The sequence below is a fragment of the Antedon bifida genome, chromosome 3 (genome assembly GCF_963402885.1).
Source record: "Antedon bifida chromosome 3, ecAntBifi1.1, whole genome shotgun sequence".
In the NCBI taxonomy this organism is placed as follows: domain Eukaryota; kingdom Metazoa; phylum Echinodermata; class Crinoidea; order Comatulida; family Antedonidae; genus Antedon; species Antedon bifida.
The window spans coordinates 21,902,436-21,974,524 of NC_136228.1; the positions used below are offsets into that span (position 1 = coordinate 21,902,436).

Consider the following 72,089-nt stretch of genomic DNA (forward strand, 5'->3'; position numbering starts at 1 on the left):
TTTTGAAAATTTCACTAAGTATGTATTATTATATTAAAAGTAAACATATATTTAAAAAAAATAAAATTATGAATTCTTACCGTAGTTATACGACTTTTAATTGTCTTTTTAGTCGGCGCGATTGTTTGTTTATCGTTGCCAAGTAACGAAACTACGAAGGTATGTTTACGCCCTCTATTGATGAGTGACGTAACCAGGAAGTATCGAATTTCAGGCTTTTGCATAGCGAGCGAACATACGTGGGTACCGCACCACCACCACCACACAACAACACACACACGCGGGCTCAGCTGCTGCATTTGACCACCACACCACGGCGGGCGGCAATTGTGTTTGAGTCGTCCACAACAACACATCAAACAAGAAGTCTAGGCCTATTCCCAATCACGCACCGCGTACCCTGGAACATGACGAATTGGAAGAGGCTCACGTGTACATTACAAGAATTACGCCTGGATGTTGCTTTAGTTTGTGGTCAGAGTTTCAGGTATGAAGGTCCAAGGATCAACGGGGCATAGGAAGCCCACACTATCTTTACAGATGTAGGGCCTAGGCTAGACCTGACCGGGATGAATTTAGTATGGAACGCCAAGCTTGCTTGCATTGTTTATATATTGTATGCATTGTTTAGATGGTGACCTCCGTGGCTTATTCCATTAATAGGGGTACATTGCTTAACCGATTTTCTAATCAATTTCTAATCAACTTTCTAGGCTAGTCTACAATTTCTGGACATTGTCATTTTTAAGCATTGCATATTTTTCAAAAAAATTTGCGCTGCGCACTCGCTTTTGCGCACTTTGATTTGACCGTACGCAGCTTAGAAATACCTTTTGCACTTGATTATCGTTCTTTATACTTTTTATGATGTATTTCTTTCATTTTTGATAAATTAGGAATGTAAAATAATGACACACTTGCACATCAAACTTTAAAAATTGTGCGCTTGAAAATGGGTTATTTTATTTCAACCACATCCAACAGCGAAAAATCGGCAATTACAGGATGCCTTAAAGATGAACTTGAGTTGAGTAAATGATTTTGAGTTTCTGATATTAAAATTACATAATAATTAATATTCTTAACAAAATGGGTGCTTTTATTTTTTGTGTATGTTTGACAAAAATGTTAAAAAAATAGAATTTAAAATATTATTCTATGCCCCACCCACTGCCGATATTCACCGAAGCGTGAAAATGACCATGACGTCATCTCAGTTTCGCGCATGCAGTCTGTAAATCAATTTGAGCCTTTAGCAAATGGAGATGAGGAAGAAAATATGGAAACTGAGGATTTGAGGGAGAAGCAAAATAGATTACAAAATACTGACTGGTAAATTGAATTTTAACTTTTTTTATACTGTACTGACGTAGGCTACGTGACTCTATCTAGGTTATCTGATTCTAGCATATAAATATAGTCTATAGTACTATAGGGTGACTACAAAATGTCACGGGTCAATGATTTTCCGCTCGAGTTGCTTCTGGTAGACAAGCAAACTCTGAGTACAACGTGGTCAGTGTGTTTACTGTGTGTTTACGTATAGACAATGGCAGTCGGCACCGCTAGTTCGTCGTTGCCAAACATTGTTTTATCAACAATAACTGATAATTTATCTACAACTGAACGTCGAAGATATCTTCAGAAAATATCAGGTATTGGAAAAGACCCATATTTGATCGATAAAGATGAATTTTCGCATGAAATCGACAGTCTGCCGGACCTCACAGCGATGGATATCATGGCATACTTAATCGCTACGCCAAGCCCATACACAGCTGAAAATTTTCAAGCCTACAAATCTACAGAGGCTTACAATCAATTTGCTAATGGATTTCTGTCGGATATGGGCATTTTTTGTCCCCCACACAGACCAGATTTTAAAGTTGTTAGAGGAGATGTAAGTAATATTGAATTTACTTTGTTGTAGTAGGTCTTCCTCCTTATTGCATCACTATCTTACTTTCCACACAACTCAAACTGTTTCGGAGTTCGGAGCTGTAATGGTCAGTAATCCAAATACTCTCTCACCACTAATATTATTACTTGTACATGTTCTTTTAACTCATAGCTGGTGGTGTTGTTTACCTTTCTAGAGGGGCTTATCTCTCCCAGTGGCTCTTTGTACTAATGTTGTTAATCTTTTCCATAAAAAACACAGGGGAGCGAAGGGATCTGTTCAACCTGGTAGGATGCGTCTCACTGTCCGGTTCGTTGTGGAACATGTATGGCAGATATCTACAGTGTACCTAGTATATACCTGGTATAACGGTAAGCTGAACCACTATCAGGAGGGATTGAGATTGTGTCAACATGTATTTCCTAATTAAGACTACTGTCTTGAATGAATGTGTCTCGAGGATACAGATGTTTTAGAAATTTCTCGATCTTTTTTGTTTTTATTGCGACGTCACACGATATGTGTGGGTGCGCCGGGGGATGGATCGAGGCTAAGAATCAAACATTTCTTTTAACGACAAATTACAGTTAATTATCTATCTTAAATAGTAGTATATGATGTGGAACTAAATAATTTGACTTAACTTACCACATGGACGATGTTGGTCGAGTCCTTCTTACAGCAGAGCATATTTAGCAGTGATATAATAAAACTTGTTCATCAAAACGCGAAAAGTAAGGTTGTGAAGGAGCATACGCAAAGTAAACATACGTAACTTTGCGCGCCTTTTCAGTGTCACATGATTTTTTTTTTAATATGTATGTATGCAAGTGTTAAAAATAAGAAAAAGAAACATTAATTTGTTAGTATTTTTATAGCCGTCATTAGTTTCTTTCTTCTTTGTTGCTAGCACCTCCAAATTCGAATTCATACTTGTCCTGCCGCAGCTCTCCATACTGCATCAAGTCGTTTAGCGTGTTTTCATTTAACAACCTAGCTCTATCAGCTTTTTCCACCATGCCTTTGCGATTGTCATCTATGTGCTGCTTCTTATCTTCTGCTAAGGTTTGTGGTCTTTCTGACAATGCTTCGCAAACCAAGCATTCAGGCCTTTGAAAGTAATTCTTCCTTATCTGATTTTTTTGAAAGCCATTCCGACGTCCTATTGCATTTATGCATTATGTTACTTTTCACATACTGAAACTGGCATTCGAAGCTCACTTTATGTAATGGTCAGTAATCCAAATACTCTCTCTGTCTTGAATGTGTCTCGAGGATACAGATGTTTTAGAAATGTCTCTATCTTTTTTCTTTTTGTTCCGACTTCACACGATGCGCCGGGCCCATTTCCCACGCCTTTCTGTTATGAAAGATGGTTGCACAAGATGACATGTCGGTTGCCTGAAAGCAAACTGTGTTATCCTTTTTAAACTGTCGTGATATTATTACAACTAAATTTCTAATGCGATGATATTCCTATAATGATCATCAATACCTGTAAATCTATTTACAGTATTTCCCGCCAGGAAGTTGATTCTAATTAAGAAAGGTTGCACAAGATGATTCTATATCAGATTGCACCTGTATACTAATGATGATGAAATGCCTAACATCAATATCTGAAGAACCTCTCCATTTGGCAAGTCTTTACATGCAGCAAAGGCATCTTATGGCTCATAAACATGAGTGACCCCCACCAATGATTATTGGTAATAGTAACCAAGAATTTCCTCATTTCTTTCATGGTGGTTTTTTAATTTAAAAGTGTAATATCTGCATTTGCTATTAATTGTTTCTGTGAGCTCGTCTTCTCTCAGCTTAAAGCCAGCAGCGCCAAACTGCTTCTGCTCCTGTAGGATGGTTGATGTGGTTTTTTGTTTTTGGACACAATGGCTTCTTATTTGCCAATTCGCCATTTCCTTTTCAGTAAAAATAACTGACATCAGTGCTTTTAGCAATAAACTTGGCTTTTTTGTCTTTCTTAGAAGGCTTTCGTATGCGCTAACCTCCATGGTGATAGCAATGTGTAATGTAGACCACCTATGGTGATGATTGAACATCTACAAATTCTTGTGTTACCTTCATATTCCATAGCGTTAGCTGACCCCTCATGATTTACATTGCGCTCCAACTGATGCTATAGTTTCTTCACCATTTCTTCTATCGAACTCGACTTCCTTTGAAGCCATGTTTGCTTGCTTGTTTGCATAATATTTTTCTGAAGAATTTATTACAATGTTAAATGTTTGTTTTATTTGTTCTGATTTGGTATAACTTTTTTGACAATACAGTACAAAGATTGACTTGCTTAAAAATAACAAAAAGTTAAAATACTTCTTAAATTTATGTACATCTTAACAACATGCACATTGAAAGCAATATACACAAAAATAAAATTTTAGATTGTAATCTTATAAAATTTCAATCAAGATAATTTCTGAACACAAATTGAACAGTCTTGTACAGAAGTCAGAGGTCACTCTTTATTTTTTTTAAAATGAATTGTTACTTACCCAATGTGTTGTTTTATCATACTTTACCAAGGTTATTTTAACCTGATGTTATAGCTAACACTGTTAGATTATTAATTGATGTTAACCAGCCTCTTCTATCTGTTGTTTGAATACATCTGAGTCCCAGTGATTTTTTCCAAAAATGATAACATTCCTTAAAAAAAATCCATATGCTGATTAACAATTTACAAGGAATTTCTTCAAGCAAAAGAGCAAGTGAATAAGGATGTTGCATGGCAACAATGCTTATGAGCAACTGAAATCTAACCTCGCACTAAGGCAACTTATGAGGAGATATGTGTAAAAATATTGTACACTGGAAATAAACTTATATTACACAATAATAAGTGTTACTGTACAACAACATAATAACTGAATGCAACAGAGCAGATGAGATTGGATGAGAAAGTTTATAAACGTCTATTGAAATCCAGACTGAGTAGTTCACAAATATGTGATACTACTGTACAGTACATTTAAAATTTGTATTATATTGTACACAATGTGGACTGGTCATTGGAATCACATCTCTGAATTATAACCAAATACACAGAGGAGAAACATGAAAAACATTGAGACATGATTACGCAAGGGTTATGACGAGATTGAGTTGAAATTAATCCAGACATGTCATGAAAAAGAAGTGGATAAAATGGATTGTGAAAGAAAGAAATCAAAAAGTGACTACCATACAGATGGTATATGATAATATATATGTACTGGAAGAATGTTAGCTGGAAGTTATCTCTTTCGGACTCCCCAGAAGCATTTGAATAACAGATATTTAGTGGTCAATCGTGTTAAATAACATGCCTCGAAAGTCAAGTCAAAATCATTGTTTAGCTATAACATCAGAGTGACTTAATTTTGGTAAAGTATGATAACACACAAAACAACAGGTTAGTGACAACAGTTTTACCAAAATATAAACAGAAAGAAATGGAATAGAAAAAGAAACAAATATACCATACTCTTTTAAAAGGTTTCAAAAGACCTTTTTATGTTTATCAATATGGAAATTCAGATGAAACATAAAGTGTGCAAAAATTATCCAAATGAGTGATTAAAAATTATTTTTATTATATTTGAATACACCATTTCTCAAAAATATCCTATTTTACATTTTACAAATATCATATCTCGTGGGCTCATGATTTACAAATAAAAAAAAGTTATATTTAATTTAATGACTAAACAACTTTTCCCTGTTCTTCTGTACTTTCTCTTTTTTGGACCCATTTATTATATTCATAGCTGAGCTTGGTATTTGGCGATAGTTTGATTTGCACATGTGGTTCAGTCCTACCTACTGTACACAGAGAAAATTGTATTGTATTTCCGCTGCTTGTGACTTTATTTTCAAAGCACAGTCATGTAGTTCTTTCTGCAGTTTTTCAGCCACTTTTGATTGGATGCAGTAAAAAAAAGTGAATCCGTTTGCAGATGCAGCATCTATCTAGTTGCTCATTCATAGGGCCTGTTTCTGCTGCAACTGCTTAAAATATGGTATAAAAATACAGTATAAAATACGGTATATTCTATACCATATTTTTTAGTACCCCGTTTCTGCTAAAAAAATACTTGGGTGGTCGTGTTAAAATTCATCCTTTTACCTAAACTGTACGTGAGCCGGAAGTCTGTGTTTGACCCAAGTATACTGAGCGTGCACACTGTAACTCCACTCTCGTGGAATTTCCCACTCGAAATCTCGATCTCCACATATTTTCCGCTTTCCACTTAGTTATTTTTTTGCAATGTTGTACGGCTTTCGCAGGCTCTTCAGCTTTGAGTTTACTTGTTTTAGAGACCTATTCCGTAATTCTGCTTTATTTTTAGTTTTACACCTCACTTTCTACTACTTTGTACCTGGTTCTGATCCATTAGGTAATGAGGGGCAGCTACTGTATGGCCCGATCTTCTAATATTCTGTCCAAAACCTCGTAATGGGGACAAGCAATTCTGTCCCTCCCAGACTCCGAGTTATTTTTTTTGCCATGTTGTACTGCTTTCGCAGGCTCTTAGCTTTGAGTTTACTTGCTTTGGAGACAAGTCTATTCAATAATCCTGCTTTATTTTGTTAGAAATGTCTTTATAAAGGTGGTTGTCCCTTTTATTGCCTTTTAGTTGTCCGGAAATTTTAACTTCCCCCGTATGTCTCTCCATTGCCAGTCTCTTCTTTCCTCTGTTATATCGATTTCAAATTATTTTAAAAATTGATGATACTAATACTAATAGCCTCTAAAAACTGCTTCATCATTTTATTGAAAAGACTAAATTCAGTTTTGCTTGGGTTACTGTAAAGATTGATTGTCTCTGTGATCTTTCAATGACAATTTTCTGGAAAGACCCAATTCCATCAAAGCTAACATCTTTCACTGAACAAGTCTTTGCATTTCCGTTCTGACAGTTTTTATTACGGTCAGAATTTATTAGATGTTGAATTCATGCAGATCAACCACAATTGGTGTAACGAAAAAACCAATGTGTTCTGTTGAACACATCCATCATTTCCTGATGACTGGAGGATCAACTTCTACGACTGGAGGATCAACTCCGACGACTGGAGGATCAACTCCGACGACTGGAGGATAATAATAAGTAGATAATAAGAAGTCCTCAATCGTATCATTCGTCTTCTGGGATTGTTCATAAATTGTTATTTAATAATAAGAAATGTTCAAATAAATTGTGAATGTTTTATTTTTTTTCCATTTTCCACTACCGAGTCTACCATCAGTTGCCTTTATGCTGTATGCAGTTACCTCTGTTCCACTCTTTATTAGCTTGCAGTAAGTCTATAAAAATATTAAAGTTCTCGCCTAACAGTTAACCTCCTAGAAGAAAACACAACCTCTAAAACTTCCTGGTCTAGGCAAATTTTCTTAAAACATTCTGTTAATGCAATACATTCCAGGTCATTTACTCTCTTCCTTGTAAATTCACCTGCCGCGTGACAACAGCAACATTCCTACAGCATATGCCTACAATTGCCACAATGGCACCATTCGGTTGTATCCAACCTGCTAGGCCTTGGTGGCTACAGCTTAGCCTGTTGTTGATGTTCTTTTTTTAAAGTACTATCTGCAGAACGAACAGTGTACGGTTCAAATGCATAATCATTTCCTACTCTGTAACACAGGGTCATATCGCCACAGCTTCTTTCTGCTTCACCACGCGCTTATAATAAATGAAACTTTTATTGTTTAAGGGACAAACAATTATATTTCATATTTTTTTAACCCTTTAACATTGTTTACAGTTTATAAAATATATGGTTAAAAAATTGTGTACTTATTGGGACTAAACCCCTATTGTTGCCGGAGCATGAAAGCAGCTCATAGCCACCACCTTCTGTAAGCTTTGGAAAAACCTCCATCATTACTTCCTTCAGCTTGGATGGTGACATATTAGAATGCTTGATTGACATAACCTTTTCACCAAGATCAGCATCTGCCAACGCCTGCTTTTCGGCCATGGTTGGCGCATGTTCCATTTAAGGATTTGCCAAACAGATTACCTTTGGTCCATGAGGTGTCACCATAACTTTGTGCTTTTCTTTTTTTACCAAAACCTTGGTTTTTTGTTTCCCGATTGCCTATTATTGCAGATAACAGGGTGCCTAGGAAAAATACGAGTATTTACTATCAAAGTGAAATAAACATACATGCTAGGTCTAATGTTAATTGCAATATCTGTGCATTAGGTTGTCCAAAGTCAATGTTGCATGTGACAAACAGTATGGTTGGTCTCAATGGATTTAAAGCTATAGAGACCTGTACCACTCTCTCCTTTCCTGACACACCCTACATCTTTGTGTAATTGTAATTATTTATTCTGTCTAAGTTTGACTGGTGACATGTTCATCCCATCCGCTTAGACCGTGGTGCCTTTCTCTTTAATCTGCTTGCCAGTTTCCATTGTTACGGTGGTGGTGATCATTTCTTCATTCTCTTTAAGGAAGTTGTGTAAAATTAAATTTCAAAATCAGTTTTCTGCAATTCTGGTCTTCCAGACCTTCACAGAAATTTTCGAAGTTTTAATTACAACTCTTTATTTCAAGTTTTAATTACAATTCTTTATTTCAAGTTTTAATTCCAACTCCTACATTTTCATAAAAATCTAGATTATAAAGTACACCTTCTCCCTGTAATCTTAAGGCAGATGATGACTAGTGCCACTTTTATTTTACTCACATCTTCTTCAAGTCGGATACTTCTAGCATGAATTTCCTCTATCCTTTCCTGTGACATTCCACACTTGATTTGTCATTGCTGTGTGAAAAGTTTATTGTTGGCAATTCTGTAAATGTTGTTATTGGGATGCTGGTGGTTCGGCTAATTTGATGGCTTGTTCAGAGCCTAAACCTGTCCATTTGTGTTGCTGCATCCTTTTTTTCCTGTAACATACAACAATCACAACATGTCTATCTATGATCCGAATTTGGCTGTATGCCCCGGACATACCCTATAGAGGGCGTTTTGGACCATGTGGATATTTAGGATTTTGCTCTCTCAAAGGCTCCAAAATTATCCGGTTTTAATTATTTTATAAACAGAATTTGTGGTTAAGTGTCATTTATATCTTATTTATGTTGGGATTCTGTAAAATTAGCACCTGGTTTGGTTTGAATCTGATGTTAACACGTTATCCAAAAGCTAAGCCTAGCCACAAACCGGAAGCTACTAGGCCTAGCCAGGCAGTGTTCACTCTAGTGACTAGCTGAGTGAGGTGAGCAAGAGTACACGTGGGAATAGGCTATACAACAAACAAGGATGCCTAGACCTAAGACCGTTAAAGGAAAAGGGAAAGAGGATGAGGTGTTAATAGTTGGAGATGAAGACTCGGCAGATGATGCTCCAACAGATGCAGTTTTGAAACAACTATCTGATATAAAAGACCAAGTCAAGTTTATACCCAGTCTCTTAGAAAATATGCGGGAAATCAAATCGTCCATGGAATTTTTTAACAAACTAATTGAAGAAAACTGTGTTAAGATGAAAAGCATTGAGCAAGAAAATAAACAACTGAAAGAAGATAACGAAGACCTTACGAGAAGAGTGGAGAAATTAGAGAAAGAGCAGGAAGAACAGAATCAGTATAGCAGACGAGAGAATATTGAAATAAGAGGTATATCACAAATTGCAAATGAAAATACTGAAGATATTGCACTGAAAGTTCTAAAGGAAATCGACAGTAGTATAAAAAAAGAGGACATCGAGGCTTCACATAGGATTGGTAATCGAGATAGAACAGACAGACCAATAATTGTCAAATTTTGCAGCAGAAAGAAGCGTGATCAAGTATATAATGACAGGAACAAGATTAGGAATACAACTACTGATATGCTTGGATACACAGGTAAAAACCACATATATGTTAATGAAAACTTAACTCAAAAGAAACGTAGTCTTATGGGAAAAATAAACGATATAAGGAAGACAAAGAACTATAAGTATTTGTGGACATACAATGGGCGCATCTATGTACGCAAACAACAGGGTTCATTGTTGATTGTTATTAATAGTGAAGATGATATTGGTAAAATTGTATAATAATGCTAATAGTTTTTCTGTACTTAAATATTTATTTATATGGTTTTAATGGCTAACCAAAATCTAGATTATCAATTACATAATAGCTGTAAGACATATTCGTCATCTGAATTTTGTAATTTTTTTGATAATAAATCTCAATCAGTGTTTTCAGTATCTCACATTAATATTAGATCGCTTAACAAGAACTTTGAAGAATTTAAATTATTTTATGAGGAATTGGTTCAAAGTAAATTTAAAATTATAGCCTTGTCGGAAGTGTGGCAAGTTACAAACAAGGATTTGTTTAAAATGAATAATTACTCGTTGGAAACTAAATGTCGTATTAATCAAAGAGGAGGTGGAGTAGGAGCGTACATACATGATTCAATTAATTATACGGCTATTGATTATAATGTACATCATTCTGAGTCTTTATGGCTGGAAATAGATGTTGGTCAAAATAAATCCCTCATAGTTGGAGTTTTATATAGGCAACCAAATACAAACGTTGAGGAATTTATTGAAAGCCTAGAATTGTCACTTGCAAATATTAAACAACAAGGTACTGAATGCATATTAATTGGGGATTTTAATATTAATGCAAGTAATTTAAATGCTGCAGATGCTTTAAGTCTAAAAAATAGCTTGTCTTGCTTAAACTTTATACAACTTATTAATGTATATACACGAATAACCAGTAGTTCAAGAACAACAATTGATCATGTATATACAAATATCCATTCTAGATTTTTAACTTCAGGAACCATAGAATTAGATATATCAGACCATTTGGCTACTTTTTGTATGTTAGAAAACTTTAATGACTACTTCCAACAGACTGATCAAATCAAATTTAGAAAATTTTCCAAGTTTAATATCCAACACTTCCAACATGATCTTATGAATGTAAATTGGTCTGAAGTATTTGATAGTCAAGAGGTAAATTCTGCTTACACAGAGTTTAAAAGGTTATTTCTAGAAGTGTGTAATAAACATGCACCATTAGTCTTAAAAACTGTTAACCCAAGAAAGAAACTAAAGAAACCATGGATTAATTCTAGTATAAAAAAATCAATTAAGCATAAACATAGGTTATTTTCAAAGGTAATAAAAAGTAATTACAATGTAGATATGTTAGCAAAGTATAAACGATATCGAAATTGTCTTACAAACACCTTAAGAACAGCAAAACAGAAATATTACTCAGATCAATTTGAAGAAAAGTGTGGTAATACAAATAAAATATGGGAAATTATTAATGATATTTTAGGAAGAGGTAAGAAGAAAATGAAATTACCTAATAAATTAGAAATTAAATCATGTGATGGCAATGTTAATATAGAAACTAATCAAACAGCAATAATTAATGGTTTCAACGATTATTTTGTTTCAATTGGAAAAAATCTTGCAGAAGAATGTACTGATAACACAAATGTAAATCATAATATATATTTATCAACTGTACCCCAAAATTCATTATTTTTCAATTATGTTGTTGATGAAGAAGTTAATGATATCTTAAAGGGTTTAGATAAGAATAAAGCTGTAGGCTTGGACCAAATTAATCCTAAATTAATTATATATGCAGCAGATTATATATCTAGACCTTTTACGTATATAATTAATTTGTCATTATCTACAGGGATCTTCCCTGATGACTTAAAAAAAGCAAAGGTATTTCCATTATTTAAAAAGGGTGTGCCATCAGATCCAGGGAATTACAGACCAATATCTGTATTGCCACAATTTAGTAAAGTATTTGAGAAAATTATAAATAAGCAACTTTTGTGTTATTTAAGTAAATTTGATTTATTATATCATCAACAGTATGGATTTAGAGAAGGGTACAGCACAAAACTTGCTATTATTGAGTTAGTACAAAATTTGTCTGAGAAATTAGATAAGGGAAACATAGTTTTTGGAATATTTTTAGATCTAAAGAAAGCATTCGATACAGTCAATCATCAAATACTACTGGATAAGTTAAGTGCATATGGGATAAGAGGGTTGCCATTAGCTTTATTTAAAAATTATTTATATAATAGGAAACAGTGTATCAGTGTAAATGGAATAGAGTCTAATGAGAATTCAATAACTTGTGGAGTACCACAAGGGTCGATCTTAGGACCTACATTGTTTCTTATTTATGTAAATGATATTGTAAATTCTTCTGACTTTTTTGATACACGATTATTTGCAGATGATACTAGTTTATTTTGTTCTTTTAATCCACATGAAATTGTTGACCTAACAAATGTAAATGAGCAGTTGAAACATATAGTAGATTGGTGTGATGTTAATAAGTTGACAATTAATTCTAAAAAGACAAATTATATTATATTTCGTAATCAGCATACAATAATTGAAGTAAAGGGGGATATATACATAAAGGAATCAAAATTAGATGAAGTTGAAGCTACAACTTACATTGGGGTAGATATAGATAATAGACTTACATGGAAAGTGCATTCTAATAAGGTTAATAAAATTATTAGTTCTAAGGCTGGTTTATTGTACAAACTTAAATATGTTGTACCCCAATCAATTTTGGTGCTTTTATATAATTGTTTTATTTTGCCTCATATTTCATTTGCATTAGAAGCTTGGGGTAACACTTATAAAACTCATTTAAAACCAGTATATTTAACACAAAAACGTATTATACGCACATTGACTTATTCTGATAGACTAGCACCAACATCATTATTATTCAAAGAACTTAAAATTTTAAATATTTATCAGCAGCATCAGTACTTAATTACTTTATTTGTTCATGATAGTTTACATGGTAAATTTCCAGATACAACACCTAAATATTTTTTGTATATTAATTTTCGTTATTCATCAAGGTCTCAGACTAGAGAAAAGTTGTATGTACCAAAATATAGAACAAACATAGGACAACATTCCATCAAGTATTCTGGTGCAAAGATCTGGAATGAAATCCCGGATGACTTAAGGTTTCTAACAAAAAGCAAATTCAAAAAAGAAATGAAAGCATACTATCTGTTTGTATAGTGATATTTATTTATTTTATAAGAGAATTATATTGTATATATTTAAGAGAAAGTGTATTTAAAAAAAAAAATAAAAAAAAATGTTTATGTATATTAATTTTATTTTAGAAAAGTAGCCCTAATTTATTTATATAACTATTTATACTTCAATGTTTAGGGGCTGAACTTGATTAGTTTTAACTATTTTTTTAGCCCTTCCCTTGATATAATTATTATTATTTGTATATTATTACAATGTTTATAATTTATATTTATGGGTAAATAAAAGAAAGAAAGAAAAGAAAGACTCTCCATTCTGGTATCCCCACCTAAAAAGAACATTTGTCATTACTGTAGTTTTAGATATTCTTAAAGTTTCCAAACATTCACAATACTTGGCTGCAGATATTGTTCTTGATGGCGATAATATGTCCGTTCCGATATTGCACATACCCTACATCTTTGTGTAATTGTAACACAGGTCCCTGTTAGTGGCAAGCAGTGCATGTACCAAACAAACCTAGCAGCTGAGATTCGAAGACAATATACTTTCGTTTGTCTACAGGACCCATGGATTTAGATGTATCACTGTCACCAGGGGCGGATTCTTTCGGGTCTCATCATTCGGAATATAATATAAAGGCATTCTATAGTAATTGTTAAATGTCTGAAAGAAATGAATATACATATATATTTGGAGAAATGAAAAAAAATAATTGCAAAGAATGGTGAAATTAAACCCGATAATTTAATAATTATATTGCATTATTTTTGAATGGCAGTCACATATAGTGCAGTCATTTAATTTTGTTTGTAAATGGAATGTCCAAAGCTTATTATAAAACTTAACTTAATGTTATTATACATACCTCTACAGACATTGACGTTGTCGACTCTATCCGCTTGACATTTTTATATTCGGTTACCAAAACGATACTCGCTTGTATCTTTTGGTCCATGACCAGCTCTATGGACGTGTGGGTTCCCCACAAAGATAGACCCACCGTGTTTGTCCCATCTGTTAGTTAGATGTCAATTATCAATGTTATTGATTATAAATTGAAGTGGTATAATAAACACAATCTTCATGGTAGACCATGCAAGCGATTGATTTTGCACAACCAAACTGATTCGCGGTCTTGTTGAATGGCATTCCAGTGGATAGTCTGTGCAACGTCATTGCTACTCTCTATTCTGCAGAAAATGTGGAACCGTTGTTGTTGGATCAATATAGTTTCCATTTTTACGGTGGTGGTGATCTTTCTTTCATTCTCTTTAAGGAACCTTTGAGAATAAAAACCTTACTTTATTAGAAGGTGAAGATTGCAGTTCAACTGGTTAATTTCAGTCTCCCACCTCTCTTCTTTGATCGTAGTATTGTTTAAATAGAGTTTCATTTGGTGGCAAATGACCAGTCATTAGCGTTAGTTGATTAATGCAGGTATTACTAACCGGATACCAACTGTGCTGCATTTCTATATCATGTGGGAGATTTCTTTCTTTTTGCCTCTTGCCATCGGACGTGCTGGACACTCCAACTTTAATTACATTTCAACTTTATATATTTTTACATTTTTATATTATATATGGTATACTAAAAGAGTACTAAATTTAAAGTACAAGCTTCTGGGGTATTGTCCTGGCTATGCACCTACCACAATGTCTAATCCAGCTTTCAATGTCTGCACTCATTCGGGGCCTGTCTCTTGCCAACGCCAGCGCTCGCTCAATACCAAGATGACCTAATTCGTTGTGAAGTCCCTTTATAGCTGGATTGGTTGTACATCTGTATAAAATAGCATTACGAAGTTGAAGCTTTCCAAACTCTCTAAGAATAAGTCATTCATCGGGTAACCCTATCGAGGAGTCTGGTTTCTTACCCATTTTGACATAATCTATGACTTGGTTGATGATTGGATCTTTCTGCTGTATGTTCGTCCAATCAATATATAAGTGGAATAGTGTCGGATGAATTGACAGATGGAGTGTTGATGGATACACCATATTGTAGGAAAAGAGCGCTCATCATACAGTATCACGAGAACACAGCTTTACCTTTTAACCTAGCCTCAAGATTCTTGTTGTTCTTCATACTGTCGGTTGGGTTTGATGTCATGAGGTCTGCAGGACAGAGCATTGGCGTCAATGTTTAATTTACCTGGTTTGTAGTGAATAGAAAGTACATATGTGAGAGGGTTACTATCAGTCATCACTCGTGTACCACAGGCCATGTATAGGTAATCTTTAAATTTATCTGTAACCGCCCACTTTAAAGCGAGAAATTCAAGTTACACTTTGTCCACAACAATCTTATGAATAAATCGACCACGCACATAAGACCAAGATCCAAATGAAATGATCCAGTGACGCACGAGACATCTTGTTGTGTATTGTGATGGCTTCCAACTCAACCCATGCCTGCAGAATATACGATAGTATAGTAACATTAATAAATATCGACCGCGTATCTATATGATTATGCAATTTTAATTACCGTTTCGTACCGCAAACGTGTATATATTGGGCTAAAATAACTGATGGTAGAATTCTTCACTTCGGGTGGAAACCCCTATTAAGGGGAAAATTTGTTGGTTCTTAAAAGTGTCCCCTTAATAGATGTTCTACTTAAACATGGTCGGTAGAGAATCATTGTAAACGTGAAAATGTAGTAAAGCATTCAATTGACTTGGAATATGAGTGATGTGGGTCAAAGGGTAAAATATTACGTAATAAAGACAACCATCCTTACCTATCCTCATCTAATACAAACATCCTCATATCACAACAAATATTGTTTTGTGAAAATAGCAATCACATCAAATAAATAGGAAAGGTATATTGCATTAAAGACCAGTGTAATACAGATCAAACCAGAAATCCCCCTCCCCGAAAAGAAGAACGCAACATTTTGTGTCGGGAATTCCGTTTATAAATTTATTATTAAAATCAAATCAGAACACGTACAGACTTTGTTTTATAAAAATGTACATAACACACACGTTATTTATTCATATCATACAATTTAGACAAGATGGTTCATAAAAAATATTTAGAAATGTAGCTAGGAAACTATAATAATATACTTTGGAAATATATAATATTGACATACATCTTATGTTAAGGTACAAATATAATACAATTTTTAAAAACTATTTGTTATGGTACCTCTCGTCGACTGAGTACAAAGTTTAGAGGCGTCACCGAGTTTTCTACTACTTCAACCACGAAACCTTTGCTGAAATATCCTTCCGCCGATACTGTTATTGTGTAGGTACCTGGTAACAATAAACGCCAATATTCACCGTCTTTTGCTAAAGAAAAAGTATATAGATATTAAATCATAGATAATATAAATATGGTTCATTTTAACATATTCTTATTCATACGTAACAACATGGAAATGTTGAATGTTTAAAATGGTTGATCAAAATATATGGGTAAATTATTTCTAACCATTCACCAATGGTGGCGAATTTAAACAAAATCTGTTTCAATTAAAGCAAAAATCAATTCAACTTACTTGAGGTGACGTCATGATTGATTCCTGGTCCTCCTACATGTACTACCGCTCCTTTGATAGGCATATCGTCAGTGCTTGCTATAATACCCTTTACTCCCATATGAATCTGAAATGTTAAAAATAAATATGTACATAATATTACATACTTTTTATTTTAGTGTATGTGATATCACATGTGCCAGAAAGGAATACACACACCGCTATCATCATCATCATCATGATCTTTAACCGTAGCAGTAATATACAGTAATATAAAGTTACTTTGTTGTAACCAAGTCCGACTGATGACATCATGAACCACTAATGAATGGTAAAGAATTAACCGTGGAAATGTTCCACTACAATTGACTTACCTGGTACATGTACTGAATGAGCGCATCTTTGTTGTCAACCCATTCCTTTTCTAATCCCGATTCTGACGAGAATTTAATGCAATCTAACTCGAGCGTTATATCAAAACAATTCGTGTGCAGATAATCATAATCTTGAAGGCCTTTAAAGGAAATACACAAAATAAATATTGTTTATCATCATGGTTTTGTTTGTTGAATTACCTAAAATTGTGTCCGGTATTACTGCATTGGCTCTCACCAAAACTAACGTTACAAGAAGACGTATTGAGATGATGCTATGCCAAAATCTTGACATCGTTGTACCAATGTACATCCGGATGTAGGCCTACACCACATTTTTTGATAAAACTGAGGAAAAAGTAAACTAAACCACTAAACCGCCAAGTTTGCCATGATGTCATGACTAGGATTCCCATCAGAATCGACTTTGTTCTTTATGCCTAATTATCTATCTGAACAGTTTGTAGAACCACGTCAGAGTTGGGCAAACATCATCTCCCTGACGTGAAACTAGTCTGTTACTAGGCCTAGTTCATATTAGTAGGAAACACTAGGCCTATTTCATATATTAGTAGGCCTAACCATTATCATATTTAATGTGCTTAAGGAGGTTACAACATTATTATATGTTTAAATAATAAGAACTCACCTCCTTTGACCGTATACCAACTCGCACCATTGGTTATACCATCTTCAAATGTTCGTGCAAGATGTCTAAAGAGAGAGTCGCCTGGACTCATTGTATAAGATGGTCGCCCGTTAAAGGATCTTACGTCATCAAATGGATAATTTGCTACCAAATCGCCATCGTGCATGTTGGCAGATAGCACAAAAGGGTATTCCTCAACCCATTCAATGTAAGCTTGTACTTCGGGTTCAGGCTGTTGAAAAATAGTGAAAACAAATAGTTATACATTTCTAAGTTCAAAACATTTGCTTGTGTGGCACTGATAATTAACACAAAGCATAAACAGTAACTTCAAACAGGATAATTACACAATCAAACGTTATGTAATGTGCTGATAAATGAACACGATGATGTCATATCACTACCATATTTGGGCACATCACAGTTTTTGTTTTTGTTAAACTGGTTTGATAGTGTAGACAGAGCTTAAAATCATAACATCATAACAACGTCCGTTCCCAATTACATGCATGTCAACTATTGCGATAATTTTCCAAATTCAATAAGATAGATAGTAGAGAAAGCTTGATAATAACTAGGCCTAATGGTCCGTTCAGGCTTAGTTATTTACCCGGGTAGCAAGCTGGTTTCACGGGCACAGTTATCGCTAACTTTGGTGGGTAGGAAACCAACTTAACCTGGCAAAACAACTAAGCCGAAACGAGTCCTAAGTTGCGTGTGCTTGCATACAATTCATTAAAAAAACAAAATTAATTTACCACATAATTCGTCGTATCTTTGCCGTACCCCAGATGATGATTTTTGCCACCAATAATTTCATTTCGATACATAATTGTATTTAGCCGCGGAAAGTTCCTGTTTAAATCAACAGAATGCAAATTATCACGACCATATGCATCAATAACCATATCCTGAAATTAAAACATTAAATATCATAGACAATATTTAATAATTTAGTCGACCTTGAGAGTTATAATTTTGGTGCAAACGTTAGGTACAAAAAGTTCTTATTCTGGCTTAGTTTCAATCTAGTCCACTGATGCATGGTATAGTTACATGAACAAGTCGCTATACCATTTTATTTCTTGCAAACAGATTTAATATATTTGTCATGGGGATTGGTTTTAAAGTACCTAACATCAAGATCACTCATCATCACACTTCATCTGTACGCGCGTTTGTTACATGTTTTTTCATACACACATCACGCATCCGCAACCAACCAAATTTCATTTGTACCTCGTTGTTAAAATGACAATAAATAATATCGTATTGTATCGTAATTGTTGGGTCGGTTGCAGTATCTATTTAATAATTTATTAGAAGAGAACATTCCTCAAACCAAATGAAGATTTTTTTAGGCCTACGCGGTTGAGCATTTTGTAAAGGGTCTCAGAACTAAAGAAAAAATACATGTTCTTGGTAAGATCCACGTAATTGCTAAATAAATGTACATTGAATTTATGATCATTTAGATGATAATACCGGTGATTATTATTTCTTACGAATTCTTTGTAGAACTGGAAGGCCTTCTCGAAGCCATCAGGGTTGAGACTTGGAAGCAGGTGGATCCGGGTGTGGTCGACAAGATACCTAATAGTGGCATTACCAGCATGATACCCATTGCAAAGGTACTCAGCTAACTTTAAGATCAACTCGCGTCCAGTTACCTCGTCTCCGTGCATGTTAGCAATATACTTAAATTCTGGTTCAACTGTCAACAAATAAATTGATAAGTTATAAGTACAGAGTCATAAGATTTTATTATAATTTGTTGAATGAAACGTTACTAGTTATATTGAATATAAGTTAAATATTAACATCTTAAATTTATTATACACATTAACAAACAATGGTAAGTAAAAGTACATCCGCTGAATATGTCGTTTATTGTACCCTGCACTTATGGCAAACACTGATAGGCCTACTCTGTCTTGAATACTGTATATTATACATAGGCAGTCGTCTTAAAATTAATTAAAGTAAATATGGTATAACTGGATATTATAATGAATTTATAGATTTTTGCTATTCTTAAAATCCAAATAACGTTTTACGTCTAGGACAAAAATTGTTAATAAGACTACTAAAAAGATACTAAAAAATCTGTATTATTTTAAGTTATATACAGTAGAAAAATGATTAAGGTGATCGAATAAAGTGTTCCTTTAATGGTTTGGCAGCAGTTTTAAAACACGTCATATTCCTCTCGTTGTTATGAAATTATCCCATTATCCCATCATAATACACATTTATGTATTCACAATTCACAATTACATTTACAATATTTAATAGTATATCAAAAGAAGCGAGCGCTTGTCAGTTTGGTAACCATTATTTAAATGCATTTAAATAGGAGTCTCCACTGAGGAGTGTCTTAAAATAGTTTGAAAAAATTGTAAAATAACGTACGAATCTCGTGTACACCAACATTGTTGCTTATTTCCAATGCGTACAACTGTCTTCCGTCAACACTTTGTCCGATACTGTACTTCTTGGTAATATTAGGATAAGCTGTCGTGAGATTCTGGAAAAAGATTCTGATATCGTTTGAATCATGATAACGGAATTCATGGAATGACGTACGATCTGCAAGAACAAATGAAATAATAATAATTACATTAAAGATGAAGATTAACTAAATTAGACTTTGAATAGGTTATTTTGTAGTTTTAATAAAGTTAATTCCTTCCGTGAAAAAAAAAACAAAAAAAACATTTTTCTCATATAAAATGACCAAATTAATGGTCAAATTCAACCAAAAACCCATTGGCTGGCAGCCAATTTGCTTTAAATTACAGTTTTTCAGGTAAATAATTTTTTTGTTCGATTCCATTTTTGTTCAAAGTGGATAACTAGTATGTGACAATAAAATGACATATTCAACAAAAACAATTTAAAAAATTATTTTTTCAGGGGGACAATACATCTTTACATTATACAGTATATAAGAAATCCAGCAATAAAACAATAAAATCCATCTTTAGGGACACGCCTATTCGGGAACGCCCCTATTAAGTTGGGACACTTTCTCCGTGAAACGAACAGAGAGAAAGACATGGTTAATCACTTTGACAAAAACTTGGAAACTGTTAAGGAGTTCCATGCTGGTTAATATGGTTCTACTGTATACTATATATTCGTTTGTGAGCTTTTTAAACTAATATAATTTAGTGGAGCTTTTTATTTCTGTTAGGCTTAGTTGATTTAAAATAATTTTTAAAAAATAACTGAAAATGTGACTTACTTCTTGTTCTTTCACATATAGCCTCGTCAGACCCATCACTGCAATCTGGTGAACCATCGCATGCTAAGTTTGAGTCGATGCATCTGTTGAGGAAACCATTACGGTTATAAACGTTGAGTGAATTACAAAAACGTAATTAAATTATATTATAACAATGCATGATACTCAGTATTAATATGCTAACTGTAGACTGTGTCCCGGTGGGCATATCTTTGCAACTACCTTAGGCCTAAAGGCACATAATTTTATTTTTTAATGAAATGAAATGATACAAATAATTGTACTGAGAAAAACTAAAATTAGAAATACTAATTTCAAATCATTTTCATATAGGCGGTACTTTCATTTTTGTATACATGTAGGGCAGGTTATTTCCAACTTCTTTAGGTTATAAATCGAATAGAAATCTTCTTGACTACATGGAGTTTTATTTTTAAGATTTTAAGAGTTTCTTAGAAAACTATTTAACAAAGATGCTACTTCAATCTGAATGCATTGCAGTAAAAAAACAAGGAGGAATACTTGATGGCCCATCGGCATATGGTAGAAACAATGCCCTTCACCAAAGATTTGCTACTTATATTAAATCAACATACAATTAAAAAAAATATGAATTCTATTAGGCCTATAGTTTTTAGTGTTTCTTCCTCTGAATCGTGGCTATCGTTAGACCTATAATTATGCTATTTTACAAATAAAACGTATAATGAATCAGATAAGCACAGTGTTTTATTCGTTGGCAGAGTAAGTTGATAATAAAGCATGGTTCCACTACGCGTCTGTGCTGGCGTGCGTGAATGTGCGTTTTCACAGACGAGTAGCTAAAGAGGTAGGAAACAAGCTTAACCGAAAATAATGAACCTTACTTTCCGTCACTGATGCATCCGAATTCGCCTTCAAGACAAGCTGTGAAAATAAAAGGAAAGCAGATTATGATTATAAAAATAAATATAGGCCTAATTGTCTGCAAGTGAATATAAAGTTAAAATTGTTTAATTTAAACCAACAAATCCGACCATATCATGAGCACGATTTCATATGTATATTATTTTTGGAAAAACGTATTGATCATATTTTGAAAAAAATGTAGATATATATTTTTCTAGACATTTCATTTGTGATTAAGAAAACAAATTTATCTTCCTAATTTCGTGTAAAAACATTACTATTAACTACTTCCTATGTCTAGATTATAACTGAATTTCACGCACCTCTGAAGCACGATAGTCCCACGTCGTAGGAGTGTTTACAGTCCGTTTCACCCCACACATCATGGCTACAATCATCGATGGTTTCATCAGTTAGATCGCAGCTTAGTTCTCCCAACCAAACCTTCTCTGGAACATTTGTTCGCATACCTCGTCTATGTAGAATTAATAACACAGATTAATTTGTAATTTGATTGAATGTTATCAATTATGATCTCTTGGCAACTGCTAATTCTACAGGCTTCCATCGTTTACACGCGTCTATCTAAGCTCGATTTTTGTCGATTTTGGATATGCTATTCTCTAAGAAATTTTGAAATGTAAACAATTCAGTTGTACCATTTCCCCCGACTGAACCTTAAAACTAGCAGAATGCATAGGGGCCTAATAATAGTACAGTTTAAATCGGAATTGCTGTCAACCACCAACATTTCTTTGTATTTTTACGAAAAGAAATTGTTCTTGTTGTATCTTGTGAATATTCTAATTGTAAAACCAACTTACCTGGCTTGTTTTTGTTTACTTAGCATTTGATAAACACCTGGGTACCCCAACTGTCTACAGATTGAAGCAGCCGTTACGGTCGAAAACTGTTTCTTGCAAACTGTCCCCCATTCACCATCATGGTATACCTCAAGGAGTCCTTCCCGTGGAATACGCCCACCGTTCAAACGTATTGTGTTACCTTACAGGAGAAGGAACTGATTGGTTAATTTTATTGATTTTATGTATTTCGGCACATGTGGCCAAGGATTACCAATAGTAAATCACTCTCCTATCAATACCTATGAACCAGTTCACCGGGGTGATCATCTACTCGTCTCGAATAATGAATTCTTTAATGTTCACACAGACAAACTGTATAGCCTAACACTGGACCAACGATTTAAAGTCATTATCCGAGAGAAGACTTGTTCCACCACCCTAATTAGGAGCGAGTAGGCCTCGAACACATGCCGATATTGTTGGCTCTTTAGGTACGGCGCCCTGCCTTAATCAATCGGTCATCCATTGGACTCGCTTAAATAACTATATAAGCATTAGGATTTGTAGGCCTTCATAGCATTGATTGAAACTGCGAGTAGCTAAGAGTATATACTTATTTTTTTAATATAAGAGGGCCTATACGCACAGTAATATTAGGAAAATCATACTGCGATATTTTATCATTCCAAAGTGTAGGAATTACATTTTATTAAAATCATAAATAGGCCTATGTTAACTATTAGATTCTTACTATAGTTAATAAACAATTTATATAAAACTATTAAAAAATATGATAAGATATTTTATAGGCCTATAAGAAAAATCAGTTTTACTTACCACGTGCAAAAGATATTTCCAGAAAAACAAAAGCAAGAGTGAAAATCGCAGATAGTTTAGAGGCCATATTATTGACGTGTGAGCTCTTTTACCTCAAGTGTATTTTTGAGGAAATCACAAGTTTATGACCAAGTTATAACGCCGTCCACACCACAGAATAGATGGATCAACCTGAGTTTTCGGCATGTATTGAATATAGGACTATTCCATTATTATTTATAGGGGTGTTAGTCAATATGTTGGGTTGGGTGTGTCAGGCTTGTTGAGGCTTCTATTGTTTGTGTCATTGTGCCAATTGTTTTGTATTTCACTGTGTTTGAGAAAAACAAACAAAAAACTGCTGCTGTAGTTAGCCTATAGCTTTTATTATGTGTCTGTAAATTATATCGTATTTTACACTATATAGGCCCTAACATGTTTGTTTAATCAACAGTTAAATCAAGTAGCCTCTACAAATAACAAGAAAAGATCAAGAAAAAGATTCATATACATACATTTTAATCGTATTTAATTTATGTTTTAATTTATATAAAATATCCAATTTATATTTTAATTTATATAAATACATCCATGTTTGTTTTTTTCTCAACAGTTGAATCAAATAGCCTCTACAAACAACAAGAAAAAAATCGATAGATCGAAAAATACATTCTTCAAACTTTATTCAAATATAAGGCACAAGAACTTTAACATTATTTAATAAGGCACAAGGAACATATACTATTTTAACTTACTTAATCTGTTTAATTTATATTATGCCATATCTTTCTCGCCACATAAATTCGTCAAGGTATTCCGGTAACCATTCCCATTTACACCCATTCTTTTTAACTTTAATTTTTCACGATTCCAGTAGGATTCTATGTTTTGAGTGTGGACTCCTGTTATTGGATCAACAAAATTCTTACTGTGGTTTACTGTTAAGTGTCCATCTACCACATCCAGGTCCTGTACTCTGGAATAAACCTTCCATTTATTTGATGGTCATTTTAATATAAGGCATATTTTGATGATTGTAACATCCACATTAATTATTTAATGATCAAGCATAGATGGTAGGTCTAATTTTAATAGATTGGTTTTTTAAAGATTTTCGATTGATTGTAAATATCAATATCAATTACTTAAATATTTTATATTGAAATAGGTGATAAACAAATTTTAATAGAAGACGTACTTTGAAGATTGAAAACATCTATGTAATATACTGTAGGCAGAGATTTATAAAAAATGTTGTTTATTTTAAAAAAAGAAACGTTACAGAGAATCCCAGATCAAGTTCAGATACAATGAACATTGTAGGGAACATACTGTAAGAACATGACAGAAACAAGATATTTAGACAAGTAGAAAAAGAAACATTATAATTGAGTTTGTTATTGTTATCAGTTATTGAAATAAGATTATTGGCATGTATTTATTTTGTCTGTATGGTATTTATATTTTTGTAATATTTTGTTTGGTTGGAATTCACTGAATCTTTTACAGTAATTTATTAATAACAGTACCTGTGATTTTACATTACCATTGACCATTGAAATTGACAGTAATTTTAATGTAGTTTTACAGTTATTTATCAACATTACTCTTGATTCTACATTATGGTAGACCACTTCCTTTGAAATCAACAGTAATTTTACTGTAGTTTTACAGTAATTTAAATTTACGGTAGACAACCGACTTTATGACCAACAATTTACTGTAGTTTTACAGTAATTTATTTTCAACAGTACCTGTAATTCTACATTACGGTAAATTACTGGCGTCCAGATTGCCAGTAATTTACCGTTTTTTTATAAGAATTTTTTTAACAGTGTAGGCCCTATATATCTTGTACTGGGGAAGGGTTAGTGTGTGTTGCATGAGAGAAAGCTCTGCAATTTTATTTCTGACTATTTTAGTTTTTGTGTCAGGATCAGCTGGAGAGAGAACCTCACAAACATATTGCTAACTCATTGAGTTGAACCAAACATGACACTACTAAATAACACTTAAAACTGGGTCGATGAAATAAAACATATACAGGTATACCTTAAATTAAATATGTTACACAATGTATGTTTTGCTTAATCTTATGCCTTTAGTGTACTGAATTTTTTAAAGTCATAAACGGTTGAGAAAAAAACAAACATGGATGTATTTATATATATTGTTTTTCTAGCTGTTTTACTTTATCGTTTTGATTTAGCTTTTCGTTTTTTTTTTGTATCTCTATTGAGATCCAGCCACTGATACCCACATCATTGTCATTGTTTCATTAATTTGCCTTTGGATTTATATAAATTAAAACATAAATTAAATAAGTTCTTTGTATGTTTTCTCTTTATTGTGAATAACGTTTGAATGTATTTTTTCTTGTTATTTGTAAGAGGCTATATAACTTGATTCGGCTGTTGAGAAAAAAAAACAATACTGTATTACATGAAATGTAAAATAAAACATGATATGATTTAACTGTTGATGGCCTATAACATAACATCCCTTACAAAAATTTTCTATAGAATTCTATAAAAAAAAATTCTATAGAAGATCTATAGAATTTTCTATAGATTTTCTATAAGGTTTTTTATAGAAACAATCTATAGAAATTCTATGGAAACTCTATGAAAACTCTATGGAAATTCTATAGATATTTCTATGGAAACTCTATGAAAATTCTATGAAAATTCTATGGAAACTCTATAAACATTCTATGGAAACTCTATAAAAATTCTATGGAAACTCTATAAAAATTCTATGGAAACTCTATAAAAATTCTATAGAATTTCTATGGAAACTCTATAAAAATTCTATGGAAACTCTATAAAAATTCTATGGAAACTCTATAAAAATTCTATAGAATTTCTATGGAAACTCTATAAAAATTCTATGGAAACTCTATAAAAATTCTATGGAAACTCTATAAAAATTCTATGGAAACTATAGAAATTCTATGGAAATTCTATAGAAATTCTTTGGAAACTCTATAGAGATTCTATAGAAACTCTGTAAAAATTATAATAGGTCTATAGAAACTCTATAGAAATTATATAAAGCTCTATAGAAATTCTATGGAGACTCTAAAGAAATTCTATAGAAACTCTGTAAAAACTATAATAGGTCTATAGAAACTTTATAGAAATTATATAAAGCTCCATAGAAACTCTATAGAAATTATATAGAGCTGTATACAAATTCTATAACATTTTCTATAGAACTTCCATGAAAAAGTTTCACTTTTCTATAGAAACCCAACAACTTTCTATAGAAAATGAGTAGCCAAACAATGTTTATTTTCTATGGGTGGTTGAGATCTTCAGCTTAAATACAAGTCCGCTATTAGACCTTCTTTCATGCGACAGCAAATCGTTTGTTAGGCCTAGGCGAAAAGAGTACTGTAATAAAATCTAAAGTCAATTTTTCATCTGTTTCAGTGCGTACTGCAATTTATTGAAATATCAATAAAATATTTAGGATAACAATATAAAAACGAAATTACAAGTAGAAAGAGAGGTACTTCAGCCCAGCCCAAAATGAATTTTCCTGATTACATAATATCCGCCAGGTGTTTTTATAACAATGGTTAACAATGGGTATAGTATAAGACATTAGTCATAGAGTCAGTAAAGATGCACCTTGTTAATTAAAACTAGTTAATTGAGGTTTTTAATTGATGTATGCCTTCAGCCCAGCCCAAAATGAATTGTCCTGATTACATAATATCCGCCAGGTGTTTTTATAACAATGGTTAACAATGGGTATAGTATAAGACATTAGTCATAGAGTCAGTAAAGATGCACCTGGTTAATTAAAACTAGTTAATTGAGGTTTTTAATTGATGTATGCCGACATAATCCAAAGACATAAGTTATTTGATCCGGATATTATAACAATGACTAAAACAAAAAGATAAGAATGAATGAAATAATAAGTATGTCTTGATTGAACTTTACCGACAGGTAATTAACCATCTTCCGGATTTGTTAACAAAGGGAAGAAATTGAAAAGCAGTGGCACGGGGTATTTGACATACTAAAGTTTAATGTGTGACGTCATGATGTTACTTTCACTTTTTTGATGATTTTTGTTTTTCCAATGTTTAGGTTTATTCTCATTTAAATTGGTTACGTTTACGAAAAGATTTCTTTGTTTCCCTTTAAAATAAAACAAAAAGAAGGGTAAAGAGGGACGCTACTGACATCATGCATAAATTATTTTAGTGTGTATAAATATATGGGTAAGTTTATAGTGAACTCATCAGTACCAGTTTTACAACGCACTAAGCTCACTTCTACATTCTTGATTAAGAGAATTTAGTACAGTTTTCATCAGTATGAACTTCTACAAACCAGCAGCTGATTACACCGATTCTAAATTAGCTGATAAGGCTAAGGCTACTATGCAGCGAGTTATGAGGTCTAGCAAGAGACAGAGAGTAGAAGATGAACCAAATACAAGCGCTTCTTTTCAACAAGATTGTCGACCTGTGGTAAAGAATCACTTTTTTAAGAATGATAGTCGAATTACAGTTACAGCTACTAAACGTATTAAACTTAATGAAACGAGGCACGTCGTTGCTCAACGTTGGGGAGATGATATGTACGTATGTATCCGAGAATACTATCAATCAGAACCAGATGGTAAATTTAAACCTGGGAAGAAAGGTATTAATTTAACATTGATGCAGTGGAGAGATCTAATGGAGCAAAAGGACATGGTCGATGAAATGTTTTTAGAATTGGATGGATTTGACGATTGTGGAACCGGTGTAGACATGAATGACAATGGAATGCCAGAAACACAAATGACCAAAAAAAGCTACAAGAATGACAATTACGATTGGTTAGAACAGTTCCCGTAATTACAATGTAATCTTTTGGAAAACGGAACGGATTGATGATCTTGAATTGAACAATTTTGGAAATGGGAGTACCCACTTTGAATGTGCATTTAAACATTTTAACCTGCGTGTTATTTTTTTGGTGTGGTTTTTTCAGTACTAAATAACATGCTAGTGTATTTGTAAAAGTAATTTAAAAAATTTAAATTTATCATTTGAATTAATTTGTTATTTCTTCATTTCTATTTAAAAGTTATTTTAAAATAAATTTAAATGTTTTTTTGAGTTAATGTATTTTGTTCTTTCTGTCTAAATAATATGTTAGTGTATATATAAAACTATTTTTTTTTTTTTTCTCTATTTAATTGTTATTATGTATTTTGAATTTTATGTTTTTTAAAGTGTACTGCGTGTTTTGCAATAGAATGTGTATTGAAATAAATTTTGTTTTTTTAACAACAACAACGAAAATGAAATTTGATCTTTGCGTGTTATTTAAGTATTTGAATTATTTTTATAATTTTTCATTTGGATGATTGAGGGTAATGAGTATGGATGAGAAATTGAGAAATGTGTATTACGACCCTAAACACCCCGGTAGTTTTGGTGGTGTGGATCGACTTTATCAAAATGTAAAAGACGATTTAAATATTACCAAGAAACAAGTTCAGGAATGGCTGAGCAATCAAGATACATATACTTTACACAGATCTATTCAACGTAATTTCCAACGAAACCGAGTACTTGTAACGACAATTGATGAACAATGGGAAATGGATTTGGTTGACTTGACTTCATTAAAACGTTACAATAAGCAAAATACATTTCTTATAACATGCATAGATGTCTTATCTAAATATGCGTGGGTTATACCGATAAAGAACAAGTCTTCAGATACCGTATTAAAAGCTATGAAAAAACTGTTATCAGGTAAAAGAAAACCGATTAAAATTCATACAGATAAAGGTACAGAATTTATAAATAAAAAAGTACAAACGTATCTGAAATCTAAAGATATACATTTCTTTACGACAAACAACGAAACGAAGGCAAGCATAGTTGAGCGATTCAATAGAACTTTAAAAACGAGAATGTGGAAATTGTTTACAGCAAACGGTAATAAAAAATATATCGACGCACTTCCTAAATTAGTTTCCAGTTACAATAATTCAAAACATAGATCTATAGGAACTGCACCGATTCTCGTTACAAGCGACAACGAGCACGAAGTGTGGCAGAAATTGTATGGTGAAAGAAAGCATCCGATAAAACGCTTTAAGTTTAAAGTCGGTGATCAAGTGCGTATCAGTAGATATAAGATGATTTTTGAAAAAGGTTATTTAGCAAACTGGACAGAAGAGATATTCACTGTATTTAAACGTAAAGGAACATCAATGCCAACGTATCAAGTAAAGGACTGGAACAATGATATCATCGAAGGAAATTTCTACGAAAAAGAATTACAAAAAGTTTCAAAATCTGATAAAGATGTATATCGCGTCGAAAAAGTAATTAAAAGGCGAAAGCGTGATGGAAAGACAGAATATTTCGTTAAGTGGCTAGGGTACCCTGCTAAATTCAACAGTTGGGTTCAGAATCTAGTCAGATAAACACGAGCATCATGTCATCTCAGTTTCACGTCTCACTACCGAGCAATAGTTCATTGAATTATTTTCCTGAAAATACACTTACAAGTTACACTACAAAATTAGCCGAGTCGATACGATTAAAAGGCGAGTGGGAAGTTGGTTTAACTGAAATACAGTACCCACATACGTGGTACAATGTAGACGATACAAACAATAAAATTTGGGTACGATTAAACGTTTCTCAAATAGAAACAGCAACGATGGAATACAAAATCGAAATTACAAACGGATATTATAGTTCAGGTTCGAAACTGATTGATACGATAAACTCTGCTTTAAGAAAAAAGAAGTTGGATGATAACATAAGGTTTAAATTCAATTCTGTATCGGAAAAAGTTAATATTTCAACCGATATTCTGACATCTATAACGTCGTTAGGAGGTATGCAAACGTTATTGGGATTCGACATATCTTCGATTCTATTAAATTCAAATGTTACAGGAAATCATCCGATTAATCTTCATCATCGTGTACCTGGTTTATACGTTTATACAGACGTGATCGAACATCAACGAGTTGGAGATGTAAGCGTTCCTTTATTGAGAATTGTACAAACCAAGGAGAGTCAAATGAGAAACGTTACTTCTCACGAATACATGATGCCTCACTACAAGCGTTTAATAAAAAAAGAAATTGATACCATTTCGATAGATATAAGGAGTGACACTGGTGAGAAAGTATCATTTCAACGCGGGAAGGTTTTAGTGAAGCTTCATTTTCGACAGAGTAGATCATCGCATCTCATTTAATCATGCCTAACGCGTATGAGGATTACTACGTAGGTCAAGCTGGCGGTTTAAGCCTACCTGTATTTCATGGATCATCTAATCAGAGAGGGTACGGATTAGGTGGAATGTTGTCTGGTTTGTTTAAAAAAGCTGTACCGCTTTTAAAAAAAGGTGCCAAAACTCTAGGAAAACAAGCGTTACGAACAGGAGCCGAAATAATGGAGGATGCTATAAGTGGACAAAATATCAAACAAGCTGCAAAACGTAGAATTACGCAAGCCGGTAAACGAATTGTTTCTCAGAATGGTAACGGAAAAGTGAATAAAAAGAGAAAGCGAAAAAGCAATGAAGTCAGTCGAAGAAGAACTAAGAGAGCGAGAAGATCCTCCGATATATTTGATTAATAATAATTACTATGGCGTACGTACACAAACAATCTTGCGAATGTTTAAAGTCAGAATTGGATTTGTTTTCTGTTCCACCGACTCAAACAAGTATTACGAAGGGACAATGGGTTCAGTATCATCCTTTCAATAGTATTACCGATACAGGACCGGTTCAATTTAACATTCAAGGTTCCACCGAAGAATACGTAGATTTATCACAGACTATGTTACGAGTTAAAGTTAAAATTACAAGAGGCGATGGAACAGATTTGCATGCTGACGATCCTGTCGGACCTACTAATTTACTACTACAGTCCTTATTCAATGAAGTTGACGTTTCTTTGAATGAGAGATTAATTACTCCATCGAATAACACTTATTCGTACAGAGCGATGATTGAAACCTTGTTAACGTACGGTGCTGACGCGAAGGAAACTCACCTTACAGGTGGATTGTTTTATAAAGATACAGCGGGTAGAATGGATGTAGCAAATCCAACTTTAGACGATGCTGCTGCGAATCAAGGACTTAAAAAACGATCTCAGTACATACGAGGAAGTCGATTGGTTGATTTGATAGGACCTATTCATTGCGATATATTCTTTCAAGATCGTATGATGCTTAATGGAGTTGACATTAAATTAAAATTGCATCGAAGTAAAAACGCATTCTGTTTGATGTCATCCGATGCGCAAGCTGGTTATAAGTTACAGTTAGAAGATGCATCTATTTACGTACGAAAAGTGAAACTAAATCCATCTATAGCGCTGGCTCATGCAAAAGCGCTGGAGCGCGGGTCAGCTAAATACCCTCTTCGTCGAGTCGAGGTTAAAACGCTGTCGATACCGCGGGGGAACCTTTCCTTTACCCGAGAGTCGCTGTACAACGGGAATCTACCGAAACGCTTAGTGGTAGGATTAGTAGGAACCGACGCTTTCAACGGTGATTATAGCAAAAATCCATTTAATTTTCAACACTTTAACACCAATTTTATATCCTTATATTTGGACGGTGAGCAAATACCTTGGAAACCATTAAAGCCTAATTTTGAAGCAAACGGTGAAGGAAGTTATATTTTAGCCTATCAAAGTTTATTCTCCGGATTAAATACATTATTCGACGACACGGGAAATCAAATATCCAGAGAAGACTACGCCAGAGGATACACGTTGTTTGCATTCGACCTTACACCCGATTTATCAAGCAGTGGACATTTCAATTTAATTAAACACGGCAATATACGTCTTGAAATTCAATTTGCTACCGCTTTGGTCGAAACAATTAACGTAATAGTTTATTCAGAATTTGATTCATTAATAGAAATCGATAAGTCTCGTAACGTAATTTTAGACTTTTAAAAAAAAATCATGGATACTGTGCAACTTTTAAAATTAGTTAAATCTGATCCATTAACTCAAAGATACTTTCGAGGTGTATATCCTTCAGATTTGTTACCTAAAAGAATAAAAAGTTACCCTAGTGCTTACATAGCAAATGTTGATGATAGTAGTCAAAACGGTTCGCATTGGGTCGCTTTTTTTCTAAACAATATTAACGAAGGTGAATTTTTTGATTCATTCGGACATTCGCCTCAATATTACAGTAATCATTTTGTAAATTTTCTAAATCGTACGGTAAACACGTGGACTTTTAATGATACGGGTTTACAGGCTCCATTGTCGACCGTCTGTGGTCAATATTGTATTTTTTATATTGTTCATAAATGTAGAGGTATTGACACCTCAAATATAGTTAATATGTTCACTAAAGATAAGAATACTAACGATGCACATGTTAATGATTTTGTAGAACGTAGATACGATGTTAACCTACCGGTGTATGATAAGGAGTATATAAAAATACAATTTGTCAAAATGTTAACTAACATATTTTAATTAAGTATTGTCTTTTTCATATTGGTATTAAAATTTAAATGTTGAAAAAAAAAAAAATATGTGTATGTATCTTTATTACGCGTTGGTTAGTAAATAATGAAAGAAAGAAAACAACAAACAACGAAATAAATTTGAATAATGAATACATTTAATAACTGAAAAAAACATTTTATAAAATTGATTAGAATCCAAGCCATTTCGGTTTAGTTTTAGTACGTTTCTTTTTAGTAATAGTATATTTTTTATCTTCATCGTCATCGTCGTCATCAAATCTTTCAAGTCGTTTAGATTTTGTAGATGTGGTTTTTGAAAGAGGGCTTATTTCCCCAGATTTTAGACGTTGCAACATGTTGCGTCGTGTAGCATTTCCAATCAAACTTTCTGGCGTGTTCAACTTCGCCAACACCGATATAAATTCTTTCCACCCCACTGGTTCAAATCCTCGCCTTTCTTGTATCATATCTTTGGTTAAATCAAATAAATTACTACCCTTTAGCAATTCTCCTTCGATGATCATTTCACCGTATTTTGTCCAATCTAAAATACCCATATTTCTGTATCGGTCTATTCGATCTAAAAATGTCTTAGTTTTTGATTTTAACGATATAGGCATGCTTTGCAATACTTCTTTTGTCATCGAATCATCCTTGATTGCTTCTGTCGATTCATCATTCTTGTCTTCGTCATTAAGAGGTCCATGCATATTTATGTTCATAGGTGAAGGGTTGTTAACGGGCTTCTCTTTATTTAAAAAACGCTGAAGTACTTGATTGTACATTGTGATTTTATCGTGATCGCTAATATCCTGTCTATTAAGAATAGTCTGCATAGAGTCATCTAATCCGTTAGTTATTGTTTTGTGCTTTTGTTCATAGTGCTTGCTATGTAGCAATGTATTTGCCAATTCTTGAGGAACTACAATCAATTTTTTTGTGTGCTCCATTTTATTCCAAAAGTAATCCGCCCAGAGTCTGTAATATAGGTTTCAAAATAAGACCAAGAAATCCTCCCTTTTGAAGTAGTATACGCTTACGTCGAAGCGTAGGTATAGCTTTATTGGAAATATCACGCAAGTGTTTCCTATGCTTCGCCAACTTCTTCTTATGAGCACTAGACACCGGTACACTACCTTTTAAGATGTTCTTTGCACACTCACAGATTGCTGTTACTAATTGACTGTCGGCATTCTCAAGCAGGGCCTTTCTTTGTTTAGGCGTACATTTAGCTAAAAACTTTAAAGTGTCTGCGTTCTTTTTGATACGTTTTGACATGTTGTGAGTTTGTATTGGAATGACTAGAATAATTTCAAATCACATGTGTTATACTTTTGGTACGTAAGCGTAATGTTTATCTACTGAAAAGATATTTGTTCGTATTCTCATTTCTTCCGACGTATGTGGTTTGAGATCAATGAATAAGTATCCGTACGATTCACGCGTAGCGTCATTAAATGCCTCTTGTAAGAACCGCCCTTTGCCAGGATACATTTGTTTCGATAAATTCAATATTTGCGTTTTATCCCGTGGATTTTTAAAAAGTACGATATAATGAGCATTCAAAGTAATGGTACGGATTTCTTTGGAACCGTAGAAGAAATTTTGCATTATAAATATCACTGAAATGTTTCTATGATGAGAGCCTTTGGTAAACAAATTAACGACTCTTTTATCGCTACTGCATTCTGTCATCAAATCATCTATTATTTATATAGTATCGTTTCTTTATTTCTCTGAATGCTGCAGATATAAAATAGAACTGGTTTACGTTCTAAGTTATATATATATTTATATAGTATCGTCTCTTTATTTCTCTGAATGCTGCAGATATAAAACATAACTGGTTTAAGTTCTAAGTTATATATATTTATATAGTATCGTCTCTTTATTTCTCTGAATGCTGCAGATATAAAACAGAACTGGTTTAAGTTCTAAGTTATATATATTTATATAGTATCGTCTCTTTATTTCTCTGAATGTTGCAGAAATAAAACAGATCTGGTTTAAGTTCTAAGTTATATATATTTATATAGTATCGTCTGATCGACTGCCCAAAACATTTGTATGACGTACTTGGCGTTTCATAGATTCTATTGGCGGCCGCTTTCGCTCGCGGCCGCTTTGGTCATATACCCAATTCGTCATGTTCCAGGGTACGCGGTGCGTGATTGGGAATAGGCCTAGACTTCTTGTTTGATGTGTTGTTGTGGACGACTCAAACACAATTGCCGCCCGCCGTGGTGTGGTGGTCAAATGCAGCAGCTGAGCCCGCGTGTGTGTGTTGTTGTGTGGTGGTGGTGGTGCGGTACCCACGTATGTTCGCTCGCTATGCAAAAGCCTGAAATTCGATACTTCCTGGTTACGTCACTCATCAATAGAGGGCGTAAACATACCTTCGTAGTTTCGTTACTTGGCAACGATAAACAAACAATCGCGCCGACGAAAAAGACAATTAAAAGTCGTATAACTACGGTAAGAATTCATAATTTTATTTTTTTTAAATATATGTTTACTTTTAATATAATAATACATACTTAGTGAAATTTTCAAAATTTTTAGTGAGCAAAAACAATTATAAAAAACGATTTTAGTATAGGCATATCAAATTACCAAAAGTATCATTATAAAAACATTAATTAATATACAAGGCATATAATTTCTGTAATAATTAAATTTTCAGAGTTTTTTGTCATTATCAAATAAAACTTAAAATGCACTCTTGATGTTGAGCCTATTCTAATTTTTTTTTTATTTCAGGTCGATGTAGAAGACTATTTCCTGTACTTTAACAAAATAATACTAGTAATATATTAATATTAGTATAGGCCTCACTGTGTAAAACGTCATTCTTTTATTAAAATTGAATATGGAAAAGCATGTTATAAATCTAAATTACTTGTGTCGTATATGTGGGAACAGGCTAAAACCTTATGCCTCCAGACAAGGAGCCAAGGAAATCAGGCGGTTTGCTTGTTCCAACTTTCAACCACAATTTTCAACTGCTTTAAACATCAACATTTTGCAAGATATTGATGGTGTTCACCCCAAGTATTTCTGTCTGCTGTGCATGGGATATTTGCAAAAAAACAAACCATGCAATGTAACCCAGTGGCAACCCCATCATAGAACAGGCGACTGTAGTACATGTGCCCAATTTGAGACACAGAAAAGTGGCGGTAGACCGAAGAAGAAGAAAAGAGGTTTAGCAACTGAAAGCTATAAAATAAAACATGCAACTACCGTTGCAGTGGAAACACATTTTAAAAACTTAAAGCCTCCGTTTCTTCAGCCAATTTCTGGCTCCTTTCATGTTTCAAGTTCACTTGATAATTTTAAATGTGGTATTTGTAAACTTGTTTCGTCTTTTCCTGTGGTTACATCTTGCCATCACGTTATGTGCAAGTCCTGCATTCAACCGTTGTATATGGATTGTGATACTGTCCAATGTTCTGTATGTAATGTACCTGTGCATTTTTCATGTATTAACGATGTTCAGTCAATCTTTGCTGAATGTTATCTGTCTGTTCCTGTTGTATGTAAAAGATGTCGTACTGTAGTGAAATGTAAATGTATCAGTGACCATGTATGCCTGCCAGACCACTGTTATCTATCATCGCCAACTAACTTAACATCAACGCCAGTCACTCCTCGTGATCAATTACAACAAACGAACCAAATAGATGACATATTAAACCATCCACTTGGTACTCCAGTAACGCCACTGATGGAGGAAGTTGGTCTACACATCCTAAAAGCAAAATTGAAACAGTCGAACAACAACACAACTGAGTTTAGTGTTAAAGGAAAGGTACTTTTTTAATGGTTATTACTGTATAATCAAATTGTTAATTATTACAAAAAACTTAAAACTTAAATTCAATAAAAACTAACAAGTTTACTTAATTTTATTACTAAAAATAACACCAACTATAGAAATGTATTACCTTTTTTCAAAAACCAGAAACTAAAAACAATGGCGATGCCGATACCACGAAAAAGCTCATCTGATGCAGGCTGGAGAACTGTTCACAACAGAAGTAAATTCATCGATGATGTACGGTGGGCAGTAAGTGGAGGAGATTCAGAAGCTCAAAGAGATGATGAGTTTTCTCAATTTAAAAGTCCGATACGTCTTCCAACTGGTGATTTGCTATCTTTAAAAACAAATCTTGGCCTAACATGGAAAAAAAACAGAGAACTGAAATGGTAAATAACAAATCAACATTCTGCAGTATCTGAATCGAACACCCTCAACATTATAGTTTTTAATATTTTATTTTTTTTTTAAAGCTGGCTAAAAAAATATGGTGTCAGCACAGAATGCGAGGCAAAAATGAGGCACCAAAAAAACATCATCATTGACGACAACATCATTTCTGAATACGTCCCTATGGCACATTCCTGCAATGACACAGGGGATACAATCATCCAAAAAACTGCATGTGTTTCTGTTGCAAGTCTCAACAAAAAAATCTGCCAGCAATATGATGAACTAGAAAAGTAGGTTTTTTATTTGCTTTCATTAACAGATTTAATTTAATTACTGAATTTTTAAAAATGAATCAAATAAATATCAATACCTTTTACAGATTAAATCTTCTAACATGGCACGATGGCCACATCCTATCAGATGAGATGTGGGTAAAGATCGGAGGGGACAAGGGTGGTGGAAATTTCAAGCAGATGCTTCAGCTTTGCCATGTACCACGCCCCAATGCCCAAAATAATACAATCATCATCAATTGCTTTGAGGCCACCGATTCCAGTTTTAATTTAAGAACTGGCCTCAAGGATATCTTGCCTCAACTCGAAGAGCTGCAAAATTCCACATTAAGGTAAATATACCATTTATCTGTAAAATTAAAATATTGCACAAAATTGTACAAATATATTTGTGTAAATTAAGACAAATTATTAACTGGCTTCATTTTCTTAATAGGGGAAAACAAGTCAAAGTGTTCGTATTCGGTGACTACGAGTATTTGGCTCGTATATATGGCCTAACGGGTGCAAACGGTAAACAAACAATATATGTATTACAGGTACAGTACTGCAATTATTAGCAATTAATAAATGATGGATATTTGAAAGCAAATGTGTATTAAATTTTGTTTTAAAGGACGACATTACTGCTTGTGGTGCCATGTAACCAAAAAACACAAATCCCAACTCCCAAGGACATTGGACACTCTGAAGAAAGACTTGGACAGGTTCAGAGAGGCTGGTGGTAATATTTCAAAAGCAAAGAACTACAATAATGTAATTGCCAGCCCTTTGATACAAGTTCCCATTGACCATGTAGGTATTAAAACATTATTTTCTAAAAGCTTGCATGACTCTTAAATTTCATAAAACAAGGTAATTATTTTGCTCCCTCACTTTTTTAAATAGGTATGTCCTCCTGGCTTACATATAAGCCTAGGCTTATATTTAAAACACTTCAACAGTCTCGAAACTCCTACCAATATCCCCACATTCTTAAAGCACGTTGCCATGTCAAATCAAATCAAAGACCTAGAAAACAAGGCAGAAGACATACGCAATGGAATAGACCAACTTAAAGATTACTTAAGTGTCTTTATGCTATTGGGTGACACCAGTGGAACAACTGAGAGTATAATTAGCGAGATTCAAAGCCAAGAGGCACAAGAGGCACAAGTTGTAAGTTTAAATCAGACAATTAGAAAACATTTCTATACAGGTGGCATTTTTCCTTAGAATTATTTTATTTTCTAACAATATATTTATTGGTTTTAGAGAGCTGAAGCAGTCCATATTTCTAAAGACTTACCTGAAGTGAGAAAAGGGCCTTTGGTGGCAAAACTTGATGATGTGCTGAAATCCTTCAGGGTTAACAGACAGGCATATCACGGCAAATCGTTTGTCGGTAACCATATTCATAAGTGCTGCAAGGTATTTCATTTATGTTATATAATTATAGTAATGTCATTGTCATTTGACTTTTATACTATACTATTCATTTTATCATTGAATTATTTACTTTCAGCCTGAAAATATCAAAACACTTATGACAAAAATATGCAAGACTGCAATAGAACTCAGCCCAGAAATTAAAGAGAATGTTGTCAGTGTCACAACAAAATATGGAAGATTATTTAATTTGTTTGGGAACTGCCACAGGCAATACAATTGTGCCTCATTTTTCACAGAGGAGATGATATTGAAGCTTGGTAAAATCAATACTTATTATTTTTCTACTAAAATCTCAACTTCAGCTGCTCCACTAAATTCTTCGATGAGTTTCTTTCAGCACCAACAATATTTTTGTAAATATATTGAGTTAAATTTGCCTGGCTGTCTGGCCTGTCTCTCTAGCCTATCTGTCTGGCCTGTATCTCTAGCCTGTCTGTCTGTCTAACCTGTCTAGCCTGTCTGTCTAACCTGTCTAGCCTGTCTGTCTAACCTGTCTAGCCTGTCTGTCTGTCTAGCCTGTCTATCTAGCCTGTCTGTCTATCTAGCCTGTCTGTCTATCTAGCCTGTCTGTCTATCTATTACATATTTTTTTTTGTCTCTGAAGAATCAGACATTGAAGATTATGTGCAGTTCTTTCGGAAACACTTTCAAGAAACAGAGCCTCCCAAGATGCACATTCTGGAAGAACATGTGTCTGAATGGATAAGAAGATGGAAGTTCGGATTGGGATTCCATGGAGAGCAAGGAGGGGAGAGCATGCACGCTCAGCTTAACACCCTCAAGTCCAACATCCGTGGATTCAACGATGACCTTGGTATTCTGACCAGTGCAATGAAGGAACATTGGGTGAAGACATCGCCATCCATGTTGGCAGCCAAACCCTAAAGAAAAAAAAAAAAGAAAAACTCAAACCAAACAGCCCTTTTCAGGGCTACCTCAAACCAAACAGCCCTTTTCAGGGCTACCACAAACCGCAAACAATCTCAAACCAAACAGCCCTTTTCAGGGCTACCCAAAAACCGAAAGAGATTGTTAAGCAATAGTGTGTATTTATTATGTGTTCACAACAATGCAATGTACTAGTACTACTACTACTGAACAAATGCAATTCAACCACTTACACAATAGATATAATTCGACAATAGCTGCTAAATCCTAGTACTATACCTAGGCAACCCTCACTGCAGCCTCTTTATTAACATCACTAAAATAAAGGTAAGTGTCTGTGGCAACAAATATTCCTCTTGAGGTGATGTTTTCGTGAATGATTGTATTGGTTTGGAACTGAATCGGTTGACGGGTTGTCACTAGGGTAGTTAGTACTAGTAGTAGAAGATACAAGAAATTTTATTTGGTCCACTAGAAAATAGAAAGGATACTGTTTGTTCAACACCACAACCATCTGTTTAACATTATAGCAAATTATATATTGTTCCCTGAAACACAACCAAATTATTTTATTTACATACAATACATAAAACAATTTTAAACGACAATAATAATAAGCAAAATAAATTACATTTATAAAATTACCTTTCTACAAAATGGTACAGTCCAAAGTTGCGTTTTAACCGAAGCTACGCATGCGCGTTAGTGCCGCATGGAACGTACCATTTAAAATAGGGTTAGTAATAAAACCAATTTAATTTAAAAAATCAAATAAATGAAAAAAATAAAATTTAGAAGATCCGAAATGCATAAATTATCATTAAATACTTATTTGACACATTTTGGAAAGTAGAAATGTTCAATATTATATGAATTTCTACTATTTTTCTTCATAAAATGTAATTATTTACTCAAATTATTTTCCAGCATGGGCGATATCGTCGACCATGTGGCTTCAATTTCAAATAGTTGTTGACTATAAATTCAACAATTCAACGTAAACATTTATTTTCTTTCTTTCAATCAATAATAAAACAAATGAATAAGGTATTAAAAAAGTAAGTACGAGTTTCAAATAATACATTTCATGAATATAATATATAAACACGACAGGCAAATAAAGCGGATCAACCTGAGTTTTCGGCATGTATTGAATATAGGACTATTCCATTATTATTTATAGGGGTGTTAGTCAATATGTTGGGTTGGGTGTGTCAGGCTTGTTGAGGCTTCTATTGTTTGTGTCATTGTGCCAATTGTTTTGTATTTCACTGTGTTTGAGAAAAACAAACAAAAAACTGCTGCTGTAGTTAGCCTATAGCTTTTATTATGTGTCTGTAAATTATATCGTATTTTACACTATATAGGCCCTAACATGTTTTTTTAATCAACAGTTAAATCAAGTAGCCTCTACAAATAACAAGAAAAGATCAAGAAAAAGATTCATATACATACATTTTAATCGTATTTAATTTATGTTTTAATTTATATAAAATATCCAATTTATATTTTAATTTATATAAATACATCCATGTTTGTTTTTTTCTCAACAGTTGAATCAAATAGCCTCTACAAACAACAAGAAAAAAATCGATAGATCGAAAAATACATTCTTCAAACTTTATTCAAATATAAGGCACAAGAACTTTAACATTATTTAATAAGGCACAAGGAACATATACTATTTTAACTTACTTAATCTGTTTAATTTATATTATGCCATATCTTTCTCGCCACATAAATTCGTCAAGGTATTCCGGTAACCATTCCCATTTACACCCATTCTTTTTAACTTTAATTTTTCACGATTCCAGTAGGATTCTATGTTTTGAGTGTGGACTCCTGTTATTGGATCAACAAAATTCTTACTGTGGTTTACTGTTAAGTGTCCATCTACCACATCCAGGTCCTGTACTCTGGAATAAACCTTCCATTTATTTGATGGTCATTTTAATATAAGGCATATTTTGATGATTGTAACATCCACATTAATTATTTAATGATCAAGCATAGATGGTAGGTCTAATTTTAATAGATTGGTTTTTTAAAGATTTTCGATTGATTGTAAATATCAATATCAATTACTTAAATATTTTATATTGAAATAGGTGATAAACAAAATAATTTTAATAGAAGACGTACTTTGAAGATTGAAAACATCTATGTAATATACTGTAGGCAGAGATTTATAAAAAATGTTGTTTATTTTAAAAAAAGAAACGTTACAGAGAATCCCAGATCAAGTTCAGATACAATGAACATTGTAGGGAACATACTGTAAGAACATGACAGAAACAAGATATTTAGACAAGTAGAAAAAGAAACATTATAATTGAGTTTGTTATTGTTATCAGTTATTGAAATAAGATTATTGGCATGTATTTATTTTGTCTGTATGGTATTTATATTTTTGTAATATTTTGTTTGGTTGGAATTCACTGAATCTTTTACAGTAATTTATTAATAACAGTACCTGTGATTTTACATTACCATTGACCATTGAAATTGACAGTAATTTTAATGTAGTTTTACAGTTATTTATCAACATTACTCTTGATTCTACATTATGGTAGACCACTTCCTTTGAAATCAACAGTAATTTTACTGTAGTTTTACAGTAATTTATTTATGGCCGGTACCCGTGATTTTACGTTATTGATGACAAACAGACTTTCAGATTAACAGTAATATACTGTAGTAATTTATTAGAAACAGTACCTGTGATTTTACGTTATAGTTGACATCCGACTTTCAAGTTAACAGTAATTTACTGTAGTTTTAGAGTAATTTATTTTCAACAGTACCTGTGATTCTACATTACGGTAGACAACCGACTTTATGACCAACAATTTACTGTAGTTTTACAGTAATTTATTTTCAACAGTACCTGTAATTCTACATTACGGTAAATTACTGGCGTCCAGATTGCCAGTAATTTACCGTTTTTTTATAAGAATTTTTTTAACAGTGTAGGCCCTATATATCTTGTACTGGGGAAGGGTTAGTGTGTGTTGCATGAGAGAAAGCTCTGCAATTTTATTTCTGACTATTTTAGTTTTTGTGTCAGGATCAGCTGGAGAGAGAACCTCACAAACATATTGCTAACTCATTGAGTTGAACCAAACATGACACTACTAAATAACACTTAAAACTGGGTCGATGAAATAAAACATATACAGGTATACCTTAAATTAAATATGTTACACAATGTATGTTTTGCTTAATCTTATGCCTTTAGTGTACTGAATTTTTTAAAGTCATAAACGGTTGAGAAAAAAACAAACATGGATGTATTTATATATATTGTTTTTCTAGCTGTTTTACTTTATCGTTTTGATTTAGCTTTTCGGTTTTTTTTGTATCTCTATTGAGATCCAGCCACTGATACCCACATCATTGTCATTGTTTCATTAATTTGCCTTTGGATTTATATAAATTAAAACATAAATTAAATAAGTTCTTTGTATGTTTTCTCTTTATTGTGAATAACGTTTGAATGTATTTTTTCTTGTTATTTGTAAGAGGCTATATAACTTGATTCGGCTGTTGAGAAAAAAAAAACAATACTGTATTACATGAAATGTAAAATAAAACATGATATGATTTAACTGTTGATGGCCTATAACATAACATGTTAGGGCCTATATAGTGTAAAATACGATATAATTTACAGACACATAATAAAAGCTATAGGCTAACTACAGCAGCAGTTTTTTGTTTGTTTTTCTCAAACACAGTGAAATACAAAACAATTGGCACAATGACACGAACAATAGAAGCCTCAACAAGCCTGACACACCCAACCCAACATATTGACTAACACCCCTATAAATAATAATGGAATAGTCCTATATTCAATACATGCCGAAAACTCAGGTTGATCCATCTATTCTGTGGTGTGGACGGCGTTATAACTTGGTCATAAACTTGTGATTTCCTCAAAAATACACTTGAGGTAAAAGAGCTCACACGTCAATAATATGGCCTCTAAACTATCTGCGATTTTCACTCTTGCTTTTGTTTTTCTGGAAATATCTTTTGCACGTGGTAAGTAAAACTGATTTTTCTTATAGGCCTATAAAATATCTTATCATATTTTTTAATAGTTTCATATAAATTGTTTATTAACTATAGTAAGAATCTAATAGTTAACATAGGCCTATTTATGATTTTAATAAAATGTAATTCCTACACTTTGGAATGATAAAATATCGCAGTATGATCTTCCTAATATTACTGTGCGTATAGGCCCTCTTATATTAAATAAATAAGTATATACTTTTAGCTACTCGCAGTTTCAATCAATGCTATGAAGGCCTACAAATCCTAATGCTTATATAGTTATTTAAGCGAGTCCAATGGATGAGCGATTGATTAAGGCAGGGCGCCGTACCTAAAGAGCCAACAATATCGGCATGTGTTCGAGGCCTACTCGCTCCTAATTAAGGTGGTGGAACAAGTCCTCTCTCGGATAATGACTTTAATTCGTTGGTCCAGTGTTCTCCTGTAAGGTAACACAATACGTTTGAACGGTGGGCGTATTCCACGGGAAGGACTCCTTGAGGTATACCATGATGGTGAATGGGGGACAGTTTGCAAGAAACAGTTTTCGACCGTAACGGCTGCTTCAATCTGTAGACAGTTGGGGTACCCAGGTGTTTATCAAATGCTAAGTAAACAAAAACAAGCCAGGTAAGTTGATTTTACAATTAGAATATTCACAAGATACAACAAGAACAATTTCTTTTCGTAAAAATACAAAGAAATGTTGGTGGTTGACAGCAATTCCGATTTAAACTGTACTATTATTAGGCCCCTATGCATTCTGCTAGTTTTAAGGTTCAGTCGGGGGAAATGGTACAACTGAATTGTTTACATTTCAAAATTTCTTAGAGAATAGCATATCCAAAATCGACAAAAATCGAGCTTAGATAGACGCGTGTAAACGATGGAAGCCTGTAGAATTAGCAGTTGCCAAGAGATCATAATTGATAACATTCAATCAAATTACAAATTAATCTGTGTTATTAATTCTACATAGACGAGGTATGCGAACAAATCGTCACTCGTCACACGAACCGGCGAATCGTCATTTTGGCGCGAAATTTTTTTTTGTATATTTCGAAAGTATTTATTCTAAAGAACAATTGATGCAAATTTCAACTGCGTATTTTATTTCATTAATTAGTTATTTTAATTATAATTTGGCGAATATATTATGATATTATAATCATTCGTCACACGAAGCGTCGAATATCGATTCGTCACTTCGTGTGAGTAAAACGCGCATCGCGCACACTGTTTACGCGCCTCAATAAACGGCGAATATGCAATTCGTCACTAATTGCATGTGATCTGATTGGTTTATTGCATATCTGGAACATTCCATTATTTGATGGCCAATTTTCAGTCCCGCGAAGTTAGATTGAGCATAGATTATAGAATATTGAACAGTCTTTTACCCAGTAAAAACTGATTTATGTGTTTATTGATAAATTATTTAGTAAGCTAATTATATAAATATATTTCAGGAAATTTAATGCAACGTTTCGATGTTTGTTCTTTCGTACGTTCACTCGAGCACTAAGCAAGAACATTAAATTAAATTATGGCACTGACAACACACGAAACGGTACGGTAACGATTAGGCCTACATCAATGTTATAGTTATTTTGAAATATTTAATTTTTTAGAGAATAAATAACGTTATTATTTTGAAGAAACATCAAATTTCACCTCCATTGTTAATGGATAATGCTACTAAGGATAATAACTTTCATTACTGTATACACATTTTTATTAAACAATTCGTATATTTTGATGTTAGACTAGAGTATTTATATTTTTTGTTCTTGCTTTTTAAATTAGATAGTTACAGTATAATTATTATAATCAGTGCGTTACTAAATATCTTTGGAGGCATGGCTATACTAAATACTATCGTATACTATATAGTGTAGGCCTAGTCTGCACATTATTCTCTGATATGCCACATTAACCCTAACCCTAACCACATTGCTACGATATCACATTAAATTAGTAAATAATTTAAATTAGCCTTTTAATATGGATACTGTATTAGAAAAGGCAGATAACACATTTAATGTTTTTTTAATAAATTCTATATTGGCCATGAATGGCTAAATGATTGTAGGCCTAATATGCTGAAAACGCCGTATTGTACAATAGACTGTCTAAATTATGTTTTAACTGTTCCCGTAGGCCTACTACTAAGGGAAAAATGAATTAAAAACGTTTATTCTGACTATCTAACATTGCCTTGCCTTATGTAGAGATCAATTAATGTATAAATTAATAATTAAATTTAATTAAATGAACCATGTTTACGTATTTGCTTTATTTACAAAAGTTAAAATGATGTTTTTTTATCAGTTAGGCTATATAAATTATATTTTGCAACTGATTTGTGATTGTTCTTTTGCATTTTTAACAGAATAATGTGTTTACTTTATATTATTATCGTTAGAGCCCTATCTAAGATGTTTACGTGTGACTGCCTATTCATTACCACGCAATCGCGGCGAATACCGCATGTTTCATAGTCATTGCGTAAGATTCTTGTTCACACGAAGTGACGAATATGCGTCGAATATCGCTTAGCTGCAAGTTACGCGGTAAATAATCTTCACACGAAGTGACGAATGTATTCATTAAGTGATAACTCTTTAATTAATGAGTAAATTTTTTTATGGACACTTTAAAATTATTCATTTAATATATTTTTACATAATTACCACAAAAATAATGGACATTCGGTTTTTTTCTTGCGAGAAATGACCGTGCAAAAAGTGCCTTTTTTACAATCGCGATTTTCTCGAAATGGACATTTTGCGGATTCGCCGGTTCGTGTGACGAGTGACGAAATGTTCCAGAGAAGGTTTGGTTGGGAGAACTAAGCTGCGATCTAACTGATGAAACCATCGATGATTGTAGCCATGATGTGTGGGGTGAAACGGACTGTAAACACTCCTACGACGTGGGCCTATCGTGCTTCAGAGGTGCGTGAAATTCAGTTATAATCTAGACATAGGAAGTAGTTAATAGTAATGTTTTTACACGAAATTAGGAAGATAAATTTGTTTTCTTAATCACAAATGAAATGTCTAGAAAAATATATATCTACATTTTTTTCAAAATATGATCAATACGTTTTTCCAAAAATAATATACATATGAAATCGTGCTCATGATATGGTCGGATTTGTTGGTTTAAATTAAACAATTTTAACTTTATATTCACTTGCAGACAATTAGGCCTATATTTATTTTTATAATCATAATCTGCTTTCCTTTTATTTTCACAGCTTGTCTTGAAGGCGAATTCGGATGCGTCAGTGACGGAAAGTAAGGTTCATTATTTTTGGCAGTTTGGAAATTTAATTTTTCCGGTTAAGCTTGTTTCCTACCTCTTTAGCTACTCGTCTGTGAAAACGCACATTCACGCACGCCAGCACAGACGCGTAGTGGAACCATGCTTTATTATCAACTTACTCTGCCAACGAATAAAACACTGTGCTTATCTGATTCATTATACGTTTTATTTGTAAAATAGCATAATTATAGGTCTAACGATAGCCACGATTCAGAGGAAGAAACACTAAAAACTATAGGCCTAATAGAATTCATATTTTTTTTAATTGTATGTTGATTTAATATAAGTAGCAAATCTTTGGTGAAGGGCATTGTTTCTACCATATGCCGATGGGCCATCAAGTATTCCTCCTTGTTTTTTTACTGCAATGCATTCAGATTGAAGTAGCATCTTTGTTAAATAGTTTTCTAAGAAACTCTTAAAATCTTAAAAATAAAACTCCATGTAGTCAAGAAGATTTCTATTCGATTTATAACCTAAAGAAGTTGGAAATAACCTGCCCTACATGTATACAAAAATGAAAGTACCGCCTATATGAAAATGATTTGAAATTAGTATTTCTAATTTTAGTTTTTCTCAGTACAATTATTTGTATCATTTCATTTCATTAAAAAATAAAATTATGTGCCTTTAGGCCTAAGGTAGTTGCAAAAGATATGCCCACCGGGACACAGTCTACAGTTAGCATATTAATACTGAGTATCATGCATTGTTATAATATAATTTAATTACGTTTTTGTAATTCACTCAACGTTTATAACCGTAATGGTTTCCTCAACAGATGCATCGACTCAAACTTAGCATGCGATGGTTCACCAGATTGCAGTGATGGGTCTGACGAGGCTATATGTGAAAGAACAAGAAGTAAGTCACATTTTCAGTTATTTTTTAAAAATTATTTTAAATCAACTAAGCCTAACAGAAATAAAAAGCTCCACTAAATTATATTAGTTTAAAAAGCTCACAAACGAATATATAGTATACAGTAGAACCATATTAACCAGCATGGAACTCCTTAACAGTTTCCAAGTTTTTGTCAAAGTGATTAACCATGTCTTTCTCTCTGTTCGTTTCACGGAGAAAGTGTCCCAACTTAATAGGGGCGTTCCCGAATAGGCGTGTCCCTAAAGATGGATTTTATTGTTTTATTGCTGGATTTCTTATATACTGTATAATGTAAAGATGTATTGTCCCCCTGAAAAAATAATTTTTTAAATTGTTTTTGTTGAATATGTCATTTTATTGTCACATACTAGTTATCCACTTTGAACAAAAATGGAATCGAACAAAAAAATTATTTACCTGAAAAACTGTAATTTAAAGCAAATTGGCTGCCAGCCAATGGGTTTTTGGTTGAATTTGACCATTAATTTGGTCATTTTATATGAGAAAAATGTTTTTTTTGTTTTTTTTTTCACGGAAGGAATTAACTTTATTAAAACTACAAAATAACCTATTCAAAGTCTAATTTAGTTAATCTTCATCTTTAATGTAATTATTATTATTTCATTTGTTCTTGCAGATCGTACGTCATTCCATGAATTCCGTTATCATGATTCAAACGATATCAGAATCTTTTTCCAGAATCTCACGACAGCTTATCCTAATATTACCAAGATGTACAGTATCGGACAAAGTGTTGACGGAAGACAGTTGTACGCATTGGAAATAAGCAACAATGTTGGTGTACACGAGATTCGTACGTTATTTTACAATTTTTTCAAACTATTTTAAGACACTCCTCAGTAGAGACTCCTATTTAAATGCATTTAAATAATGGTTACCAAACTGACAAGCGCTCGCTTCTTTTGATATACTATTAAATATTGTAAATGTAATTGTGAATTGTGAATACATAAATGTGTATTATGATGGGATAATGGGATAATTTCATAACAACGAGAGGAATATGACGTGTTTTAAAACTGCTGCCAAACCATTAAAGGAACACTTTATTCGATCACCTTAATCATTTTTCTACTGTATATAACTTAAAATAATACAGATTTTTTAGTATCTTTTTAGTAGTCTTATTAACAATTTTTGTCCTAGACGTAAAACGTTATTTGGATTTTAAGAATAGCAAAAATCTATAAATTCATTATAATATCCAGTTATACCATATTTACTTTAATTAATTTTAAGACGACTGCCTATGTATAATATACAGTATTCAAGACAGAGTAGGCCTATCAGTGTTTGCCATAAGTGCAGGGTACAATAAACGACATATTCAGCGGATGTACTTTTACTTACCATTGTTTGTTAATGTGTATAATAAATTTAAGATGTTAATATTTAACTTATATTCAATATAACTAGTAACGTTTCATTCAACAAATTATAATAAAATCTTATGACTCTGTACTTATAACTTATCAATTTATTTGTTGACAGTTGAACCAGAATTTAAGTATATTGCTAACATGCACGGAGACGAGGTAACTGGACGCGAGTTGATCTTAAAGTTAGCTGAGTACCTTTGCAATGAGTATCATGCTGGTAATGCCACTATTAGGTATCTTGTCGACCACACCCGGATCCACCTGCTTCCAAGTCTCAACCCTGATGGCTTCGAGAAGGCCTTCCAGTTCTACAAAGAATTCGTAAGAAATAATAATCACCGGTATTATCATCTAAATGATCATAAATTCAATGTACATTTATTTAGCAATTACGTGGATCTTACCAAGAACATGTATTTTTTCTTTAGTTCTGAGACCCTTTACAAAATGCTCAACCGCGTAGGCCTAAAAAAATCTTCATTTGGTTTGAGGAATGTTCTCTTCTAATAAATTATTAAATAGATACTGCAACCGACCCAACAATTACGATACAATACGATATTATTTATTGTCATTTTAACAACGAGGTACAAATGAAATTTGGTTGGTTGCGGATGCGTGATGTGTGTATGAAAAAACATGTAACAAACGCGCGTACAGATGAAGTGTGATGATGAGTGATCTTGATGTTAGGTACTTTAAAACCAATCCCCATGACAAATATATTAAATCTGTTTGCAAGAAATAAAATGGTATAGCGACTTGTTCATGTAACTATACCATGCATCAGTGGACTAGATTGAAACTAAGCCAGAATAAGAACTTTTTGTACCTAACGTTTGCACCAAAATTATAACTCTCAAGGTCGACTAAATTATTAAATATTGTCTATGATATTTAATGTTTTAATTTCAGGATATGGTTATTGATGCCTATGGTCGTGATCATTTGCATTCTGTTGATTTAAACAGGAACTTTCCGCGGCTAAATACAATTATGTATCGAAATGAAATTATTGGTGGCAAAAATCATCATCTGGGGTACGGCAAAGATACGACGAATTATGTGGTAAATTAATTTTGTTTTTTTAATGATTTGTATGCAAGCACACGCAACTTAGGACTCGTTTCGGCTTAGTTGTTTTGCCAGGTTAAGTTGGTTTCCTACCCACCAAAGTTAGCGATAACTGTGCCCGTGAAACCAGCTTGCTACCCGGGTAAATAACTAAGCCTGAACGGACCATTAGGCCTAGTTATTATCAAGCTTTCTCTACTATCTATCTTATTGAATTTTGAAAATTATCGCAATAGTTGACATGCATGTAATTGGGAACGGACGTTGTTATGATGTTATGATTTTAAGCTCTGTCTACACTATCAAACCAGTTTAACAAAAACAAAAACTGTGATGTGCCCAAATATGGTAGTGATATGACATCATCGTGTTCATTTATCAGCACATTACATAACGTTTGATTGTGTAATTATCCTGTTTGAAGTTACTGTTTATGCTTTGTGTTAATTATCAGTGCCACACAAGCAAATGTTTTGAACTTAGAAATGTATAACTATTTGTTTTCACTATTTTTCAACAGCCTGAACCCGAAGTACAAGCTTACATTGAATGGGTTGAGGAATACCCTTTTGTGCTATCTGCCAACATGCACGATGGCGATTTGGTAGCAAATTATCCATTTGATGACGTAAGATCCTTTAACGGGCGACCATCTTATACAATGAGTCCAGGCGACTCTCTCTTTAGACATCTTGCACGAACATTTGAAGATGGTATAACCAATGGTGCGAGTTGGTATACGGTCAAAGGAGGTGAGTTCTTATTATTTAAACATATAATAATGTTGTAACCTCCTTAAGCACATTAAATATGATAATGGTTAGGCCTACTAATATATGAAATAGGCCTAGTGTTTCCTACTAATATGAACTAGGCCTAGTAACAGACTAGTTTCACGTCAGGGAGATGATGTTTGCCCAACTCTGACGTGGTTCTACAAACTGTTCAGATAGATAATTAGGCATAAAGAACAAAGTCGATTCTGTTGGGAATCCTAGTCATGACATCATGGCAAACTTGGCGGTTTAGTGGTTTAGTTTACTTTTTCCTCAGTTTTATCAAAAAATGTGGTGTAGGCCTACATCCGGATGTACATTGGTACAACGATGTCAAGATTTTGGCATAGCATCATCTCAATACGTCTTCTTGTAACGTTAGTTTTGGTGAGAGCCAATGCAGTAATACCGGACACAATTTTAGGTAATTCAACAAACAAAACCATGATGATAAACAATATTTATTTTGTGTATTTCCTTTAAAGGCCTTCAAGATTATGATTATCTGCACACGAATTGTTTTGATATAACGCTCGAGTTAGATTGCATTAAATTCTCGTCAGAATCGGGATTAGAAAAGGAATGGGTTGACAACAAAGATGCGCTCATTCAGTACATGTACCAGGTAAGTCAATTGTAGTGGAACATTTCCACGGTTAATTCTTTACCATTCATTAGTGGTTCATGATGTCATCAGTCGGACTTGGTTACAACAAAGTAACTTTATATTACTGTATATTACTGCTACGGTTAAAGATCATGATGATGATGATGATAGCGGTGTGTGTATTCCTTTCTGGCACATGTGATATCACATACACTAAAATAAAAAGTATGTAATATTATGTACATATTTATTTTTAACATTTCAGATTCATATGGGAGTAAAGGGTATTATAGCAAGCACTGACGATATGCCTATCAAAGGAGCGGTAGTACAGGAATCAATCATGACGTCACCTCAAGTAAGTTGAATTGATTTTTGCTTTAATTGAAACAGATTTTGTTTAAATTCGCCACCATTGGTGAATGGTTAGAAATAATTTACCCATATATTTTGATCAACCATTTTAAACATTCAACATTTCCATGTTGTTACGTATGAATAAGAATATGTTAAAATGAACCATATTTATATTATCTATGATTTAATATCTATATACTTTTTCTTTAGCAAAAGACGGTGAATATTGGCGTTTATTGTTACCAGGTACCTACACAATAACAGTATCGGCGGAAGGATATTTCAGCAAAGGTTTCGTGGTTGAAGTAGTAGAAAACTCGGTGACGCCTCTAAACTTTGTACTCAGTCGACGAGAGGTACCATAACAAATAGTTTTTAAAAATTGTATTATATTTGTACCTTAACATAAGATGTATGTCAATATTATATATTTCCAAAGTATATTATTATAGTTTCCTAGCTACATTTCTAAATATTTTTTATGAACCATCTTGTCTAAATTGTATGATATGAATAAATAACGTGTGTGTTATGTACATTTTTATAAAACAAAGTCTGTACGTGTTCTGATTTGATTTTAATAATAAATTTATAAACGGAATTCCCGACACAAAATGTTGCGTTCTTCTTTTCGGGGAGGGGGATTTCTGGTTTGATCTGTATTACACTGGTCTTTAATGCAATATACCTTTCCTATTTATTTGATGTGATTGCTATTTTCACAAAACAATATTTGTTGTGATATGAGGATGTTTGTATTAGATGAGGATAGGTAAGGATGGTTGTCTTTATTACGTAATATTTTACCCTTTGACCCACATCACTCATATTCCAAGTCAATTGAATGCTTTACTACATTTTCACGTTTACAATGATTCTCTACCGACCATGTTTAAGTAGAACATCTATTAAGGGGACACTTTTAAGAACCAACACATTTTCCCCTTAATAGGGATTTTCCCCTTAATAGGGGTTTCCCCCGAAGTGAAGAATTCTACCATCAGTTATTTTAGCCCAATATATACACGTTTGCGGTACGACGTTAGTATGAAACGGTAATTAAAATTGCATAATCATATAGATACGCGGTTGATATTTATTAATGTTACTATACTATCGTATATTCTGCAGGCATGGGTTGAGTTGGAAGCCATCACCATACACAACAAGATGTCTCGTGCGTCACTGGATCATTTCATTTGGATCTTGGTCTTATGTACGTGGTCGATTTATTCATAAGATTGTTGTGGACAAAGTGTAACTTGAATTTCTCGCTTTAAAGTGGGCGGTTACAGATAAATTTAAAGATTACCTATACATGGCCTGTGGTACACGAGTGATGACTGATAGTAACCCTCTCACATATGTACTTTCTATTCACTACAAACAAGGTAAATTAAACATTGACGCCAATGCTCTGTCCTGCAGACCTCATGACATCAAACCCAACCGACAGTATGAAGAACAACAAGACTCTGTAATCTTGAGGCTAGGTTAAAAGGTAAAGCTGTGTTCTCGTGATACTGTATGATGAGCGCTCTTTTCCTACAATATGGTGTATCCATCAACACTCCATCTGTCAATTCATCCGACACTATTCCACTTATATATTGATTGGACGAACATACAGCAGAAAGATCCAATCATCAACCAAGTCATAAATTATGTCAAAATGGGTAAGAAACCAGACTCCTCGATAGGGTTACCCGATGAATGACTTATTCTTAGAGAGTTTGGAAAGCTTCAACTTCGTAATGCTATTTTATACAGATGTACAACCAATCCAGCTATAAAGGGACTTCACAACGAATTAGGTCATCTTGGTGTTGAGCGAACGCTGGCGTTGGCAAGAGACAGGCCCCGAATGAGTGCAGACATTGAAAGCTGGATTAGACATTGTGGTAGGTGCATAGCCAGGACAATACCCCAGAAGCTTGTACTTTAAATTTAGTACTCTTTTAGTATACCATATATAATATAAAAATGTAAAAATATATAAAGTTGAAATGTAATTAAAGTTGGAGTGTCCAGCACGTCCGATGGCAAGAGGCAAAAAGAAAGAAATCTCCCACATGATATAGAAATGCAGCACAGTTGGTATCCGGTTAGTAATACCTGCATTAATCAACTAACGCTAATGACTGGTCATTTGCCACCAAATGAAACTCTATTTAAACAATACTACGATCAAAGAAGAGAGGTGGGAGACTGAAATTAACCAGTTGAACTGCAATCTTCACCTTCTAACAAAGTAAGGTTTTTATTCTCAAAGGTTCCTTAAAGAGAATGAAAGAAAGATCACCACCACCGTAAAAATGGAAACTATATTGATCCAACAACAACGGTTCCACATTTTCTGCAGAATAGAGAGTAGCAATGACGTTGCACAGACTATCCACTGGAATGCCATTCAACAAGACCGCGAATCAGTTTGGTTGTGCAAAATCAATCGCTTGCATGGTCTACCATGAAGATTGTGTTTATTATACCACTTCAATTTATAATCAATAACATTGATAATTGACATCCAACTAACAGATGGGACAAACACGGTGGGTCTATCTTTGTGGGGAACCCACACGTCCATAGAGCTGGTCATGGACCAAAAGATACAAGCGAGTATCGTTTTGGTAACCGAATATAAAAATGTCAAGCGGATAGAGTCGACAACGTCAATGTCTGTAGAGGTATGTATAATAACATTAAGTTAAGTTTTATAATAAGCTTTGGACATTCCATTTACAAACAAAATTAAATGACTGCACTATATGTGACTGCCATTCAAAAATAATGCAATATAATTATTAAATTATCGGGTTTAATTTCACCATTCTTTGCAATTATTTTTTTTCATTTCTCCAAATATATATGTATATTCATTTCTTTCAGACATTTAACAATTACTATAGAATGACTTTATATTATATTCCGAATGATGAGACCCGAAAGAATCCGCCCCTGGTGACAGTGATACATCTAAATCCATGGGTCCTGTAGACAAACGAAAGTACATTGTCTTCGAATCTCAGCTGCTAGGTTTGTTTGGTACATGCACTGCTTGCCACTAACAGGGACCTGTGTTACAATTACACAAAGATGTAGGGTATGTGCAATATCGGAACGAACATATTATCGCCATCAAGAACAATATCTGCAGCCAAGTATTGTGAATGTTTGGAAACTTTAAGAATATCTAAAACTACAGTAATGACAAATGTTCTTTTTAGGTGGGGATACCAGAATGGAGAGTCCGGGGCATACAGCCAAATTCGGATCATAGATAGACATGTTGTGATTGTTGTATGTTACAACAGGAAAAAAAGGATGCAGCAACACAAATGGACAGGTTTAGGCTCTGAACAAGCCATCAAATTAGCCGAACCACCAGCATCCCAATAACAACATTTACAGAATTGCCAACAATAAACTTTTCACACAGCAATGACAAATCAAGTGTGGAATGTCACAGGAAAGGATAGAGGAAATTCATGCTAGAAGTATCCGACTTGAAGAAGATGTGAGTAAAATAAAAGTGGCACTAGTCATCATCTGCCTTAAGATTACAGGGAGAAGGTGTACTTTATAATCTAGATTTTTATGAAAATGTAGGAGTTGGAATTAAAACTTGAAATAAAGAATTGTAATTAAAACTTGAAATAAAGAGTTGTAATTAAAACTTCGAAAATTTCTGTGAAGGTCTGGAAGACCAGAATTGCAGAAAACTGATTTTGAAATTTAATTTTACACAACTTCCTTAAAGAGAATGAAGAAATGATCACCACCACCGTAACAATGGAAACTGGCAAGCAGATTAAAGAGAAAGGCACCACGGTCTAAGCGGATGGGATGAACATGTCACCAGTCAAACTTAGACAGAATAAATAATTACAATTACACAAAGATGTAGGGTGTGTCAGGAAAGGAGAGAGTGGTACAGGTCTCTATAGCTTTAAATCCATTGAGACCAACCATACTGTTTGTCACATGCAAAATTGACTTTGGACAACCTAATGCACAGATATTGCAATTAACATTAGACCTAGCATGTATGTTTATTTCACTTTGATAGTAAATACTCGTATTTTTCCTAGGCACCCTGTTATCTGCAATAATAGGCAATCGGGAAACAAAAAACCAAGGTTTTGGTAAAAAAAGAAAAGCACAAAGTTATGGTGACACCTCATGGACCAAAGGTAATCTGTTTGGCAAATCCTGAAATGGAACATGCGCCAACCATGGCCGAAAAGCAGGCGTTGGCAGATGCTGATCTTGGTGAAAAGGTTATGTCAATCAAGCATTCTAATATGTCACCATCCAAGCTGAAGGAAGTAATGATGGAGGTTTTTCCAAAGCTTACAGAAGGTGGTGGCTATGAGCTGCTTTCATGTTCCGGTAACAATAGGGTTTTAGTCCCAATAAGTACACAATTTTTTAACCATATATTTTATAAACTGTAAACAATGTTAAAGGGTTAAAAAAATATGAAATATAATTGTTTGTCCCTTAAACAATAAAAGTTTCATTTATTATAAGCGCGTGGTGAAGCAGAAAGACCGAACCGAATGGTGCCATTGTGGCAATTGTAGGCATATGCTGTAGGAATGTTGCTGTTGTCACGCGGCAGGTGAATTTACAAGGAAGAGAGTAAATGACCTGGAATGTATTGCATTAACAGAATGTTTTAAGAAATTTTGCCTAGACCAGGAAGTTTTAGAGGTTGTGTTTTCTTCTAGGAGGTTAACTGTTAGGCGAGAACTTTTATATTTTTATAGACTTACTGCAAGCTAATAAAGAGCGGAACAGAGGTAACTGCATACAGCATAAAGGCAACTGATGGTAGACTCGGTAGTGGAAAATGGAAAAAAAATAAAACATTCACAATTTATTTGAACATTTCTTATTATTAAATAACAATTTATGAACAATCCCAGAAGACGAATGATACGATTGAGGACTTCTTATTATCTACTTATTATTATCCTCCAGTCGTCGGAGTTGATCCTCCAGTCGTCGGAGTTGATCCTCCAGTCGTAGAAGTTGATCCTCCAGTCATCAGGAAATGATGGATGTGTTCAACAGAACACATTGGTTTTTTCGTTACACCAATTGTGGTTGATCTGCATGAATTCAACATCTAATAAATTCTGACCGTAATAAAAACTGTCAGAACGGAAATGCAAAGACTTGTTCAGTGAAAGATGTTAGCTTTGATGGAATTGGGTCTTTCCAGAAAATTGTCATTGAAAGATCACAGAGACAATCAATCTTTACAGTAACCCAAGCAAAACTGAATTTAGTCTTTTCAATAAAATGATGAAGCAGTTTTTAGAGGCTATTAGTATTAATAGTATCATCAATTTTTAAAATAATTTGAAATCGATATAACAGAGGAAAGAAGAGACAGGCAATGGAGAGACATACGAGGATGATGCTAAAAGCTATGACACATCGATGTATTCATTAGCCATTGACTTGAGTTTCAAATCCCAGTTTCTAATGCCAAGTAACTACCGTATTTAATACGGTATTTTTTTAATAGCGTATATATATACGGTATATTTCTGGAAGCGGAAATGGCGGTCACAAAAAAATACCGTATTTTGTATACATATTTTCCCCACCAAATTTGTGGATAAAATACAGTATTTACAAATCTTTACCGTATTTTCTGTACCCTTTTCTGCTGCCAATAAAAAATGCCCTATATTTTGTTACCTGTGACATGAGGTCAACATCGTGTTGTGATTTGATTTTATGTATAGTATATAGGTTTATTCGGCGAAAATGTGGAGCGAAGACGTTATGGTATTTACTATAAATTTGTGAGGGGAAGTTAAAATTTCCGGACAACTAAAAGGCAATAAAAGGGACAACCACCTTTATAAAGACATTTCTAACAAAATAAAGCAGGATTATTGAATAGACTTGTCTCCAAAGCAAGTAAACTCAAAGCTAAGAGCCTGCGAAAGAGTACAACATGGCAAAAAAAATAACTCGGAGTCTGGGAGGGACAGAGTTGCTTGTCCCCATTACGAGGTTTTGGACAGAATATTAGAAGATCGGGCCATACAGTAGCTGCCCCTCATTACCTAATGAATCAGAACCAGGTACAAAGTAGTAGAAAGTGAGGTGTAAAACTAAAAATAAAGCAGAATTACGGAATAGGTCTCTAAAACAAGTAAACTCAAAGCTGAAGAGCCTGCGAAAGCCGTACAACATTGCAAAAAAATAACTAAGTGGAAAGCGGAAAATATGTGGAGATCGAGATTTCGAGTGGGAAATTCCACGAGAGTGGAGTTACAGTGTGCACGCTCAGTATACTTGGGTCAAACACAGACTTCCGGCTCACGTACAGTTTAGGTAAAAGGATGAATTTTAACACGACCACCCCAGTATTTTTTAGCAGAAACGGGGTACTAAAAAATATGGTATAGAATATACCGTATTTTATACTGTATTTTTATACCATATTTTAAGCAGTTGCAGCAGAAACAGGCCCTATGAATGAGCAACTAGATAGATGCTGCATCTGCAAAAGGATTCACTTTTTTTTACTGCATCCAATCAAAAGTGGCTGAAAAACTGCAGAAAGAACTACATGACTGTGCTTTGAAAATAAAGTCACAAGCAGCGGAAATACAATACAATTTTCTCTGTGTACATAGGTAGGACTGAACCACATGTGCAAATCAAACTATCGCCAAATACCAAGCTCAGCTATGAATATAATAAATGGGTCCAAAAAAGAGAAAGTACAGAAGAACAGGGAAAAGTTGTTTAGTCATTAAATTAAATATAACTTTTTTTTATTTGTAAATCATGAGCCCACGAGATATGATATTTGTAAAATGTAAAATAGGATATTTTTGAGAAATGGTGTATTCAAATATAATAAAAATAATTTTTAATCACTCATTTGGATAATTTTTGCACACTTTATGTTTCATCTGAATTTCCATATTGATAAACATAAAAAGGTCTTTTGAAACCTTTTAAAAGAGTATGGTATATTTGTTTCTTTTTCTATTCCATTTCTTTCTGTTTATATTTTGGTAAAACTGTTGTCACTAACCTGTTGTTTTGTGTGTTATCATACTTTACCAAAATTAAGTCACTCTGATGTTATAGCTAAACAATGATTTTGACTTGACTTTCGAGGCATGTTATTTAACACGATTGACCACTAAATATCTGTTATTCAAATGCTTCTGGGGAGTCCGAAAGAGATAACTTCCAGCTAACATTCTTCCAGTATATATATATTATCATATACCATCTGTATGGTAGTCACTTTTTGATTTCTTTCTTTCACAATCCATTTTATCCACTTCTTTTTCATGACATGTCTGGATTAATTTCAACTCAATCTCGTCATAACCCTTGCGTAATCATGTCTCAATGTTTTTCATGTTTCTCCTCTGTGTATTTGGTTATAATTCAGAGATGTGATTCCAATGACCAGTCCACATTGTGTACAATATAATACAAATTTTAAATGTACTGTACAGTAGTATCACATATTTGTGAACTACTCAGTCTGGATTTCAATAGACGTTTATAAACTTTCTCATCCAATCTCATCTGCTCTGTTGCATTCAGTTATTATGTTGTTGTACAGTAACACTTATTATTGTGTAATATAAGTTTATTTCCAGTGTACAATATTTTTACACATATCTCCTCATAAGTTGCCTTAGTGCGAGGTTAGATTTCAGTTGCTCATAAGCATTGTTGCCATGCAACATCCTTATTCACTTGCTCTTTTGCTTGAAGAAATTCCTTGTAAATTGTTAATCAGCATATGGATTTTTTTTTAGGAATGCTATCATTTTTGGAAAAAATCACTGGGACTCAGATGTATTCAAACAACAGATAGAAGAGGCTGGTTAACATCAATTAATAATCTAACAGTGTTAGCTATAACATCAGGTTAAACACATTGGGTAAGTAACAATTCATTTAAAAAAAATAAAGAGTGACCTCTGACTTCTGTACAAGACTGTTCAATTTGTGTTCAGAAATTATCTTGATTGAAATTTTATAAGATTACAATCTAAAATTTTATTTTTGTGTATATTGCTTTCAATGTGCATGTTGTTAAGATGTACATAAATTTAAGAAGTATTTTAACTTTTTGTTATTTTTAAGCAAGTCAATCTTTGTACTGTATTGTCAAAAAAGTTATACCAAATCAGAACAAATAAAACAAACATTTAACATTGCAATAAATTCTTCAGAAAAATATTATGCAAACAAGCAAGCAAACATGGCTTCAAAGGAAGTCGAGTTCGATAGAAGAAATGGTGAAGAAACTATAGCATCAGTTGGAGCGCAATGTAAATCATGAGGGGTCAGCTAACGCTATGGAATATGAAGGTAACACAAGAATTTTTAGATGTTCAATCATCACCATAGGTGGTCTACATTACACATTGCTATCACCATGGAGGTTAGCGCATACGAAAGCCTTCTAAGAAAGACAAAAAAGCCAAGTTTATTGCTAAAAGCACTGATGTCAGTTATTTTTACTGAAAAGGAAATGGCGAATTGGCAAATAAGAAGCCATTGTGTCCAAAAACAAAAAACCACATCAACCATCCTACAGGAGCAGAAGCAGTTTGGCGCTGCTGGCTTTAAGCTGAGAGAAGACGAGCTCACAGAAACAATTAATAGCAAATGCAGATATTACACTTTTAAATTAAAAAACCACCATGACAGAAATGAGGAAATTCTTGGTTACTATTACCAATAATCATTGGTGGGGGTCACTCATGTTTATGAGCCATAAGATGCCTTTGCTGCATGTAAAGACTTGCCAAATGGAGAGGTTCTTCAGATATTGATGTTAGGCATTTCATCATCATTAGTATACGGGTGCAATCTGATATAGAATCATCTTGTGCAACCTTTCTTAATTAGAATAAACTTCCTGACGGGAAATACTGTAAATAGATTTACAGGTATTGATGATCATTATAGGAATATCATCGCATTAGAAATTTAGTTGTAATAATATCACGACAGTTTAAAAAGGATAACACAGTTTGCTTTCAGGCAACCGACATGTCATCTTGTGCAACCATCTTTCATAACAGAAAGGCGTGGGAAATGGGCCCGGCGCATCGTGTGAAGTCGGAACAAAAAGAAAAAAGATAGAGAAATTTCTAAAACATCTGTATCCTCGAGACACATTCAAGACAGAGAGAGTATTTGGATTACTGACCATTACATAAAGTGAGCTTCGAATGCCAGTTTCAGTATGTGAAAAGTAACATAATGCATAAATGCAATAAGACGTCGGAATGGCTTTCAAAAAAATCAGATAAGGAAGAATTACTTTCAAAGGCCTGAATGCTTGGTTTGCGAAGCAAACAAATTGATGCAGAAAGACCACAAACCTTAGCAGAAGATAAGAAGCAGCACATAGATGACAATCGCAAAGGCATGGTGGAAAAAGCTGATAGAGCTAGGTTGTTAAATGAAAACACGCTAAACGACTTGATGCAGTATGGAGAGCTGCGGCAGGACAAGTATGAATTCGAATTTGGAGGTGCTAGCAACAAAGAAGAAAGAAACTAATGACGGCTATAAAAATACTAACAAATTAATGTTTCTTTTTCTTATTTTTAACACTTGCATACATACATATTAAAAAAAAAATCATGTGACACTGAAAAGGCGCGCAAAGTTACGTATGTTTACTTTGCGTATGCTCCTTCACAACCTTACTTTTCGCGTTTTGATGAACAAGTTTTATTATATCACTGCTAAATATGCTCTGCTGTAAGAAGGACTCGACCAACATCGTCCATGTGGTAAGTTAAGTCAAATTATTTAGTTCCACATCATATACTACTATTTAAGATAGATAATTAACTGTAATTTGTCGTTAAAAGAAATGTTTGATTCTTAGCCTCGATCCATCCCCCGGCGCACCAACACATATCGTGTGACGTCGCAATAAAAACAAAAAAGATCGAGAAATTTCTAAAACATCTGTATCCTCGAGACACATTCATTCAAGACAGTAGTCTTAATTAGGAAATACATGTTGACACAATCTCAATCCCTCCTGATAGTGGTTCAGCTTACCGTTATACCAGGTATATACTAGGTACACTGTAGATATCTGCCATACATGTTCCACAACGAACCGGACAGTGAGACGCATCCTACCAGGTTGAACAGATCCCTTCGCTCCCCTGTGTTTTTTATGGAAAAGATTAACAACATTAGTGCAAAGAGCCACTGGGAGAGATAAGCCCCTCTAGAAAGGTAAACAACACCACCAGCTATGAGTTAAAAGAACATGTACAAGTAATAATATTAGTGGTGAGAGAGTATTTGGATTACTGACCATTACAGCTCCGAACTCCGAAACAGTTTGAGTTGTGTGGAAAGTAAGATAGTGATGCAATAAGACGTTGGAATGGCTTTCAAAAAAATCAGATTTAAGGAAGATTACTTTCAAAGGCCAGAATGCTTGTTTGCGAAACAAACAAATTGATGCAGAAAGAACACAAACCTTAGCAGAAGATAAGAAGCAGCACATAGATGACAATCACAAAGGCATGGTGGAAAAAGCTGATAGAGCTAGCTAGGCTGTTAAATGAAAACATACTAAACGACTTGATGCAGTATGGAGAGCTGCGGCAGGACAAGTATGAATTCCAATTTGGAGGTGCTAGGAACGAAGAAGAAACAAGAGTTGCTTTAGTGAGAACTATTCAAAGGTCACATGTATTATAGATTGCACAGAAATCTTTGTCCAGCGTACAAAGGACTTATGCAGCGTGCACAAACCTATTCCAATACAAAGCATACTTACATACTTATTTAAAAAAAATTGACATGACCTCACTTCATCTCAGTATACAGTATAATATTTTTTTAAAGTAATTGCTATTAATGATTTCATTTCAACCAGGAAAAATAAAGTTTCAGGCACTTGTCAAATCATGATAATAGTTGAAGTTGCGTAATCATGTGCCATTGAAAAGGCGCGCAAAGTTACTTGGTTACGTATGTTTACTTTGCGTATGCTGCTCCTTCACAAGCTTACTTTTCGGGTTTTGATTAACACGGTTTATTGTATCTATAAGTATAAAATATGCTCTGTTGTAAGAAGGACTCGACCAGCGTTGTCTACGTGGAAAGTTAAATCAAATTATTTAGTTCCAGTTCATATACTACTATTTAAGTTTGATAATTAACTGTAATTTGTCGTTTGAAAAGTTTGATTCTTAGCCTCGATCCACACATGGGCCCGGCGCATATTGGAGAAATGGAGGGCGCTGTCACACTGATCGGACGTGCATGATAAATCGGTTAAACATGCCTTTTTAAATCGGCTTATGTTCACATTTAGTAACCATCCAAGAAATTCGACAGTATCGATCAATGTAGAGATGATATACAGAGATGAATTGAGAAGAACACGAACAGGCAGCAAGGTGGCAAACGAGAGACTTACAACATTGTGGAACGAGTACCGCGAGGGGCAACGTAGTGTACATACGTTCGCTAATGTTGGGCTCCAACTCAAGACATGGGCAGGCTGGACCTGGATGATCACACCGCAAAACGTGATAAGGAGCGATACGAAAGGTCACAAAAAAGAACTGAAAAAAAAAAGAAATGTATTGCTGTGGAAGTTTTGTTAGATCTCCAATTAGGTGAGGCTAATATGGAAGATGTTTCTCCTGTAGAAAACATATGTGTCTGTGTTGACATATCAACACCAAACTCTACTATGCTCTCAAAAATCGGTGGTGTCCGTCAAAAGTACTCAATTTTAAGTTCAACATTACCAATTGAGTACATGACAACAGACAGTACAGCTCAGGATACGAAAGCATCAGCGCCTCTGCATCATACAGCTTGCTCATAACAGGTGGAAACTTTTCCTCAACCTCTACTGGAACAAATGCCTCACAGTATTTAGGCAAAGTACTCAGGACTACAGATTTTGGTGCAATCAGTGCCAGCTGCTCGACAAGGAATGCAAGCCCTGGGTCATTCATGACATGGAAAGCCGTTGTGCGTGTTTCCACTGATGTTGTAGTAGTTGAAACTGGTGGATCTGGGGTGCCCTCATCAATCGACTCATCTAGTTTTCTTTTTTTGGCCTTTGCTGATGAAACGTCAATTGAAGCCACTGGTTTTGCCACCACATACTTTCGGTTTGGTTCCATCCAATAAGCTTTACTCACTGCAGATAACCCAAGGTGATAACGGTTTCTTAGAAACCGACTGTGAGTGCAACACCTTGAAAAATGAAAAACAATAGTCAAACAAATAATATTATTCCTTTACAGACATTATAAAAGATTGCATTGTGTTTATTAATTATACAGTACTATTAATAATTGTTTATTTCAATTAGTCGGTTTCCTGCTTATCAGTAATTAACCATGCTTATCCATCCATGGTCCGGATATAAATTAAAATAACTTCATGGTTGTACCATAAAATAATGGTTTTACATACATAAAAAAGGGCATAGGCTTTTCTCCAAAAAAGGTTATAACTTAATAAAATTATTAAATAAATAAGTAGTAGAATTGTATCCCTTCTATCTAGCTAGGCCCAGTCTTACACAAGGCATAGGCTGTAGGCTACTACTGCTAATAATTACTAGCCTCCTCCTAGTTACTAACTAGGAGGAGGCGGAAGACCTACTACAACAAAGTAAATTCAATATTACTTACATCTCCTCTAACAACTTTAAAATCTGGTCTGTGTGGGGGACAAAAAATGCCCATATCCGACAGAAATCCATTAGCAAATTGATTGTAAGCCTCTGTAGATTTGTAGGCTTGAAAATTTTCAGCTGTGTATGGGCTTGGCGTAGCGATTAAGTATGCCATGATATCTATCGCTGTGAGGTCCGGCAGACTGTCGATTTCGTGCGAAAATTCATCTTTATCAATCAAATATGGGTCTTTTCCAATACCTGATATTTTCTGAAGATATCTTCGACGTTCAGTTGTAGATAAATTATCAGTTATTGTTGATAAAACAATGTTTGGCAACGACGAACTAGCGGTGCCGACTGCCATTGTCTATACGTAAACACACAGTAAACACACTGACCACGCTGTACTCAGAGTTTGCTTGTCTACCAGAAGCAACTCGAGCGGAAAATCATTGACCCGTGACATTTTGTAGTCACCCTATAGTACTATAGACTATATTTATATGCTAGAATCAGATAACCTAGATAGAGTCACGTAGCCTACGTCAGTACAGTATAAAAAAAGTTAAAATTCAATTTACCAGTCAGTATTTTGTAATCTATTTTGCTTCTCCCTCAAATCCTCAGTTTCCATATTTTCTTCCTCATCTCCATTTGGTAAAGGCTCAAATTGATTTACAGACTGCATGCGCGAAACTGAGATGACGTCATGGTCATTTTCACGCTTCGGTGAATATCGGCAGTGGGTGGGGCATAGAATAATATTTTAAATTCTATTTTTTTAACATTTTTGTCAAACATACACAAAAAATAAAAGCACCCATTTTGTTAAGAATATTAATTATTATGTAATTTTAATATCAGAAACTTAAAATCATATACTCAACTCAAGTTCATCTTTAAGGCATCCTGTAATTGCCGATTTTTCGCTGTTGGATGTGGTTGAAATAAAATAACCCATTTTCAAGCGCACAATTTTTAAAGTTTGATGTGCAAGTGTGTCATTATTTTACATTCCTAATTTATCAAAAATGAAAGAAATACATCATAAAAAGTATAAAGAACGATAATCAAGTGCAAAAGGTATTTCTAAGCTGCGTACGGTCAAAGTGCGCAAAAGCGAGTGCGCAGCGCAAATTTTTTTGAAAAATATGAAATGCTTAAAAATGACAATGTCCAGAAATTGTAGACTAGCCTAGAAAGTTGATTAGAAATTGATTAGAAAATCGGTTAAGCAATGTACCCCTATTAATGGAATAAGCCACGGAGGTCACCATCTAAACAATGCATACAATATATAAACAATGCAAGCAAGCTTGGCGTTCTATACTAAATTCATCCCGGTCAGGTCTAGCCTAGGCCCTACATCTGTAAAGATAGTGTGGGCTTCCTATGCCCCGTTGATCATTGGACCTTCATACCTGAAACTCTGACCACAAACTAAAGCAACATCCAGGCGTAATTCTTGTAATGTACACGTGAGCCTCTTCCAATTCGTCATGTTCCAGGGTACGCGGTGCGTGATTGGGAATAGGCCTAGACTTCTTGTTTGATGTGTTGTTGTGGACGACTCAAACACAATTGCCGCCCGCCGTGGTGTGGTGGTCAAATGCAGCAGCTGAGCCCGCGTGTGTGTGTTGTTGTGTGGTGGTGGTGGTGCGGTACCCACGTATGTTCGCTCGCTATGCAAAAGCCTGAAATTCGATACTTCCTGGTTACGTCACTCATCAATAGAGGGCGTAAACATACCTTCGTAGTTTCGTTACTTGGCAACGATAAACAAACAATCGCGCCGACGAAAAAGACAATTAAAAGTCGTATAACTACGGTAAGAATTCATAATTTTATTTTTTTTAAATATATGTTTACTTTTAATATAATAATACATACTTAGTGAAATTTTCAAAATTTTTAGTGAGCAAAAACAATTATAAAAAACGATTTTAGTATAGGCATATCAAATTACCAAAAGTATCATTATAAAAACATTAATTAATATACAAGGCATATAATTTCTGTAATCATTAAATTTTCAGAGTTTTTTGTCATTATTCAATTCTAAGATACTATTTATTTATTATCAAATAAAACTTAAAATGCACTCTTGATGTTGAGCCTATTCTAATTTTTTTTTTATTTCAGGTCGATGTAGAAGACTATTTCCTGTACTTTAACAAAATAATACTAGTAATATATTAATATTAGTATAGGACTCACTGTGTAAAACGTCATTCTTTTATTAAAATTGAATATGGAAAAGCATGTTATAAATCTAAATTACTTGTGTCGTATATGTGGGAACAGGCTAAAACCTTATGCCTCCAGACAAGGAGGCAAGGAAATCAGGCAGTTTGCTTGTTCCAACTTTCAACCACAATTTTCAACTGCTTTAAACATCAACATTTTGCAAGATATTGATGGTGTTCACCCCAAGTATTTCTGTCTGCTGTGCATGGGATATTTGCAAAAAAACAAACCATGCAATGTAACCCAGTGGCAACCCCATCATAGAACAGGCGACTGTAGTACATGTGCCCAATTTGAGACACAGAAAAGTGGCGGTAGACCGAAGAAGAAGAAAAGAGGTTTAGCAACTGAAAGCTATAAAATAAAACATGCAACTACCGTTGCAGTGGAAACACATTTTAAAAACTTAAAGCCTCCGTTTCTTCAGCCAATTTCTGGCTCCTTTCATGTTTCAAGTTCACTTGATAATTTTAAATGTGGTATTTGTAAACTTGTTTCGTCTTTTCCTGTGGTTACATCTTGCCATCACGTTATGTGCAAGTCCTGCATTCAACCGTTGTATATGGATTGTGATACTGTCCAATGTTCTGTATGTAATGTACCTGTGCATTTTTCATGTATTAACGATGTTCAGTCAATCTTTGCTGAATGTTATCTGTCTGTTCCTGTTGTATGTAAAAGATGTCGTACTGTAGTGAAATGTAAATGTATCAGTGACCATGTATGCCTGCCAGACCACTGTTATCTATCATCGCCAACTAACTTAACATCAACGCCAGTCACTCCTCGTGATCAATTACAACAAACGAACCAAATAGATGACATATTAAACCATCCACTTGGTACTCCAGTAACGCCACTGATGGAGGAAGTTGGTCTACACATCCTAAAAGCAAAATTGAAACAGTCGAACAACAACACAACTGAGTTTAGTGTTAAAGGAAAGGTACTTTTTTAATGGTTATTACTGTATAATCAAATTGTTAATTATTACAAAAAACTTAAAACTTAAATTCAATAAAAACTAACAAGTTTACTTAATTTTATTACTAAAAATAACACCAACTATAGAAATGTATTACCTTTTTTCAAAAACCAGAAACTAAAAACAATGGCGATGCCGATACCACGAAAAAGCTCATCTGATGCAGGCTGGAGAACTGTTCACAACAGAAGTAAATTCATCGATGATGTACGGTCGGCAGTAAGTGGAGGAGATTCAGAAGCTCAAAGAGATGATGAGTTTTCTCAATTTAAAAGTCCGATACGTCTTCCAATTGGTGATTTGCTATCTTTAAAAACAAATCTTGGCCTAACATGGAAAAAAAACAGAGAACTGAAATGGTAAATAACAAATCAACATTCTGCAGTATCTGAATCGAACACCCTCAACATTATAGTTTTTAATATTTTATTTTTTTTTTAAAGCTGGCTAAAAAAATATGGTGTCAGCACAGAATGCGAGGCAAAAATGAGGCACCAAAAAAACATCATCATTAACGACAACATCATTTCTGAATACGTCCCTATGGCACATTCCTGCAATGACACAGGGGATACAATCATCCAAAAAACTGCATGTGTTTCTGTTGCAAGTCTCAACAAAAAAATCTGCCAGCAATATGATGAACTAGAAAAGTAGGTTTTTTATTTGCTTTCATTAACAGATTTAATTTAATTACTGAATTTTAAAAAATGAATCAAATAAATATCAATACCTTTTACAGATTAAATCTTCTAACATGGCACGATGGCCACATCCCATCAGATGAGATGTGGGTAAAGATCGGAGGGGACAAGGGTGGTGGAAATTTCAAGCAGATGCTTCAGCTTTGCCATGTACCACGCCCCAATGCCCAAAATAATACAATCATCATCAATTGCTTTGAGGCCACCGATTCCAGTTTTAATTTAAGAACTGGCCTCAAGGATATCTTGCCTCAACTCGAAGAGCTGCAAAATTCCACATTAAGGTAAATATACCATTTATCTGTAAAATTAAAATATTGCACAAAATTGTACAAATATATTTGTGTAAATTAAGACAAATTATTAACTGGCTTCATTTTCTTAATAGGGGAAAACAAGTCAAAGTGTTCGTATTCGGTGACTACGAGTATTTGGCTCGTATATATGGCCTAACGGGTGCAAACGGTAAACAAACAATATATGTATTACAGGTACAGTACTGCAATTATTAGCAATTAATAAATGATGGATATTTGAAAGCAAATGTGTATTAAATTTTGTTTTAAAGGACGACATTACTGCTTGTGGTGCCATGTAACCAAAAAACACAAATCCCAACTCCCAAGGACATTGGACACTCTGAAGAAAGACTTGGACAGGTTCAGAGAGGCTGGTGGTAATATTTCAAAAGCAAAGAACTACAATAATGTAATTGCCAGCCCTTTGATACAAGTTCCCATTGACCATGTAGGTATTAAAACATTATTTTCTAAAAGCTTGCATGACTCTTAAATTTCATAAAACAAGGTAATTATTTTGCTCCCTCACTTTTTTTAATAGGTATGTCCTCCTGGCTTACATATAAGCCTAGGCTTATATTTAAAAAACTTCAACAGTCTGGAGTCAGCTTGCCAGCAACTGGACGACATCATTTTAAAGTCTACTGATAGTGCATTGCTTCAAAACAGTCTCGAAACTCCTACCAATATCCCCACATTCTTAAAGCACGTTGCCATGTCAAATCAAATCAAAGACCTAGAAAACAAGGCAGAAGACATACGCAATGGAATAGACCAACTTAAAGATTACTTAAGTGTCTTTATGCTATTGGGTGACACCAGTGGAACAACTGAGAGTATAATTAGCGAGATTCAAAGCCAAGAGGCACAAGAGGCACAAGTTGTAAGTTTAAATCAGACAATTAGAAAACATTTCTATACAGGTGGCATTTTTCCTTAGAATTATTTTATTTTCTAACAATATATTTATTGGTTTTAGAGAGCTGAAGCAGTCCATATTTCTAAAGACTTACCTGAAGTGAGAAAAGGGCCTTTGGTGGCAAAACTTGATGATGTGCTGAAATCCTTCAGGGTTAACAGACAGGCATATCACGGCAAATCGTTTGTCGGTAACCATATTCATAAGTGCTGCAAGGTATTTCATTTATGTTATATAATTATAGTAATGTCATTGTCATTTGACTTTTATACTATACTATTCATTTTATCATTGAATTATTTACTTTCAGCCTGAAAATATCAAAACACTTATGACAAAAATATGCAAGACTGCAATAGAACTCAGCCCAGAAATTAAAGAGAATGTTGTCAGTGTCACAACAAAATATGGAAGATTATTTAATTTGTTTGGGAACTGCCACAGGCAATACAATTGTGCCTCATTTTTCACAGAGGAGATGATATTGAAGCTTGGTAAAATCAATACTTATTATTTTTCTACTAAAATCTCAACTTCAGCTGCTCCACTAAATTCTTCGATGAGTTTCTTTCAGCACCAACAATATTTTTGTAAATATATTGAGTTAAATTTGCCTGGATGTCTGGCCTGTCTCTCTAGCCTATCTGTCTGGCCTGTATCTCTAGCCTGTCTGTCTGTCTAGCCTGATAGCCTGTCTGTCTAACCTGTCTAGCCTGTCTGTCTAACCTGTCTAGCCTGTCTGTCTGTCTAGCCTGTCTATCTAGCCTGTCTGTCTATCTAGCCTGTCTGTCTATCTAGCCTGTCTGTCTATCTATTACATTTTTTTTTTGTCTCTGAAGAATCAGACATTGAAGATTATGTGCAGTTCTTTCGGAAACACTTTCAAGAAACAGAGCCTCCCAAGATGCACATTCTGGAAGAACATGTGTCTGAATGGATAAGAAGATGGAAGTTCGGATTGGGATTCCATGGAGAGCAGGGAGGGGAGAGCATGCACGCTCAGCTTAACACCCTCAAGTCCAACATCCGTGGATTCAACGATGACCTTGGTATTCTGACCAGTGCAATGAAGGAACATTGGGTGAAGACATCGCCATCCATGTTGGCAGCCAAACCCTAAAGAAAAAAAAAAAAAACTCAAACCAAACAGCCCTTTTCAGGGCTACCTCAAACCAAACAGCCCTTTTCAGGGCTACCACAAACCGCAAACAATCTCAAACCAAACAGCCCTTTTCAGGGCTACCCAAAAACCGAAAGAGATTGTTAAGCAATAGTGTGTATTTATTATGTGTTCACAACAATGCAATGTACTAGTACTACTACTACTGAACAAATGCAATTCAACCACTTACACAATAGATATAATTCGACAATAGCTGCTAAATCCTAGTACTATACCTAGGCAACCCTCACTGCAGCCTCTTTATTAAAATCACTAAAATAAAGGTAAGTGTCTGTGGCAACAAATATTCCTCTTGAGGTGATGTTTTCGTGAATGATTGTATTGGTTTGGAACTGAATCGGTTGACGGGTTGTCACTAGGGTAGTTAGTACTAGTAGTAGAAGATATAAGAAATTTTATTTGGTCCACTAGAAAATAGAAAGGATACTGTTTGTTCAACACCACAACCATCTGTTTAACATTATAGCAAATTTTATATTGTTCCCTGAAACACAACCAAATTATTTTATTTACATACAATACATAAAACAATTTTAAACGACAATAATAATAAGCAAAATAAATTACATTTATAAAATTACCTTTCTACAAAATGGTACAGTCCAAAGTTGCTTTTTAACCGAAGCTACGCATGCGCGTTAGTGCCGCATGGAACGTACCATTTAAAATAGGGTTAGTAATAAAACCAATTTAATTTAAAAAATCAAATAAATGAAAAAAATAAAATTTAGAAGATCCGAAATGCATAAATTATCATTAAATACTTATTTGACACATTTTGGAAAGTAGAAATGTTCAATATTATATGAATTTCTACTATTTTTCTTCATAAAATGTAATTATTTACTCAAATTATTTTCCAGCATGGGCGATATCGTCGACCATGAGTCGACCATGTGGCTTCAATTTCAAATAGTTGTTGACTATAAATTCAACAATTCAACGTAAACATTTATTTTCTTTCTTTCAATCAATAATAAAACAAATGAATAAGGTATTAAAAAAGTAAGTACGAGTTTCAAATAA

General features: G+C 33.9%; 4 protein-coding genes across 4 annotated transcripts; 3 read left to right on the top strand and 1 right to left on the bottom strand.

Moving 5' to 3' along the window:
- Nucleotides 1-15,863: 15,863 nt before the first annotated feature.
- LOC144838239 (carboxypeptidase D-like) lies at nt 15,864-23,310 on the bottom strand. Its single transcript, XM_078693590.1, has 12 exons — nt 23,244-23,310; nt 22,425-22,605; nt 21,924-22,075; nt 21,579-21,618; nt 20,713-20,795; nt 19,878-20,054; nt 18,971-19,179; nt 18,224-18,376; nt 17,466-17,697; nt 16,817-16,956; nt 16,464-16,569; nt 15,864-16,254 (listed from the first exon to the last, which is right to left on the bottom strand). Exons 1-12 carry the CDS (start codon nt 23,308-23,310, stop codon nt 16,100-16,102), a joined length of 1,695 nt encoding a protein of 564 aa, XP_078549716.1. The 3' UTR covers nt 15,864-16,099.
- Nucleotides 23,311-30,854: 7,544 nt separating this feature from the next.
- Nucleotides 30,855-32,183, top strand: LOC144838240 (uncharacterized protein F54H12.2-like). Its single transcript, XM_078693592.1, has one exon. The coding sequence runs from the start codon at nt 30,855-30,857 to the stop codon at nt 32,181-32,183; it is 1,329 nt and encodes a 442-aa protein (XP_078549718.1).
- A 6,000-nt stretch (nt 32,184-38,183) lies between these two features.
- On the top strand, nt 38,184-39,356 carry LOC144838241 (uncharacterized). The gene is made up of 4 exons (XM_078693593.1): nt 38,184-38,377; nt 38,474-38,629; nt 38,724-38,801; nt 39,255-39,356. The coding sequence occupies exons 1-4, from the start codon at nt 38,210-38,212 to the stop codon at nt 39,354-39,356; spliced, it is 504 nt and encodes a 167-aa protein (XP_078549719.1). The 5' UTR covers nt 38,184-38,209.
- Nucleotides 39,357-47,758: 8,402 nt separating this feature from the next.
- On the top strand, nt 47,759-52,290 carry LOC144838242 (carboxypeptidase N catalytic chain-like). The gene is made up of 8 exons (XM_078693594.1): nt 47,759-47,794; nt 48,404-48,629; nt 49,328-49,536; nt 50,131-50,283; nt 50,810-51,041; nt 51,551-51,690; nt 51,938-52,030; nt 52,240-52,290. The coding sequence occupies exons 1-8, from the start codon at nt 47,759-47,761 to the stop codon at nt 52,288-52,290; spliced, it is 1,140 nt and encodes a 379-aa protein (XP_078549720.1).
- Nucleotides 52,291-72,089: the final 19,799 nt, after the last annotated feature.

Coding starts and splice junctions, on each gene's coding strand:
- LOC144838239 (XM_078693590.1), bottom strand. CDS start 23,310: ATGGCCTCTAAACTATCTGCGATTTTCACTCTTGCTTTTGTTTTTCTG. Junction 22,606..23,243: donor GGAAATATCTTTTGCACGTG/GTAAGTAAAACT, acceptor TTCTCCTGTAAG/GTAACACAATACGTTTGAAC. Junction 16,957..17,465: donor TTGGTATACGGTCAAAGGAG/GTGAGTTCTTAT, acceptor TTTCCTTTAAAG/GCCTTCAAGATTATGATTAT.
- LOC144838240 (XM_078693592.1), top strand. CDS start 30,855: ATGGCGTACGTACACAAACAATCTTGCGAATGTTTAAAGTCAGAATTG.
- LOC144838241 (XM_078693593.1), top strand. CDS start 38,210: ATGTCAAATCAAATCAAAGACCTAGAAAACAAGGCAGAAGACATACGC. Junction 38,378..38,473: donor AGGCACAAGAGGCACAAGTT/GTAAGTTTAAAT, acceptor TATTGGTTTTAG/AGAGCTGAAGCAGTCCATAT. Junction 38,802..39,254: donor CAGAAATTAAAGAGAATGTT/GTCAGTGTCACA, acceptor TTGTCTCTGAAG/AATCAGACATTGAAGATTAT.
- LOC144838242 (XM_078693594.1), top strand. CDS start 47,759: ATGGGTCTGACGAGGCTATATGTGAAAGAACAAGAA. Junction 47,795..48,403: donor TATATGTGAAAGAACAAGAA/GTAAGTCACATT, acceptor AGTCTAATTTAG/TTAATCTTCATCTTTAATGT. Junction 50,284..50,809: donor AAGATACGACGAATTATGTG/GTAAATTAATTT, acceptor ATTTTTCAACAG/CCTGAACCCGAAGTACAAGC.